General features: G+C 41.8%; 2 protein-coding genes across 3 annotated transcripts; both read left to right on the top strand.

Annotated features, from left to right (window-relative positions):
* Nucleotides 1-7,046: 7,046 nt before the first annotated feature.
* On the top strand, nucleotides 7,047-28,148 carry PCF11 (PCF11 cleavage and polyadenylation factor subunit). Of its 2 annotated transcripts, XM_077781322.1 has the most exons (17): nucleotides 7,047-7,498; nucleotides 12,195-12,320; nucleotides 14,585-14,773; nucleotides 15,169-15,360; nucleotides 16,145-17,253; nucleotides 17,514-17,703; nucleotides 17,800-18,433; nucleotides 18,520-19,125; nucleotides 19,207-19,997; nucleotides 21,327-21,414; nucleotides 22,135-22,254; nucleotides 22,754-22,862; nucleotides 24,011-24,194; nucleotides 24,605-24,760; nucleotides 25,780-25,872; nucleotides 26,435-26,470; nucleotides 27,034-28,148. In XM_077781322.1, the coding sequence occupies exons 1-17, from the start codon at nucleotides 7,310-7,312 to the stop codon at nucleotides 27,241-27,243; spliced, it is 5,022 nt and encodes a 1,673-aa protein (XP_077637448.1). In that variant the 5' UTR covers nucleotides 7,047-7,309; the 3' UTR covers nucleotides 27,244-28,148. The 2 variants fall into 2 exon arrangements, with proteins under 2 accessions (XP_077637448.1, XP_021400717.2); XM_021545042.2 differs by having other exon boundaries at nucleotides 18,520-19,997.
* A 2,737-nt stretch (nucleotides 28,149-30,885) lies between these two features.
* Nucleotides 30,886-44,946, top strand: ANKRD42 (ankyrin repeat domain 42). Its single transcript, XM_021544962.2, is given in 13 exon segments — nucleotides 30,886-31,063; nucleotides 31,452-31,615; nucleotides 33,150-33,257; nucleotides 33,565-33,684; nucleotides 34,249-34,384; nucleotides 37,171-37,371; nucleotides 37,691-37,816; nucleotides 39,460-39,565; nucleotides 40,167-40,342; nucleotides 40,721-40,847; nucleotides 43,458-43,602; nucleotides 44,788-44,819; nucleotides 44,821-44,946. Coding segments are annotated over 13 exon segments (1,512 nt in total). The 5' UTR covers nucleotides 30,886-31,044; the 3' UTR covers nucleotides 44,873-44,946.
* Nucleotides 44,947-60,948: the final 16,002 nt, after the last annotated feature.

The raw sequence follows: 60,948 nt of genomic DNA, 5'->3' as shown, positions 1-60,948 counted from the left end.
CCTTTCTAAAACCCTTCCTCCACACTACCATGCCAGCATGATAGCAACAGAGTAGCAACTACAATGGATTCACCAGGTATAAATTATATCTAGTAGAAATTGCAATCCAATTTCTTTCTATGATAGACTAACAAGAATCATAAATAAGCAAGAAGTTGTAGATATCATCAGATATGTGGACTTTGTGAGATTTTTGTCATTGTGGATGTTCCTAAGCAAACTAACTGAAACCCTTACGGGCCCAGTACAAATTTGGTTTCATATATTCTCAGCACAGAAAGGTGGCTACATCCAAGTTTTTTCAATGTTTCACTAACAATGTAGATGATGGAATAAAAAAAATACACGTCTGAAGTTTGCTGATAGTGCAAAACTGGGAAGGCCACATTTATAATGAAGGATGGGATTCAATTTCAAAACAAACCTGACCACCAGAGCAACTTTTTCAGGACTGCAACTTAATGGGGACCAGCATAAAGTCAGACACTAAGGCATGACCAATCAGACACACATGCAGAGTAGGAGCTGGTGAGCAGCTGGTTTTCCCAACAGGATCTGTGAAGTAAAAAGAAACACAACACACCTTCCATCACCTACCATACTTTGCAAGAAATATCAGCTGCATGAATATGACTGGATGATGTCTTTTGCCTCATGTGGATCTGTGTGCTGTTGCTGTTTGGAGTTGAAATCAAAACCACAAGTCTATAGCTTTCCAGTCTCCTCATTCCACAGAGCTGGCAGACTAGGAATATTTCTAAAAAGGAACCTAGGAAAATCAGATGCATTCTCCCATACCAACTTCAAACATTTATTAAGCTGGTGCAATGCCCAGAAGCCTCAACCCCCCGCAAGAATATCACAAAGACAGAAACAGCTGTGATGAGAAGAATGGGGGAGGCAGGAGGGGCTGTAATTCATGTGGCAGCTTCCAGCACAATGATCTGGCACCTACAACCTCCAGCAGATGCAGGTGACCACTAAAGACACGTGACATTGTTGTGGTTTGACCCTGAATGGCAACTATGCCGTGTGCAGCCCCTCACTCACACTCCTGCACCTGTGGGAAGGGAGAGAGAATCACAAGGATTAAAGTGAGAAATCTTGTGGGTCAGGATACAGACAGATTAACGTGTGAAGTAAAAGCTGTGCACACAAGCAAAGCAAAACTAGGAATTCATTCCCCACTTCCTGTGGGCAGGCAGGTGTTCAACCATCCCCAAGACAGCAGGGCTCCATCACAGGTAATAGTGCCTTGGGAAGACAAATGTCATCCCTCCAAACATCCCCACTTAATCCCTTCTTCTCCCAGCTCCATATGCTGAGCATGACACCTTATGATCTGGAATATCCCTTGGGTCAGTTGGGGTCAGCTGTCCTGACTGTGCCACATCCCCATGCACCCCCAGCCCCCTTGCTGGTGGGGTGAGGAGCAGAAAAAGCCTTGGCTCTGTGTGACTGCCACTAAAGAGATAACAAAACCAACCCTGTGTTGCTAGCACTGTTTCCAGCACAAATCCAAAACACAGCCCCATACCAGCCACTGTGAGAAAAATCAACTATATTCCTGCCAAAACCAGCATACACTTAAGTGTTAAAGGACTTCATATCAGACCACACTGTAACACACAAAAAAATAAAATAGTCCATGACTTGAGCAGAGGCTGGGCTAGCTGCAGCCACATTAAACACTAAAACAATCCAAATACTGTTTAACTACATTTTTTTTCACAATTTGCTCACAACATTCTTGGGCAAATCTTGCTAAAAATTAAGGAGACTGGCTCATCCAAACACTGCTGTAGACTCCATCTATCCAATATTCAGTGATATTTATCCCATACTCCTTAACATCTATCCTGTATTGGTTGACATTCATTGAAAATAGTTGTAAAAGGGCATGCTGTTGGAGGAGGAAGAGTTGAACTCTCAGAACTGAACAGCAGAAGTGTGGCTGAGAAGGGGATGAATTAAACACCGGACAGATAATTTGCATAGATGGAAGAAGCTGGAGGTACAAGGGTTTACAACTTGTGCAGGGAGAATCCTCTTGAATCTGTGTGTAGAAACAGCATTTCAGTTCTCCAGCGTAATGCCAAGTTTTGATGAGCACTTGCAGTGCTCAGTGCAAACAGAGCCTCAGCATCATGAGTCCCTCACTGCTGTGGGTACGCAGTGCTATCTGTGCCAATGGCGGCTCGTGGCAGAGAGAGGGAGCCAGGCAGATCTGAAGCAGCAGGGAATCCTTCCCATGTTAATTCCACGGTGTTATGTGACTGCGTGCTCTATCTGTGAGAAAGCCAGAAGCCTCGTTGGTGGCTGTACTGCACGAGGGATGGATCAGGGAGTGTGATGCCATGTGATAGGAGCAGGCTTAGTTAAACCAGCAGTCTTTCTCATTATCTTTTTGAAAAATAGTTGACAAAGAAATATACTGGAGTTGCTCTTCTCAAAAAAAAAAAAAAAAAAAAAAAAAGAAGACATTAGTCCCTAAAGCAAAATATTTCCAAAATACAGTCTACCTTAATAAACATGCTTTTGAATCTCTAGATATTAGTTCCAGCTAATTGCAACTTCTTTCCTTGGAGCTGCCAGCCTGTTTGTAGGGAAGGCACGGAGAGTTGGCCAGCAAAAATGTGAATTATTTATGTTCTTGCTGAAAGCATGAGTCTTGTCACTAGAGCCTTGCTTGATTGAATGGATCTGCAGAGACAGTTTCTGTAGCAACCCAGAACCTTGCCCAGCAAAATGTCACCCAGCTAACCCAGAATGGTAATAAATATCTCTCTGGGTAGCTGAAGATGACATAGATGAGCCAGGATAAAATATATCTGGGTTTTGAGTCATCCAGTCTCCCAAGACCCATAAAGATGTCATTTCAGAAGGTGAGCTGGTGGCATGTCAACTTGGGTACCAGGAACAATGTAGCTGTGACAACGTAGGGTTTCCAAAGATTACAGAAACCTTCCTGGGGAGGCAGCAAGTCTTTAGCACCAGGAAAACAAGGAAAAAAGGTGCTGTCGGCAGGCTTTCAGTGGTAGCCCACATAGTTAAAGTCACTGTAAATAAGGATGAGCTTCACAAGACTTACTGTCACATCTTTGGGCACTATGTCCACATACCAAATACTTAGTTTGATAATACTGTCCTGAATATTTCAGAGATCTTTTAATTGCTATGATATTTAGTAGAGTTTGACAAAGACAGGAATATGTAGATTCAAGTTTCTTTCCTATCTATCCTTAGTCTTTGATCTTGGCTCATTGCTGTTTGAGGTGTGTCTGCCTTCCTGTAAAGATGAACCCATCACATTGAAAATCTTACAGAAATTACAAGCTGCCAGGACTATTTTACAGAACTTTGAAAGGCAATACAGGTTGGTACATTTGTCTAGACATACTAAACATGTTTTTCACTATGTCTGTATTTGAATTTTTCCTAAGTATCAACCTAGCAAATGATCTTTTACTAAATATAGACTTCCTGAGGCCAACATATTAGAAAAGTTACAATACCCAGAATTTTGAAAGTAAAGAAATGTTAGTAGGTGGTTCCTTCATCATACATCTTCAACTCAGGTGTATTCACCAGAAAAGTAAGCTGCAATTTTTTGTGCTTCCACAGATCTGTAATTCCAGCATTTCCTACATTTTGACCTACTGAACAAAACTAGGCTCTCTGCATTCAGAACCCAGGTGCTTAGCTCTAAACAGGAGATAATCCAGTTATAAAAAGCTTGTGGTTATTCAGATAGAGGTCACAAAGGTACAACTCTAAAGGTGAATAAAAGTGAGGGAAGCTGCCTGACACCTGTGTAACCTGGGCAAGGAATAATCTGGCTAGCAGATGACAGGGATTTGTTTTATATTTAAAAGTTTCGCTGATTTAGCAATAGCAGGATGTAACAACACTTACCAATCAATACAGCTTTGCCAGCAAAAACCCACAGGTGTGGTTTCAACAGCAAAACACCCTTTGCAGTTCTGGTATAAGCAAGAGATAATTATTAAAGCAATTTAAATTGGATCCTGTCCCTAGGAGGGTTTACTAGGTCTTCTACTGCAACTACATCGGCAAACTTTCTAGTCAAGGCTGTTCCAGAAATCAGCCGCTGGCGACTGCGAGGCTAGAGACAGCAGAGCTGCTTTGGAAGCTTGAGGAGAGTACAAAGCTTTGCACCCCCACCCTCTGGGAAGCCCACCAAGAAGCAGGAGAAGCACAGCCTGCTTCCTTAAGAGAATCTCGGCTGGAGAACAAAGGACTTCAGCTCATACACGGAGGGGTAATTTGCATCTCATTAAACCAATATTTAAAAATCGACACTGTGTTTGTTTTCTTTGTGTCAGTGTTTTCCACTTCCAGACATGTTAAAAAGGATGCATTTTCAATTAGTTGGTTGGGTTTTTTTTGTTTGCTTGGGGTTTTTCTTTTGTTTGTTTGTTGTTTTGTTTGTTTGTTTGTTTGTTTTTGTTTTTTTCTTTTCTAGAATGAAAAACAGCAAGAACATTTCTGGATGCCTAGAGATCCTTCCTCCCTCAACCCCCCCAACGCTTGTATAGCTATAAAATAGTTTAAAGGAATGTTATAAAACTTCCTATGAAAATTAATCTCATAACATAAACACATAAACACATAAAGACAAGCATGACTATTTTCAATTATAAATATTTTGGAATGTAATAAATTCTTAGAAGGTGTTTTACCTTGACATGTTTTCCTATGTACTACAATAATTTCACGGCTATCCAGCAAAATTCCTTAATCAGCAATTGCTGGTGATTCTCAAGTGATGTGTGCTATATCTGGGTCTAGTTTAGAGGCTTTTTAGCAGATTTTATGCTAGCAAAACCCATAGCTGCATCTATAAAAAAACCCTCAAATGACCCAAATATCCAAACTTTATCTGACAGCTATGTCAACTGTGATAAGAAGCAGTGGAATACAGCTGCACCAGAGGAATTTCTAGGTTCTCTGCATTTGATAGGAGGTTCAAGAACGCATGTATGAAGTGTGCTTTTGTAGGCACAGAGAAGCCCTCACTCTGCACACACTGCTGGTACAACACAATTCCTGTAATTAACAACACAAATAACACAAATAATAAACTATTCCATAATAATGATCAACTTTTTTCATTAAAGAGCCCGAGGATAGACTCAATGTGTATTCCTGTGCCACTCTTAATGAGCTGTTTCAGAAATCACTTAGAGCATGAAGTGTTCCCACAACTCATCTGGCACACGGGTTCTTCTCACCAGCAACATGGTGAGGTGCCACTGGCTGGCTTCACGTGAAGACTGGTAAAGGCAATCTTTATAATTATAAAAGGCAAACTAGTATTACACTAAAGCATGAGATCTGCTCAGGCACGTTGAGAGTACTCAGTCTCAGGAAGGCTCCGCATTCTGGAGGCAGCAAACTCCTTCGTCTCACAGCAGGCTCGGTCTTTTCCTCATTAGTGAACAGCAAATCTGGTTTTGAGGGTGGCCTTGGACCACACAGTATCCTCATCAAGGTTGCTTTGTTTCTATTATTGGTTTTGCTCCTGTAATTAATAGGAATGAGAATTCTAACTCACAAACACGGACTTTGGAGGATGAGCTAGATTTCCCCACCCCCACATTTTCCCCCTAGCAGCAGAACAGTGTCTTCTGGTTTTGCCAAATAAACTCGGTATACATTGTGGCTTGATTCCTGGTACATAATTAACATTCTTCATAGACAGTGTGTCTTCAAACAGCTGGCTAACATTTAGTCTGAGAAAAGGTCTTGTGATCTCAGCTTTGGTCAGCCAGGAACAGAAACTTCAGTTTTGTTCTCTTCTCTTCTGGTGACACACTGTAAAGGCGAAGTGGTGTGTTCAAAGTACAGTGTTGTGAGGCTTACAGGAACAAACATGAACATGCAATTCAACAGGCAAGTAGAAGATGCCGTTGCATTTCCTGTTCCCTCCTTCTCTGTTTTCCATAAGTGGGATACAAACGTGAGAACACAAACTAAATTTTTTAGCCATATAAAACAACAAGCAGCAGTTCTTGTCAGAAATGCATCAGGTTTATGTTTTTAGTATCTTTCTACTATATTTGCAGAATATATTTATGTCTGTATGTATGTATATATATATATACAAGATGCATTTTAAACAAGATCCCACACGATGTGTTTCATGCAGTGTATTTTAATGAAGCATTCACCCCTTGCCTTGTTTCAAATGCTGACAGCTCTCCAGTTACCAAGGAATAGGAAGTGTGGGGGCACCTGAAAATGCTTGCAAACAACTTCACTTCCAAGAGATACCTTTGGGCAAATCTAATGACCAAGGAAAGGCAGGTTTTGTTACTTTGCTCTGGCTCGGTGTTTCTCAGACCTGGACGCACTGGTGCGAGGGGTAACTGGTGAAAGGGCCGCTTGCTGAGGCGAACGAGTCACAGAACCACGGGACTGTCAGCGTTGGAAGGGCCCTCGGAGATCACCTATTCCAATCCCCTCAGCCAGGCGGGGTCATTTGAGCAGGTGACACAGGAACGCGTCCAGGTGGGTTTGGAATGTCTCCCGAGAGGGAGATTCCACAAACCTCCCAGGGCAGCCTGCCACCCTCAAGGTAATAAGAGCTCTTCCTCATGCTGAGGTGGAACTTCATGCGGTTTTATTTACGGTCGCAGCCCCGTCGCTGCCCGTGCAGCGGGGCAAACCCAGAGCCAGTGTGGGGGCTGAGCCAATGGTGGGGGGGGGGGGGCCGGCAGGAGGCGGGGCTGCGCGAGCCGCGCCGAGCACCAATCAGCGCTCGGGGCAGCGCCGGAAGGCGGGAGGAAGCGGCGGGGCGGGACGGGAGATGCGGCCAATGGCGAGTCGGGACACGCGTGCGAGAGCGGGACTTGGCCGCAGGAGCCCGTCAGCGGTGAGGAAGGGCGGTGCCAGCCAATCGGGGGCCTCTGTGGTGACGGGCGAGCCAATGGTGAGCCGCGCGGGCGGGGCACCAGCCAATCAGGGCGCGTCCGGCGGACAAAAGGGCCTCTCCAAGGCACCGGCCCCTCTCCTGAGCACAATTTCACATGACGCAACGGCTGCGGGAAGCGGTTCGCGAGCCGTGCCCGCCGCCGCCATTTTGTGAGCGCGGAGACTGAGCCGGCGGCGGCCCCAGGAGCGGCGGCACCGGCAGCGCAGCCAGCGGGAGCCTCAGCGTGGAGGATGCGGTAGAGGAGCCCAGCGGCAGCGGCGGGGGGGCGGCATCGGCTTCGCTCGGCGGCGGCGGCAGGGGATCGCGGGGAGGGGGCTGTCGGTCGGTGGGTCGGGTCCTGGTCGGAGCAGCATGTCGGCCCCGGAGAGCAGCGCTGGCAGCAGCGAGGCCCGGGAGGACGCGTGCCGCGACTACCAGTCGTCGCTGGAGGACCTGACGTTCAACAGCAAGCCGCACATCAACATGCTGACCATCCTGGCCGAGGAGAACGTGCCCTTCGCCAAGGACATCGTCTCCCTGATCGAGGCGCAAATCGCCAAGGTTTTTATATTCCACCGACTACTACTCCTACCTATACTGCTGGGGGGACCGGCCGGGGCAGCGGGGTAGGGCGGCCCGGGGGCCCGCAGGACAGGCGCGGGGGGAGCCGAGCGGCGGAGGCGGTTCAGGGGGACGAGAGGGCCCGAGGGTCGGGAAATGGGGCGAGAGAGACGGGGAGAGGCTCGGGCGGGCTGGGCACGGCCGGGCTGGGGCTGCGGGGGTGCCCAGGAAGTAGTGCTGGGGCGGGGGGTGCTGATAGTGAGGGGGCGAATAGAGCCAGCAGGATTTGGACGGAGTTGGGGGGGAACGGGGGTGTAGGAGATGGGGGGTCGCCGTGGGGCAAATAGGCGGAGGAGGGAAGCGTGTCTCAGCTGGGATCAGGGAGCAGCGGGGCGAGGCGGCGGGCGGGGGCTCCTCCTTCTTCCATCGCGGAGCTTAAGGGTGCTGCTGCTGCTTCTATTCCCCCATCGCACAGGGAGCAGGGGACTCGAGGGAGGGGAGCAGCCCCCACACCACCCTGTTGGGAGTAGGGAAGGGTTTGGGACTGGCCCCAGGAAGAGCTGAGGGAGGAGGGCAGCGTGGCTCGCGCCGGGAGCCCCGCGTAAATAGCAGGCACAACATGGCGGCCCGGCAGTGACTGGGCAGCTGCACTTCCTCGCCCTTGGAGCGGGGCTTTCCCCCGACACCAGCCAGCATTCGGTGTCCGAATCTGGTGACTAAACCCTTGCATTTAGGCCATTTCTATAGTAAGTGGATATTGCAATCTTTAGAGAGGACCCGAGTGGGGAGATCTCGTGGAGAGTTGGGTTTTTCTTGGGGGGTGGTCTAAAAGGAAAATATGGTGAAGTTTCTAGAACGTAAATTGCTCGCCACTGAAGAGCTAAGTATAGTGATCAGTTAAGTATAAGTTAAAGCTATTTCCCCAGTGAGGTCCCTGTGAGAGATTGAGGGGTGGAGGCTCCCTTATATCGTAGAAAAGTTTGTGGGTGAAAGGTGATCATCTCTTTCGGTTAGAGAAGTGTGTGTGGTGGTGGTGGTGGGGGGTTGTTTTGCTCTGCCTCGCTAGGGAAAATTCTGTGGGCTTGGGATAATCTGTTTGGATTTCAGGTGATCTGTGCCCCGAGTAGCACTAGTTTTGTGTGCGTAATTAATTTATTTTGGCTAGAGAAGTTTATTAGTCGAAGATGTGGTGGAAGAAATTCTCCCTGACTGTAGAAACTGCAGCAGCCTGTAGGATCCTAACATGGCGTCTGAAAGGCACATGATATAAAAAGGGAAAGAGGAGACTCCCTCTGAGCCCAGCCCAGGCAGTTGCTGACATCAGTCAGCCACTGTACATGCATGGGGGTTTGCAGCACCTTTTTAGCGAGTATTTTAGAAGAAAAGGGTTCTTTCAATTCCCCCCCCCAACCCCGTATTCGTGCCAGCCACCCCTCCCCCGTTGTTTCCCTTGCTCCCTCTGATCTCAGGTGTTAAAAGGCTTTTTTTTCTTTGGCTTTAATCGTGGTTTATAATGGTGAGAATTGTACTATCTAATCATGGGGGTAGGAAACATCTTTTAAGAGACTTTATCTATCTTTCTATCAATGCAGGATATCTTTTTAGTGTGCCACAGACTTCTTCCAGTCTAGTTTTAAATGCTGCCAGTGGCTGAGTTTTGCCATTCCTTGGGGAGGTGACCTCATAATCTAGTAGCTCTCACCATTATATCTCCTAAAGGGCAGTGGATGTGTATAAAATGATTTGTGATGAATAACAATGCTGTCGTTTTTTTTTTTTTTTTTCATTTCTGGGTGATTTAGAACCTGCCCTGAAGTGTGGGTTTTTTTTAAAAGATGTCTTAAAACCTGTATCAATGGTTAGTTCTGCCTAGTTACTGTTTATGACTGTAGTTTATTCAAGGCAAGTTTTTAGTTGTTTCTGGGAAAGTGATCTCCTTTACTAAGCCACTTTTAAAAAGTGTTGCCTGGAGACATTTGTTTAGTGTAAAACTTGAGTGGTCTGCTTTACAATTTAATAAATGGTTCTGAAATGTGTGACTGGTATTTTAAAGTTTGTAAATAAAAAGTGTGAAATATGTATTTGTCTTTTTATTTACCATTGTATAGTGCAGAATTTGTTTTCAAGACCCATTTTGTACACAAAGTTGCCTTTTTTTTTTTAACAAATTTTTTCACAAGTTTGTGACTTGGGGTTGAATTGCCAGCTATTATTTTAAACTTGAAACCTTTTAGGAAACTAATAAAAAAAAGCCACACATTTCCAACAATAGCTTTCCTACGTTATTTGAAGGAAGAGTGGGAGTTTTGTAAAGAAGTCTTTAATATCATGCTGATGAGCTCAGAGTTAGTGTTCTTCTGCGTTCCGGTGATTATGCGGCACCTCCCTACCTTTTGATTAGTGTCGTGGGGCATCTTTCTTGCTTGGGGGTGTTGCAGAGACCTCCTGAAAACAAAATGTGTTCCGATGTGGGATTCCCTTTTGTGGTTGTTGAAATACGTGCTAGATGCCTTGACATAATAAACACTTCCAGAAGAGAAGACTTAAATATTCCGACCATATTTAAGTCACGTTTCTTAAAATGTGACACCTGAATAGCTTATGTTTGAAGCAGGGTACGCTGCTGAGCTGCTAATTGTGGTCCATAGTTGGAAGTTGGCTTCCTTACTTAGATCATGGTGTTTCTGTGTGTGATTGCTGTTAACAGTCTGATGCATGATGAAAGGGACAGTTAAACTTTTTTTCAGTGCTTTTGCTACTAATGGTTCTCCAGCTCAAACTTCCAGCTTAGCTGAGTGTAGTGAGCTACTTTCCTGCATTGGTGAAATGGAAGAATTCAACTTGGGGAGTAGCTCTTTGGCATAGGTACTTCTGGGACAGCTCTTTGTGTGTCTAACACAGCTGACTAAAAGTCAGAAATGGTGCACTGTCATTTTGTTCAAAAGGAAGGCACTCAGAACTGGAGTGTTTTTAATGTGCCATTGTGCAGACTGCTTCAAAGAAGAAGCCAGTATTCCTCATTCATTTTAAATAGCTGCAGATCCACAGTCTTCTGTATCTGAGACTTAAATGATGCTTTTTTTCTAACACTTGCACCTTAGGTTGTTTACAGTTCAGTATTACATCACAGTGTCAAATTGACTTCTAATGTGCTGCAATTAGTTTTAGCTATGGTAGCTGGATTTTTGTCTTTTTATGTACAAAATGCATCACCTGCCCGTTTCTACTTTTGCAATACGTTCGAAGGCAGTGACACCCTCCTCTACCCTCCCATCCCAACTAACAAGGAGTTCTGCCCTCTTCAATAATAAGTTTCAGGTCATGGCAAATTAGTAACACTTCTAAGGGTGAGGAAGCCCCGTTACCCATGTTAAAATACTGTTGAGTGGGTGCCCTTCTGTGAACCACCTTAAAGGGGAAGGAGTTGAATTTAAAATGGTCGAAGCAGTAGCCCTTCAACACTTGTCTGGATAATGGGCCTGCCAAGTAAGGTTGTTTAATCTAATAGCCTATGCTCTTTAAAATGAACAGTTAGTGAAGTTGTTCTGCTTTTATCCTGAGCTTACCAGCTGGTGAATGGAACTTAAAGTATTACAAGTGGATGCTCTTCCAAGGGGTTCATGGTCAACATACCCTGCATGTGTTGTTTTTCATGTCCTCTTCAACAAATCTGTGTACTTCCTGGTGTTTTTTGGAACTTTGCTGTGCCTTCTGCTTTGTGAAAGCCACTGGCAGGCATTAAACTCACTTTTATTGGTCCAGTACTGCTTTCTGTTAATTGGAAGTTGGTGTAGTGGTCCAAGGTCACCACACTTCTATTGCACAAACTTAGTATGAGTTTTGAAAAAGGATTTAAAAAACCCCAACCAAAACCAAACAAAAAACCCCTGAGCCTCCTGTAGCAAAGCTGTGGCCAGAGTTTGAAGACAACCTTCTATGAAAATGGTGGTTGCAGTTCCTGAGCTTGTCTGTGCGTTTATCCAGTCCGCGAGATGATTGAGTTTTGACTGGATTTTGAACTCTGTTTTTACATGCACTCTGGAAATCAGAACTGTCACCATCTGCAAGTGCCAAGAGAGAATGGGACTCTCTGCTATATCCAGTTGGATTACAGTGGAATAATTGCAACCTTTTCTACGTGTAATTGACAAAAAACGGTGATAATCAACATATAATTTACAGCTACAGAAGTTCACTGACTTGGGCTATTTGCCAGAAGTCTAATTTGCATTCTGTGAAATGCAGAAAAATCCATCCGGGAGGTTTGAATTATAAACGATTTTTAGAAGTTCCTTGAAGTGCTGACAATGGTATCCTTCTAAGTTGCTTCTCAAGGAAAAGGTTACACTCGGTACACTAGTGGCAATACTGGTTCGTGGGCTTCTTTTTTCCTCTTTTTTTTTTTCCCTCCCTTTTTCCAAAGCTTTGATACACAAGCAAATTAACCTAAGGTGTTTTTTTTTTTTTTTTTTTTTTTTTTTTTTTGTGAATAGACCCACTGCATTATACTTTGAACTGAGTGCCATTTTTCAGATTAAGTTTTTGTATTTAAAAAAATCCCAAACCATATCCCTTGGTATTTATAATGGCAACCAAAGAGAGGTCTGTATTTCTGGGATTGGTAATCCCTTTATTTGAAAAGGTTAAAGTATGTTTTTGTTGTACTAAACTTCTCAGTTTCTTCTTATTACTCCAGGCTCCTGCATCAGAGAAGCTACCCGTTATGTACCTAATGGATTCCATTGTCAAGAATGTGGGAAGAGAGTATCTCACAGCATTTACTAAAAACCTAGTTGCAACATTTATTTGTGTATTTGAAAAGGTATATACACTTTCAGAAAAGTACTGTATTCTAAGCAAAATTTGTTCCTGGTAAAATAAGTACGTGATTACAGGTTTGGGTTTTCTTGTGTGGTGAACTATACAGATTGATTGGTTATTATAAATCTCAGTATCTATATTCTGAAAGATTATTCCTTTTGCTATCAAGCATGTAAGGTAGCTGAAAGATGCAAAGTATTAATTAATTTGGTGTGTAAACATCAGTAGCTTTCCTGTCCAGGCAAGATTTTACTAACAGGATTTTGATTTTTGATGGCTTAGCTGCATGGACTTTTTGTAATGTATAGACCAATTAATTACGAATCATTGGTTTATTTTTAAGATAGTTAATAGTTCTTTTGCCAAGAATAGACTGAGAATTGGTTTCTTACGGATTTCTCAAAGCCTCACTCTCCTGTAGTTAGATTTGTTTGATTTATATAATTCCCATTGTGCAGAATGAGTGCTTAAACTCAAGAGGGAGTAGTACTGACACTTGGTTGTCTCTTGGTGGTCTGTCAGCTGAAAAAAATGCGACTGTGTGAGAGAAGGACCTTAAAATGTGTGATTTTATTATAAATAAGTTTTGATTTCATTCAACATTGAAAGCTGCTGCCATATATTTTATTTCTGGCTCTTAATCTTGAAGCTCAGTGAAGTAATTGTGCATACTCCTCAGTGAGAAAAGCACATAAAAGGTTTTGAAAGGCCGGACTTGAATGGGTTTAAGTTGGATCAGAAAAGAAGGGTTAACTTCTGTGGTTTCCTGTATGTTAGAAGAAAGTGGTGTTCCATAAGAATGAGATGAATGAGGCTTTTGCATATTTATCATTGCATATCAGTGAGGATCTGAAATCCCAGTACACTTTGTATATGGTTTTCAGATGTAAAGTGTGTGATGAAGTAAGGAATAGATTGTGATCATGACTGTAGAAGACTTAAACTCCTGTGTGTAGAGCAGATAGAGATAGATTTTACTGGTTTTTTTGGTGTTAGTTTGTGAATGCTCTTCTACCTAGTTGCAGTTAAAGTTGCACCTGAATGAAGCTCTGGATAATAGCTCACCTTCAGAGTTTTATATATTAACTTTCTAGTAAGCTAACTAGAACTAGTTATGTGTACTAATTAGATGTGTAAAGTGACAGTCATTTATAATTGCTTAGTTGGTAATATAAAAAAATGTGAGTAGAATTCCAGCACAGGCATTGTTACAGATTTGGGTTTTATCAGTAAATGGTCACTAAGGTATCTTTAAACACTTGAAGTCAGAACTGTTTGCTTAGTCATTCCTGCACATTTTTGCAGTGAACTTCAGTGAAGCCTCTTATAGAAAATTGTATAGAGGCATCATTCCCCAGTTCTTAAGTATGAATTACTTTTATTGAAGTTCCTGCTCTTATCCAAAAAGAACCTCCAAACTTCCCAGCACATTCAATGTCTAGATGTAACATCTGAAAATGGCAGCAAAAATAATCTACATGGGCAAAGCTTAATGATTGAATTGGGATTTTGAAATTTGACAGCTACATGTATTTTGTCCTTTAATTTTTTTTTTATTGTTTAATTGAACCATTTAAGTTATGAGATGAACCAAATTTTACTTTATTATAAATTTCTAATTTAGCTGCCATGGGATAATCCAGTTGTTTGTAAAGAGATAAAATGGGCCTCTGGTCTTACAAGTGCATTTGATCTGTGGCTCATACATAGATGGGTCTAATTCTGCAGCTGAACTGAAGTAGTAATTGACTTCATTTTAGCTAATACTTGTTTTATTGCATTTGTTGGAAAAAACCCTTCAGTGACTAAACAGCTGAGCAAAACACCTTTTTTTTCCATTCAGTTTGTTTTTTTTGTGATTTGTTTGTCATTGTTATACTCTGGCACAAACACTTGAATGATGTATTGTCTCAGAGGCGGTTGCCTTTCAATACTTTTGTTACTGTATTTTTTTCCACAGAAGTTGGGCCAGTAAATGAGAATTTTGCTAATGGAAAAGTTGAAAGAAAATTCTCAGAGCATGGTAATGCACAATAAAATCGTCAAATGGCCTTGAAACAACAATTGCACATTTGAGGTTCTGTTACTGATCTCATTGATACAGATGTGTCATCTGCCCTGCTTATACATTTTGTGTAGCAAGTTTAGTATGTTGCAATGGCAAGATAGAAGTAGGAAATGAATGAAATCTTAAGTTCTACAGAAAAGTTTAAGAAATTGTTCTATATTAACTTAACAAGCCATAGAATTGTTTTATTGTTTTAGGTGGATGAAAATACTAGGAAAAGTTTATTTAAATTACGCTCCACATGGGATGATATTTTTCCTTTGAAGAAACTATATGCACTTGATGTCAGAGTCAACTCATTAGATCCTGCCTGGCCAATTAAACCTCTGCCCCCAAATGTGAATACTTCTAGCATCCATGTGAATCCTAAGTTTTTAAATAAATCGGTAAGTTTTTCTGCCTTCTGGAAGAACAGATGGTAATACGTGTAGTTTTCATTGTTTGTGTGCTGCTTTTTGACAATTTAGAATATTAAGAATGAATTATTTGACCTTTGTAAACAGGTAAGAGAAATTTACAAATTCAGAATATTTGAAGGGTCTGGTTTTTAAATTTACTAATTGAATTCTAGGTTTTACAACATGGAAGAATTGATATTAAATTCCCTATACCTGTCAAAGTAGGCAAATCATAGTGGGGCAAAAAAAAAAAAAAAAAAGGCAGTTTATAACTGCTGTATGAACTAAGTCCCAGTCCTGAATCATGATAATACTGAAAGGAGATGGATTTAGTTGATTTCATTGAGATTTTAAATGTAACTTCCCTTTATTTTGTTTTTTAGCCAGAGGAATCTAATGCACCTACCTCTGCTGTCACTTCTGGTGCCTCTACTCCTCCAGCTGTTCCTGAAATACAAAAGAATTTGACACAGGAGCAGCTGATAAGGCAGCAATTGCTTGCAAAGCAAAAACAGTTGTTAGAACTTCAGCAAAAAAAACTAGAGCTGGAGCTGGAACAGACTAAAGCACAGTTGGTGAGTAGGATAGTTGATAAAACTTTCATAGTTGGGGGTCTCTCTTTTGGAGAGTACTTGACTGTACTGGTAAGTACAGTACATTGGTTTTCTCTCATGTTAGGCAAATGTAGCTATTTTAGGACTACTAGAGCTGTGCAAGGTGATCTGGGGTTCCTGAACAGTTTTTATTATTTTTAAAACTTAAGTATTACACTTAAATGTAAAAAAAGAAAAAAATCCAGTTAAATTCTTGAGGTTGGTTTTAATCTCTCTTCAGAAAGATACCTTACTGTGATCTTCATTTTCATCAGCCCAGTGAGCTGGGCTGTTTCTAGTATGTTTGTTCCTAAGGAACAAGGGAGCCTGATTGTTTGTAAGGAAAATCAGTTCCTTGGTCGGCAGTAGTTGGAAATCTTGCTGTGTTGGCCATTGACAATACAAAATAAAGCATCTTTGAACTGAAGTGTGAAAATAGGATACTTGACAGTGGAGTTGCCTAGAGCATGTGGAATATATAGGAAAGCTGGCACTGTAACTGGAATGTATGCCAAATTTGCATATTTTGCAGTATTTTCTTTATATATTGATCTTGCACTGTATTTGAATTTGATTTTTAATGGTACTGCATTATTTTAGTGCTTATAATTAGCAGTTAGTGGGTCAATTTCTGTTAAATGGCTGAAGCTCATAACTTTCAAGACATGGCTATTACAGTTTTGGTTTTGAGACAGAATATTAGCACCTCTGGGTAGGAGTTGTGGCATAGAAATTAATGCTGGATTTTTTTATTTTCCAATATCAGGCTGTCTCTCTCAGTGTTCAGCAGGGATCATCTAGTATAGCTTCAGTTCCAGCACCTTCCAAGCAACACATGTCTCCCACACCTCATATGACAGTTAAACCACCTCATCAAACTGCTGTGCAATCTGAAAAAAACAAACCATCCCCAAGTCCTCCACTTCATGATATCAAAATAGTGAACAGGGATCCTCGGCTTAATAGGATGGGTCAACATTCTTCTCATACTAAAGATCAGTCTCACAGGAAAGAATTTTCACCGAGTGTGACCGGTCAGTCTGAGACCAAGGGAAACAAAACAGCACAGGCTGAAAAACAGAACTCAACAAAGTCAGAAAAATCAAAAGCAAGTGAAAAAACACAGAAGAAAGAACTTGAACAGTCCAAAGCAAAATCTAAATCGCCATCCCCTTTAAAAAATAAGCTACCGGATACTAAAGACAGTAAAAGCCAAGAATGTGAAACCACTAAGGTTTCTGACATCAGTAAGCGGGATCCAAGACTGAAAAGACATCTTCAAGATAAGTCAGAGGGGAAGGAAGAAGAGGTCAAAGAAAAGAGGAGAAGTACAGAAAAGAAGGAGAAAGAGGATCATAAGACATGTGAACATAGACCGGTGGGGAGCAGAAATAAAGTGATTAATGGTGCTGTTCAGAAACAAGACATGACTACAGAGGAGTCAGAAAAACAGAGTGGAAAACAAGGAAGATCAAGCAGTAGAAAGCGGTCACGGTCACGCTCTCCTAAGGCAAGATCACCATCTACACATTCTCCAAAAAGACGGGAGAGGAGATCACCTAAAAGAAGACTTCGGAGTTTATCGCCTACTTCATCAACTCCTAAAATTGGAAAGATACGTCAGATAGGCCCTAAGCAGTCTCATGTTGAAGAAGGCACACAAGCAGCAAGAGAGGAAAGAAATTCTAATAAGAGAAATGTTAAACAAGAGGTGCGTGATCCAAGGAGATTGAAAAAAGCCCAAGAAGAAAGACCCCAAGAGACGACCACCCAGCATTCTGCAAAAGCTTCTCCAGATCCAAAGGAGAATGCAGAAAACTGGCAGGGATCCAAATCAGGCAAGAGGTGGAAATCTGGTTGGGAAGAAAGTAAAAAGTAAGTTACTATCATTTAAACAAGTTCTGTGTGAAGTCAGTGGAAATTCTCCTGTTGACTTCAGTATAGTTGACTTTGAGAGGCAGTGTTCAGATTGTTAAAATTGATAGGTTTAACTTATTTCTACTAGTGAAATACAGAGGTAATGCATACTTAGATTCTAAGGTGATAGCAATATTTTGCCATGATCAGTTCTAATAGGAGCCATTACATCCTGAATATCAAAATAATCTCTATTTTTCATATATTCTTGTTTGCAGCTCACAGCAGAATGATGAACACCAAGCACTTGTTAAATCCCCTCACCAAAGACATCGGGAAAACTGGCCTGCGGGTAAAGGAATTCTATCACCCCGAGCACCAAAGCAGCAGCACCGGTTAAGTGTGGATGCCAATTTACAGATTCCCAAAGAATTGACATCTGCAAGTAAAAGGGAATTACTTAAGAAGGTAATACTAATAAATCTGTCTTCATAGAAATGTCCCAGGTAGGTGTGGGGGTTTTTTTTATCTCTTGGAAGTCTAAATTTTAACTTTATATTACAGGCTAATGATCGCTTAACATCTGGAGAAATAACACAAGATGAGTTTCTCATGGTAGCTCATCAGATCCGACAGCTGTTCCAGTATCAGGAAGGAAAGCACAGATGTAACGTCTGGGATAGTCCTACAGAGGAAAAATGTGGTTTGAAAAAGAAACCTCTTCTATCGGATGCAGAATTAACGTATTATGAACATAAAGCCAAACTAAAAAGGACACAAGTTCAGCATTCATTGTCAAGGCTTGATCTGTTGGATCCTGATGATATTTTGGATTATCATATACCTGATGCATTGCTTTCTGGAATAGAATGTGACCAGGCAAAAGCCAAGCGGGGGGTACCGTTTGATAGAAAAGAACCATTTGCAGAAAGATCAAGGAGACACTCTCCTGTAAGTGGCACTACAAGACCTTTTGCTGAAAACGTGTCACCGCTTGAGAGTCGACGAAGACTTGAAGACCAGCGTGCTACTAAAGGAGCGAGAGGTTCTGATCCTTATGACAGCTGGGGAGAATCGGATGAATTTAGAGATGCTCTCAGACAACAAGGGAAAAGTACAGCTGAGTTCCAGAAAACAGATGGAGATGCACTCTGTAGGTTTGATAATCGTGAAGAAAGACAGCTTCTTGGGCAAGCTGGTATGTGATTTTACTTTATTTTATATTTGTTAAGTAATTGACAATGTATTAGTGAGTGGTTATGTGATTTGTTCTGGTTTTTTTAGGTGTTCGAGAGGAGCCAAGGTCACCATTCACTGAACGTTTCAAAAGAGCTAGGTATGACGATCCAGAGAAAGCACCATTTCCAGAAAGTCCAGGATCAAGGTTTGGCGGTATTGAAGCAAAGCAGAGGATAAGTGCACTGATGGAAGACAGACCTCTGTTTGATGGCTCACCTAGACCGACTGCTGCAAGGGTTGGGGTAGATGGACAAGGCAGTCCTTTTGTTGATGGTCCTACTGCTGGTTCAAGTTCCAGAATTGATGGGCCAGCTGGACAGGCTGCTATGAGATTTGAGGGGCCTTTGGTGGGGACAGGTGCATCTCAGTTTGATGGACCACTGGCAGGAGCAGGGGGAGCTGGAGCCCTAAGGTTTGATGGGCCACCAGGGCAGCTAGCAGGGTCCCTGAGATTTGAAGGACCCCCAGGCCAGGTTGGTGGAGGAGGTCCGCTGCGGTTTGAGGGACCTCTTGGGCCTTTGAGGTTTGAGGGACCTACAGGGCAGCCTGTAGGTGGTGCTAGATTTGAAGGTCCTGGAGTTGGTCTCAGGTTTGAGGGTCCTCATGGTCAGCCTTCAGGTGGTCTCAGGTTTGAGGGACCTCATGGTCAACCTATGGGGCCTCGGGGTCAACCAGGGGGTGGTCTCAGGTTTGAGGGACCCCATGGTCAGCCCTTGGGGCCTCATGGTCAACCAGGAGGTAGCCTCAGGTTTGAGGGGCCACATTTACAGCCATTGGGGCCCCATGGACAACTTGGAGGTGGCCTCAGATTTGAGGGGCCACATGGTCAGCCCATGGGGCCACATGGGCCATCAGGTGGTGGGCTCAGGTTTGAGGGGCCGCATGGACCATCGGGTGGTGGGCTGAGACTGGATGGACCACGTGGTCAGCCGGGTCTAGGCCCCAGGTTGATTGACGGACCAGTACACCAGGGAGCTGGTGGACTTAGATTTGATGGTCCTCTTGGTCGGGCTGGTCCAAGATTTGATGGCTGTCATGGAGCTGGATTTGATGGTCAGCCTGGACAGCTGTCTCTCCTGCAAAGATTTGATGGAATTCATGGACAGCCTGGTCCAAGGTTGGCACCTGGCCAACAGGCACAAGCAAGATTTGAAACAGCCATACCTCAAAGATTTGATGGACCTCACCAGCCAGCCTCTAGGTTTGACTTGCCCCTTGGCCTTCAGGGTGCACGTTTTGAAAATGTAGCTAACCATCCTGCCTCAAGACTAGAAATGTCACCATATGGACAAGGTGGTCCGTTTGTTGAACATCCTGGCCAGGGCTACAATGGACCAGCTCACGGAATGCAGTTCCAGAGACCTGATATATTTGATGGTTCACCCGGACCAAATTTCAGTGGGCCAGCTGGCCCAGGAGCACAGAACTTCCCACTGAGAGCAGCTGGACATTACTTTGAAGAAAAAGGTCTCCAGGGTCCTCAGTATGGAAATTTCAATAATATGCCAATGGGAAGTAATCAGGTAAGAGCTGATTGCATCAAATACTTTGCTTGTAGAAATGTTTTTGTTAGAGAATTTGTAGGATTTCTTCTTGTAAAAATTGAATATTTTTCTGAAGAGTTGGCAGGCTGAGAGTCACTTTCAAACTAAAAAAGTCACTAGATAGTTTAAGAAGGACATGCATTGCTGTGTTTCAAGAGTCTTTTTAAAGTATTAGACAAAATACTGGATCATTGCAATCACTTCGTAGTTCAGAATATGTCTGAAATCATTATTTTCAACATTAGAACAAAACCAGATTATTGTAAGCTTTTGGTATTCTTATTAAATTTCAACAAAAGTGTATTCTTTATAAAGCATGAAAGATAATGTAAGTGATCACATGATACATGTTTAATTTTTCTAATAAGTGGGAAGTTAGGACCCAAAGTTAAGTTTTGGACCAAAATAATAATTCTCTTTGCAGCTGTTAGTACTGGTTACAAGTTAAGAGTTACCCATAACTTGGGGAAATTGGGGAAGATAGGGCCATTGTTGCACTTTCTTGCTCAACTGCGTTGTTGTCTTTTAAAATTCTGTTGGCATTATCTTGCTTTGTCAGTTCAGTTGTCTTTGCTGTTGCCTCTTGGAAATGCTCTCTTCAAAAGGAGTAAATGATACTTTACAGTGGTGAAACTGATGTAATTTTTTGCATTAGATTAGAGATTTTAAAAAGCATTTTTAATTTTAGGGGATAAAAAGTGAATGTGAAGAGTTAACTGATCGTACAAAAGCAGGTAATGCGTCCTGCAGACCTCAAATGGGATAAAATCTTAAACAGTGTGTAAATCTAGAAAGCAGCCAGTTAGGGAAAAAATTCCAAACCTTTTTATTACAGAAGTGTTATAAAGACTTATTTTTCTACCTGCAGCTTACTGTAGCTGATACGCTGAAAAGTCTTGCTTTCAAGATGTGAATTGTGGCATTTATTAATAGACATTTTTGAATTCCTTGAGGAGCTCTGTTTTGGTGAACATGAGCAATATAAAAGGAAGTACTGTGTTTGGAAAATGTGATTGTTAAGTAGAAGGAAAGGTGTTGTGGTAGGGCTTTGTTTGTTTGTTTGTTTTTTAATATTAGGCAAAATGAGGATGTGGTCTGAGTTTTCCTAGTGGAAAACGAAAATGGGCAAAGATCATATAGTTATTTGTGGTCCTTTTCAATCCCAAACTGACATGGTTAATTCCTGGAAGGAGTTCAATATATGTGAAATGATTGAGAAACATCTAGAAGTTAACAATAAAATAATGTGAAAACTAAGTTTATAATCACATTATTATACAAAGTATACATAAGTGTTTACTTTCACAGGTTTCTCTCATGTCTGCTCAACCAGGACCTTATGGCCAAGGTCAGCAGTATTTGCCAAATCCTGGAAGTTTTGTCCAGAACCCTGCAGGTGTGTAACAACAGAATTCCTTCTATTTCTTTTGGATTGTTTGTTTGGTGGTAGCCTCAAAAATGACCTTTTTTAAATGTCCCGATTTCCTGGGTCTGTGTGGATCAAGGGAAGCGTCCTCAGTGAAGTGGCTGTGTAAATATGGTGTCAGTAGCACCTTCATCTCTTAAGGAGCTTTTCTCAAACACTGGAGGCTGTTGTTAGTTTTCATTAACCATGTGGTTTGGGTATAAAGTTGAGCTGAAAAAACAAAAAGAAATAGTCTTGATCTGTTTTTGTGGAAGGCATCAGTCTGTAGGTCTAGCTTGCTATGCTGGGGTGTGCATATATTTCCAGTGTATGAGTGGTTAGTAGTGAAAAACTTCAGTAACATCATAAAAAGTTAAACTGGGTGATGAAGTAGATTGAGTGTGGGGAAATATCTAAATATCTATGTATTTTAAGAACTGTCATCCAGTAGAGATCTGTGTACAGGCAGCCAGCTTAGATAGCACTTCAGAATGCATTATGAAGGAAGGGAAAATCTTACAAGATTCCCTGTTTCAAGGGAAAAAATTAGCTAAACACTAGATAAAGCAGAGATTTGGTAAATAATTTGTAACAAAAAATTAAAGAAATGGGAAGCAACAGGAAAATTGTGTTGTGAAATACACAGATAAAAGTGAAGTCAATTTCTGATTCTAACCTTTTGCCACCTTAAATGTCCATGTTCTTCCCCAGGAGCCCTTTCCCATTCATATCCTGATAACCACCTTGGACAGGTTGATGTTAATGAATTGTTTGCTAAACTGCTGAAAACAGGGATCCTCAAATTGTCTAAAACTGATTCCACTTCAGCACGTATGTATATTTATTATGTTCTAACTATCAAGTCTATCCACAGCTCAAGTGTAAATCTGAGTATACAAACTACTGTGAATTCCTGTATAGGTTTTTTTAAACTGAACTCTATTTTTGGAAGGAATTTAGTGCATGTGATTGGGTAAATTCGTAGTATCTTGTTTAATTTACATTTCAGCTATCAGAGCAGTCAGTTTTCCCTTTGGTGCTTTTGTAACTTGTTCTTGAATATCATCAGGGTCTTTTCATCTTGTGAAATATTTTTTTATCTGTGAAGACTGAATTTTAATGCCAAACACTCAGGTGAAATATTGTTTTCCTCAATTGAAATTCTGGCTTATTTTCTTTTATGCTTTTTTAAAATGGTGTCAAAGATAACTTTATTTAGCTCTTACACACTTGTGTTTGACCAGAGTCAGATAGTAACAACTAGGAGCACATAATTTCTTTCTGATGATGTACTGAAATTTTGATAAAATAATATCTTCATGGTTTCTAGAAGCAAATGAAACATCGTCCCAGCCGACTGCTGAAGAAGAAGATGATGATCAGAATGAAGATCAGAATGTTCCAGACCTCACTAACTTCATAGTTGAAGAACTTAGACAGTGCGTATAGTAGAGTGAGCTTACAGTAGGAATAACAACGTGGCAGTAGCTAGATAGTTCACCCAAGACAATTAAAAGCTTTTAACATATTAACTTTGTGGTTCCGAGGAGGTGAAACCTGCATTGTTTGATGTGAGCCTTGTTGAAGTTGAGAAAGAAAAAAGATGGAAATTTAACATGGGAAAACTTAGCTTTACACAAATATGCGTGCTGTTACTTCAGCACTAAGGTTGTGATAGGCAGTGAAGCCCAGGCCTGGGCTGCATCAAAAGCTGTGTGACAAGGACGTCAAGGGAGGTGATTTTCCCCCTCTGCTCTGGTGAGACCCCACCTGCAGTGTTGCTCTGGAGCCCTAACACAAAGAGGACATGGACCTTTTGGGAGTGACTCCAGAGGAGGCCATAAAGATCATAAAAGGGCTGGAGAACCTCTGCTATGGAGATAGGCTGAGATTTGGGGTGGTTCAGTCTGGAGAGGAAAGGGCTCCAGGGAGGCTTTAATATAACCTTCCAGTACCTAAAGGGGAGTATGAGAAAAACTGGAGAGGGGCTTTTCACAATGCCATGTAGTGATAGGAAAAGGGCAAATGGCCTCAGAGTGATGAAGAAATTTACTACATAGTAGGAAGAAATTATTTACTTGAGAGGATGACGAGACACTGGAATAGATTGCCCACAGGAGCTCTGGATGCCCTATCCTTGGAAGTGTTCAAGGCCAGATTGGATGGGGCCCTGAGCAAGTGGTGGAAGGTGTCCCTGCTCATGGCAGGGGGCTTGGAACTAGATGGTCTTCCAAGATCCATTCCAACCCAAACCATTCTATGATTTTAATTTTACTGCTTTGGTGGTGCCTTGTAAAGCTGGGTCAAATGAAGGCATTGCTATTTGTGTATTATTAGGTGAGAAAAGCTAGCAGGAATGAGACACAACACTAGCATGTTTCTCATGAACTGTTAATAAGAGCCCATTGGTTTTTGAATGTTGGTTGTGCTATGATAATCAGGATGAAATGTGGTGATACTGCATACTTTTAACTTGGAGCAGATCTGTGCTTTTTCCCTACTACTGTAGGCAAATGAAGCAATTTGTTGAGAAATGTCTTAGTGTTGCTTTTTAAAGAAGTGCTAAGATTTTTCTGTTTTTTTGTAGGCGTTATGATAGTGTTATAAATCGACTGTACACTGGAATTCAGTGTTACTCCTGTGGAATGAGATTCACTACTTCACAGACAGATGTTTATGCAGATCATTTAGATTGGCATTATCGCCAGAACCGGACAGAAAAAGATGTTAGCAGAAAAATAACACACAGGAGATGGTACTACAGTTTAACAGTAAGTAATGTAGTATTTGTGTGGATAAGTTACAGGCTGGATTCTGTGTTTTACTCCTGCACGTGCTGTAGGATTACAGCTGAAATTTGCATCATCACAGGAGTTGGTTGTGATAAACAGTGATGTCTTAGATACTTCAGTACTCCGCAAATGCCTGTCAGAATACAAAAGGCAATTGTGCGATGAACAATGAATAGTTTAAAGCTGCTTACTGCACTGTTTCCATTCCACTGAGAATGGAATTTGAAAGACAGTGATTTTTCTGGGAGAAGGGTTTTTGAAGTGTTGCACTGTGAGAAGGAGTACACTGTGCTTATGCTGCATGTGGGAAATATTTCAGTTTTAACAAAGTAACATTTATTAAATATGATACTTTGGGATGTCTGAGTGAGAATAAACACTTTCCTTAGGACTGGATTGAATTTGAAGAAATAGCAGATCTAGAGGAGCGTGCTAAAAGCCAGTTCTTTGAAAAAGCTCATGAAGAGGTTGTGTTGAAGACACAGGAAGCTGCGAAAGAGAAGGAGTTTCAGAGTGTCCCAGCTGGACCAGCTGGAGCAGTGGAGGTAAGTTTCAGCTTGCTAAATAGCAAGAATCTAGTCTTTTAAAGGCTTGTACTGTATTCTTATTAGTAAATATAAACTGGAATATTGTACTTGAGCCTTTGTGTAGCCCCTGCATAGGTTGTGTATTTGTGTATGTAATGGCTGCTTCCCAGGGTCAGGAGTAGTAGAAGCCTGTAGTTTAAAAAAATCCATAGCCATTGGCATTGTGTAGTTTTAGCAGAATGGAAATAGGCAAAGTGTGTTAATGTAGAGAAAATAGCATAAGCAATTTGTCCTTTGATGGTCGTTTGTCATTCAGATAACTACAGGATTTACTGGCTTTTTGGTACTTTTCAAATACAAAAATTTCTTTTTTGGTAGCAGATAGGCCTTAGAAGAAAGAAATTCTACAATTTGAATCTCTACCAGTAGAGCTGTATTTTGGTAGATGAATTGGTGCCGTAATCAAATACAAATTTTAGAATTACAGTTTAGTTTTATGTGCTAAGTCTGTAATAAACTAGCTATGAAACCAGAAAGGCCTTTTATTTAAATTCTAAAAAGCACCTTTTGTGCTTTGTTCTCTGGGTTGATAACTTTTCACAAAAGTACTAAAAAACTTCAGCCTTGTTTGGCTTGAAATTGCAGGTTAAGGGGGAAGAACTAAGATATTGCCATAAATAAAACTAGTTAAATCGCTGCGGTGGATTGTCTTACATGACAGTAAGACAGCATTACACTGTTAAAAAATGCTTTGCAGACTAACTAGCTAAAGGGGTAAAGCTTACCTTTCTCAAGTAACAAAGACTATTCAGGGCCAGAGGGTGATCCTTTCTCTGTCTGCAAACCATACTCAATTTTTAATTAAGGTTTACTAATTATTAAAGTGATTTTTTAAAGTGTAGAGGAAAGATCATGTTCTAGGCTTAATATACTTAATTTAGAAGAACCTTATTTGACTCCTTCTAGATTCTTGAATTTCATGTGTTCAGCAAATTGCAATAATATGATTTATCTCTGTTATTCCAACAAATTTTCAGAGCTGTGAAATTTGCCAAGAACAATTTGAACAGTATTGGGATGAGGAAGAGGAAGAGTGGCATCTGAAGAATGCTATCAGGGTAGATGAAAAGGTAATCTGATCTTATTTACACGTGATGCTAATTTATAGTAAAACCCCTGAAGAATTACAGAAAAAAAAAAAAAAAAAACAACAAAAACAAAACAGCAGGGGGTTGCAAGTGCTCTTTTTCTCTTGAAGGATTCCTATTATAGATTTTCTGGCTTCCAAATACATAAACATCTCTGCCTTTGGAAGTGCCTGAAATCCTGGTGTCATTGGTATGAGCTCACTAGCTCTCCCTTACACTGCAGTGCTCAAAGAAAAATGGATGTCTCTGTGTAGGGTGTAGGTATGGGTTCAGTTGCTCCTGCATGCAGCTGTGAACAGATGATTCTCAGCACTCACCAGGTTTCTGTAATTCCAAGCACTTCCCAGCCTTCTGTATGATAACATTTCCTAAATATCACAAAATCTTGTCACAGGTGTAGTTGACACCATATTTAGCCTGTTCAGACCATAGTTTCTCTAGATGAATTTTGTGGTAATGTGTACTAGACACTGTTCAGTTCATTATCAGTGATTCTGCTATAATTTATTTTTACTTATTTAAATATATAACAATTTTTTTTCAGATTTACCATCCATCTTGTTATGAAGATTACCAGAATGTAAGTGACTCTTTCATATTTTTGGAAGCATTTTGCTTTCAGTTTGTTTGCTTCATATCTTGACTTTGCAGGGAGCAGATGTGTTCAGAATGTGCTGCTCATTTCTCTTGCCTAAGACATGGAGGCCTTGGGCATGGCAAGTTTATAATACAGAATTAGCTGAGGTGCATTTCTGGTTGTGGTGTACCATGGCAGCTTGTGTGCCATAAAGCAAAGGTTTGATGGATTTATTGTGGAGTAATGTGTAATCTTAGGAATTTGTAACAATGGAGTAAATGGGTATTGGTGTGTGTGACATTTTTAATGCTTTGAGAATTACACCAGCTCATGGTAATGTGTTAAGCATTTCATCACTGCTTGGTGATACTTTTCAAAGGAATTGGAAAAAAAAATAATGCTATTAAAAAAATGAATGTGTTTTCTTAAAAGTGACAAGAGAAGAAGGTTGGATTTTGAATACCTGACCATCAACATATTTGGCATTTTGAAAAAAAGCAAAAAAAATAAGAGGCTAAAAATGGTTATTTTAGTGTGCTAATGCTGCATTGACTTTCACTTCGCAGACATCATCATTTGATTGCACACCGTCTCCCAGCAAGACTCCCTCAGAAAATCCACTAAATATAATGTTGGACATTGTTAAACAAGAAACAGAAGAGTCCTGTGACTCACCTAAAATCAAAGAAGAACCTGATGACACTCCTCCTGCCTGTGCAGAAGAGACCACACCTGCATCTACAGAAATAAAAACAGAACCTGAGGAGTCTGTTTAAATAAACTGCGGTATGATTTTTTTTTTACAGGAGAGCTGCTGTGTTAATTCTGGAAGGTGAATACTTTTTATACGAATAAAATGTCCAATTGAGGCAGGGCCTCAGCTACTGTTTGGTTAATAAATACATTTTTGTATTTGAAATTTCTTATTGCCTGCACAGTTTCAGGTGTCATTGTGTGAAAGTTCTGTAGATGCGTGAAAATCTAATGGTATATGTAAAAATGTAAAATTTTCACTTGTTGAAATGTAAATTATAAATAAAAGATATTTTTGCTATGTATGGAGTGTAATGTTTATGCACACCATCAAATAAATACAGTGTTTCTGTACTTTTTTCAGTTTAAAATTAATTAAAATGAATTTTTGCTTAATAAGATTCAGAAAAATGAAAGCGAGTCTCTTCCTTCAGTTTCCCATAGGTGGGTTATCAAGGGAAGGAGCTTCTCAGACAGGCCTAGATTCCTTGTCTTTTTAAAGTTATTTGAACAACCTTACATATCCAGATGTTTAAAAAAACAATTACAACAACAAAATAATAAAAGAATCCGCAGAAAAACTTACAGAAAGTTCTGGGTAGAAGGGAAAAATTTAACAAACCAACTGGAGTGCTTGATTGTGGTGAACACAAGTGCCAACAAAAAAAATTAACAAACCAGGATGCCTGGTAGTTAAGACGTTTTTAATGATTTTTTTTTTCCAATGGTCAAACACAAATTTAACAAAGCTGAATTTTCTTTACGTTACGGGGGGGGGGGTGGGGGGAATGAATGTAAGAATGCTCATTTGAAACATGGTTAACTTTTTTTTTTTTTGTTGCTTATGACTGGACTTAGATGGTAAACCAGATATCCTGAGATGTTAATATTTCTTAAATGTTATAAATAAAATGAAGCATATATTTGAGTGTGAGTCTCTTCCTTTCAATCTGTGTGGCTGTTATGTTTGTGTGAATTGAAATAAAGCTGTGTGTTTCAGTATGCATTTGATGTTTTATTCACTCTGCTAGTTACAAAGAGTATTTTTAACTTGCTGGGAGCAAGACAGAAGCACTAAAGCTCAGCAGCGTCGCAGTCCTAGCATATTAGTTTTGTAGTGGGAATACTTGGGAGTCAGAAATCTTCCTTAGTGTGTAAGTAGAAATAATCAGTGGTGCAGATGTTAGCTGCAAAAACTTCTTTCCGTGTTAACAGCCAGGCTTTATGCAGTTTTAAATATGTGAGTAATATGATTCTTCTATTAAGGTTGGAGCTGTAGTTGTGAGCTTGCCCTGTTCTAGATATCAGACTTTAAAATGCTGTTTAATTAGAGACAGCCAGAGGAACAAAAATACCATGGATCAGAGTGGTGTCAGTCCATACAGTGGTGTGTGTGGCTGCTGGTGGTGGTGTGGGGTGTACTCCTGTACTAGTTATTGCAGCCTCTTCCTGGAGCAGGGATGTAGCCTGGTCCCCTGGACCAAATATGATGCTTTATGTCCCGAAATACTATGAACTTCTAAATCACAACAACTGAAGTTCAGAGGAGACTGTAAATACGTAGAAAGCTGTTCAGAAAAGAGAACAAATTACTCTGTCTACTGAAGGTGGAACAAAAATGAGACCTGTAAGTTGTAGAAATAGGCTTTATGACAGTTTTTTAATGACAAGGATAATTAAACCCTAAATGGTTCATTAAACTCCCTTGGTCCATGTAATTACCACTGCACACCTGTAAATCTGCTGGGAAGGGTCCATTCTGCCTGGAAGCAGGAAATACAGCGTCCTTTTTTTCCCCCTCAATCAAAGGAACCCGGCTGATTTTGACTAAGGGAATTGAGGAGCCGGATCACGTCACTGCAGGAAAGGAGAGAGGGTTAAAGATGCCCACAACGTGACGAGTCCCATCATCCAGAGCACAAAGTGGTTCGATGCTTGCTCAGAGCATCACTGGGGCGTTCCGCGATGAGCCGGTACTCGTTACACCTCTCCGCGAAGGCTGCAGCCCGGGGCTGCCTACGGGCGCGGAAGCCGCGGGCAGCAGCAGCGCAGCCCGCGCAGCGGAGCCGGGCCCGCCGCCCCGCCCGCCATTCTCCTCCGCGGGCAGGGCGAGCCCGGCGCCCATGGCAACGCCGCGGCGGGAGCAGCAGCGGCCGCAGGTGGAGGGAGCTGCTCCGGGCGACAGCGCTCTGCCGGCGCGGTGCTGCGAGGGGCGGCCGTGCCCCGCTCCGGCCGGTGAGACCGCCCCGCCCGCCCCTCCTCCGCCCGCGCCGTGCCCCGGCCCTCGCTGCGGCGCCGGGCGGGGCCGGCGCTCCCGAGCCCCGCTCTGTAGCACGGCGCTCCGCCGGGATCCACGCACGGCACTGAGGACGCTCCGTGTCCACCAAAAGAGCGGGAGGGCGGTGTTTGGCGCCGGCCGGCCGGGCCCTCCCCCTGCCCCGGGCCTTGGCAGCTCCGCCTCCGCCCGCCGGGCCGGGCCGGGCCGGGCCGGGCCCGCCGCTCCCGCGGCCCCGGGGCGGCTGCCAGCGCCGAGCTCCGGGGCTGGGCGTGTGTTACGGAAACACCGCAACACTCGGCTGTGCCTTTCCCTGTTCCGAGCATAGCCTTCTTCACCTAACCTCTTTAACTGGCTTTTGGGCGGGTATCGATCTCAAAGTGCTTTTACTGAATTCTTTCTGCAAACTTTTCTCCCAGAACATTGAACGAGTGTTTGATAACAATTTTTGGTAAAAAAAATGCACTAGAATTATGGAGCCCGTCCTTTGCTTTGAACATCAATGTGTCTTCTTACAAAATTGATGTTCACAGCTTCTGTCTGAGCTTCAGTCCCGGGCTGCTGCCTTTGTCTTGTGCCAAGAAGCCAGTGCAGCCACCCACCCTTGGCATTCATCTCCATGCAGTAGTAGGTATCTAGAGGGACAGGGGAGACAAAATTCTTTCTGCTGGTGGGTCTTGTTGTTTGCTTTTCCTCTGGGTCAAGGAAAGAAAAAAAAAAAAAAAAAAAGTTGCCTTGAACTTGCTGTACCGCAACATTGTGTTAAACACATTAGAACTTTGCTGAGCACTGTAATCAGCCAGGCCAGCCTGTGATGTTGTGTAATTCGACTGAAGTCTGTAACCCTCACATGGTATAATGAGCAATTACTTCCTTGGCGGAAAATTACGTCCTGGTGAAACTGTTCTTTAAAATAACCTAAACAACTCAAACCTCAAAACATGAACTAGATGACCTCTTGAGGCCCCTTCCTGCCGGAACCATTCTGTGTTTTTGTGCTGCTGCTGTTTGTTTGTTTGTACAGTGTTTTGCAGGATGGAATCCTGGTTTTGTGCAGGGCAGTGATGCAGCCTGCCACGCTGGGGAGTGGAGGTGGGGTGAGGCACAGGCACAGGATCCAGTGGTGTGTTACAGCACACACAGCATGTGTTGCTGTCAGACTGCAGTGCTGGATCTTCACTTCCCCCCCGCCTCTCTGTGGCAACGTCAAATCAAATCTGCCCGAGCTCTCCTATCAAACTACAGATTACATGAAAATAGGCACTGGCAAACTGCAGAGGATGTTTTTAATTATGTCTAGTGCTTTTTTACAAATACGACAAGTCTCTTTGTGCAATATCTCTTTTATATTCTTTAATATTTTTTTACCTCGAATTGTGTAACAGTGGTAACTGCTATTACCATTTCTTCTCCACAGGCGGAGGAGGAGCTGAGGCACTAATACCTTGAGACCTTCAGTTTTATGCTTTTTTGATTTGCTGAACAGTAGCCCAGTTCTTCAGGACTTCCAGCAGTGTGAAATGTAATCACAGTGCATTTTGGTAGTGGAATGATGACTACTGCAGAAGGTGAATACTAATTGGTTTAGTTTCCTTTCTTATTAGGCTATCTGAAGTTATCCCCCTTGGCCATTAGGTCTGCTTACATCTCATATTTCTCTATACAAGTTTTGTCAAGGTATCAAGATGTTGCAAGGGGTTTGGATATGTAATTCTCATTGTTTCCAGTCATGTAGTAAATAGTGAAAAGGCCTGAAGGGAGGACACAGGTTATTTGATAACAGGGCCTGGTGACAGAAGATTTTTTTTCTTTTATCCTACTGCTTCTACATTTAGAGTTTGATTCTGTGCCATGAATGTCAACTCTGATATTTCTTTGATTAATCACACATTCTCTATCTCTTAAATATTGCTGATTTAAGCAGTGGACTAATGCCCTTTTATTACTCCTCACTAGTTGTCAAGAAGAAGCAAAATTACACTAGTGTGCATGAAGCAGTGAAAGCTGGGGATGTAGAACAGCTTGCATCGATGATACAAAGTGGAGCCAGTATTAATGAGGTGGATGTAGTTCACAAATTTACACCCTTGCAGTGTGCGGCCCACTCAGGAAGTCTGGAGGTAAAACATTACCTTTGTATAGGCATAGCTGGGCTTTGATAAGTCCATGTTTCCTTCTTTGGGAGAGGCTGAACACAACATTGTTTTGATCAGACTGAATCAATAATCTCTGCTTGTTTTTTCATATTAAATATATTCACCAAGGGCAGGAGTACAGGGCTTTTGATTTTATTTTTTTTCTTTCTGAAGATCCAGGCAATTTACCTAATCAACTCTACCATATTTTATGAAATCATTTGGTTTCTTACTCTGAGCAAGATATGCCTTATGGCCTTCCTTTCAGACTCATAACCTTCTTTTGTCTCTACTGCATTTTTTTCCTTCCTTTGAGACACCTAGAAAATCCTGTAGGATGTGTAAAATGTTCTGAAGGTGACAGAAACAGGTGAGAAGTGACATGGAAATATGTTCAATATGCTTACCAATGTCCCATGCCTCATTCTCTGCAGAAATAGTCCTAATACACTTTATTTTAATAAATGAGTGTTGAATAGTGGTACAGAAATCAGCAGGTTATTGCATTCATATTTTAAACTTCCAGAAGGACTGAACTGCTGTGTTCTGCACAACATTCTCCTTCTTGCAGCCTCCTTGTTCATTGTTCATGGCAGTCTAAACTTGAAGCAGCAAGGCCATTCATGTCTCAAGAGAAAATACGTGAAGTTCTTGCTAGATTCAAGAATTGCTAAGTGCAGAGCTGCTTCTGGAATGCAGACACACTGTCAAGAAAATGCTAATCATCATGTCAGCCCCAAAACCAGAGTGCTTACCTACCTTTTCTGCCTCTATAAGTTCTGCCATTTTCCATTTGACTCTCCTACTTTGCAATCAGTCTTTTAGACTTTATTGAATTACTGTCATCTGTTTGTCACTAATCTCCTTGGCAGAAATAGTGGAGGAAGCTGTAAGATGGCTTGATAAAAAAGATAATAAATCATAGTAATACATAATAAAAAGTTCTAACTGTTCCTCTAGCTGTCTTTGGATAGTTCATGAAGCTTTCCATTGCAAGCAATGGAAATCTGCAGGAAAAAGATGAATAAAACAAAACTAGGCCATGGAAGGATAAGAAGAGAGATAGGATTATATATGCCTAAGAAGCCTAATAAATTAAATGAGTCCATGATCTTTTTCCTGCCAATAATTTTAGCTGGAATCCATGTGATCATGTTTGAATTCTTTTTTCCAAAGCTTTTACCTCATGCCTCATGCCATGGATACTGTCACAGATTACATTTTAAATCTGGAAGAGTAAAATGAAAAAGTCATACTGTAACATTGATGCTAGGATCTGAATTAGTAGGTTATTTGCACATTTTGTACCCTTGGGTGAAACCTGGAAAGTATAACTTACCCTTATCTCCCTCATGCACAAATACATGTTTAAGGCACGATCTGGGGTCTCCTACTTCCATAAGGAAGTATTCCAACACTGTTTTTAAATGTAACTTTGATGGGTAAATTCTAGTTGAAACATGCCCCAGAGACACGATGTGCATAGTTAAATAAAAAGCCCTTTGGTTTTGTTGAGCAGTGCCTTCAGTGGCTGCTCTGGCATGGAGCTGACACCGCCCGTGTGACTGTGAGAGGCTGGACAGCGGCTCACCTGGCAGCCATCCGAGGGCAGGATGCCTGCATGCAGGTACTCGCAAGCAAAAGTTAGTGGGGCAGACCTTAATACTGGACAAATTCATTATGAAGATCAGCTGAGTGAGCCCCTCAGGGAGCTAGCTACGAGTAGCTCATCATGATGTCTTGACACGTCAAATTAAGTAATTTTCAAACCAGAGCACTCATTTGTGCTGTCTGTGCAAACAGATCTGGTTTGTGCAATACTAGACCCCTGAGGTCAGCCCAGAGTTATCCTGCTGGTCATCATAAACCATCCTTCTGGGAAATGTTTGCTTTTTCAGCTTGTGAAATGAACGTGTGCTTTGCATTTCTTCCAGGCCTTGTTACTGAACGGAGCGGACGCGGCAGCTCGGGACGAGCGCGGATGCACGGCCGCGCACCTGGCAGCAGCGCACGGGCACTCGTACACCCTGCAGAGCCTGCTGCGCGCTGGGGCGGTGAGGCTCCTGCCCGCCGTCCTGCCTTCTCCCGAGCACAGCTCTCCCTCCCTTAGACTGAGATTTAGGGCTCTAGATTAATTACTGTGGGGGAATCTATTCCCTGGGTAAATTTCCGGATTTTTAGGTTGTGATACACATTTAGGGACATGATGAAAAAATGTAGAGAGAATCAATAATGTGAGTAAATCATCTTCTGCTGAGGATGTCATTAAATGATGGTGGTGATGTTAATGTTTTGCAGTTCTAAAAATCTTCTTGAGTAAAGGAGATATAAACTTAAAAAAAGATGCATATCTAAGGAATAATGACCAATGCAAATCATTATGATGATAAAAACATGTCTAAAAATGCACCTTTTCTAAGTGTATTAAGTAAAAGCAAGAACCTGTGAAATGTACCTGTCTTGAAACTGGAACTGCACATAACGCATGAACTTTGAAAAATGTTATTTGGTTTCATTTAAATAATTTAACACAATGAACAGTGGGTTCCCCTATATAAAATTTGTCTTGTGTCTTCGGATTCAGAAGTGAGTGAATTAACCTGCTACTTTCATTTTAGGATGTAAATGTTTCAGACAGGAATAACTGGAAACCTGTTCATTATGCTGCTTTTCATGGTCGCTTGGGATGTTTGCAGCTTCTTGTTCGATGGGGAGCATGTGTAGATGATGTGGATAACAATGGAAACCTTCCAGGTATGTCAGGATAAATCAGATGTTTTTAAACCTTTGGTTTATGGTTGTTTTGAAATGTGATGATTGAGCATATTATAACTAATGCACAGCAGCAGCATTTCCTATGTGATTCCATGCAATCCACACAGATAGCCCATTTTTATAATGATGGGAGGATTTATAAAATCCAAAGTGTTACTCTGTTGGTGATAGTATTCCATTCACTTCCTGCTGCTGCTAGCAAGGATGAGAGCTCACAAATGCTGGGATGGGGAGCAGGTGAGCAGCATCTCCTGTGTGCCAGGGCTCTTCTCACAGGAGAAGGATAGGTGGAGGGTGAGGCAGTTTCAGCTGCTATGTATTACTTTTTGACTTTGATAGTGTGACGAGGTTCTGGTGTGTTTGCATGCAAGTTTTTGTATCCCACTGTTTCTTAATTGATTTTGTAGAACAGTTGTTCTCATTTTCCTGTGATTTCTTCATCTTGATTTCTGGAATACTGTTTTTTCTGGATTATCTGTAATTTCTTTTCATAATTATCAGTGTATTCACTTCAGCATAAAAATGTGATTGTTGCTTGCTTTTTGTATTTTTTCCATTATCCCTCTCCCTAACATACCACTGCCTCAATAACCTCTCTAAGCTCAATGGTATTGTTCCTGTCTTGCATTCTCCTTGCATCCTTTTCCTTTTAACATTTTCCTTCTTATGGTTTGTCACATTATTTGTTCCAAAGAGCATGTTTTTCTCTATAACTTGTATAGAGTTAATTTTATAAATCCCTTCTTAAAACATTTTACCCTCTACTATGGACTACTTACCTAGGAAACAGATAGCCATGCTGTGTTTCCAAACATGGGTCTTGTTAAAGGATGTGAGGCTCCTGCATCCCAGCAGGAGATGTAGCAATAAGGGGTCATGATGTGAGGCACTCTGGGGGCAGCATGGAAGGCAGCTTTATTTGCATTTGGGAACACTTCCCTGATAACAGACTTCTGTGGAGAGAAAGAAGATGCCAGCACAGAGCACTTAATGCTCTGCATAAAATGGTTAGTAGAAAACTGGTTTTGTTGTATTTTGACATCTACAGAAGCTTGATTGTCCAACCTTTGTTCTGTTTCATTTGATCATATTATCTTCCAAAGGAAAGAGGATATTTTGGGACATGGTTAGTAGCAGATTAGTAGAAGTACTGTGCAAACCAACTTGTCTGCTTGTGTAATAGAAGTGAACTTAAATTATCTTTACACACTTCAGCTTCAAGATTAGCTAAACTGTGCAATAATTCTTCCTAAGAGAATACTGAAAGAAATTTTTTGAGGTTGCAGTGCCAGGCACCTGGAACTTGAAAACTGGCTGCATCTTTTGTATATGTGTGTTACAGCAAGGGGTCTAACTATCTTTTCTAATTTCCTTGCTAATATTTTGGAAGGAAAAAAATTCTGTGGCTCATTCAATATACAGAATGGGCTGTGTTTATTAATTGAACATTTCAACTTGCTGTCTCTCTGTATTCATTTTTGGGCCACGTCCTTGCTTCATTTATTGCTCACACTAGTCAAACCTATTCTAAATATTTTTCACAGACACAGTTTTTTGACTTGTGAATATTGTTAGTCTGATTTTATAAAAGAGAAGATGAAACACAGAAGTTGGGGTACCAACAGATTTTAGGTATCTGAAAATGGATTCATAAGGGTTGAGTCAGTTTTTGACTAGCTAACTTACCTCTAGCATGGTACCCTTATTTTCCCTTCTCCCTGAGAACCTAACTCACTGACTAAAATTCAGACAATGGCAAAAACTGCCTTTGTTTCAGTGGAGCTCAGATTTTAAACAATCATCTGTACAGGGGTATTGTCATCTTGCTGTAAAACCAATGTCCATGACCTTTTAGAGCAATTATACTCTGCAAAGCTGTGGATGGTTTGGTTTGCTATAGAGAACCTGTGTGTGACAAAAATGAAGTGACATGGTTTTTTGGGGTCCTGAGTACATTTTTTGTTGATTATGAAGACAGTGAGATTCTTACCTGGAGACAAACAAATCCTTTTGCCTCTAAAACATCAGCCAGCTGTTACAGAGCATTTTCATGGAGTGATAGATCATAATAAGCATTTATTTGGCAAGTTCTTCTCATTAATGGGATTAGAGGATATTACTTACGTCAAGTGAGTCAGCTTGTGTTTGGTACTTCTTACTTTGTTGTAGGCCACCACTGTAGTAATATTAAATAAGTAAACCTCTGCATAGCCTTAAGGTCAGGTGAGGAATGTACCGTCAAATATTTTGTCCAGTAAAGCACCTATCACTGTCCTCATTTTATAGGTGGGGTAACTGAGGCTGTGATGCAACTTGTTTGTGGTGGCACAGTAGAGCCTAAAGCAGAAATGGCTTTAGCTCCCAATGAAGGACACTGCTTGCTGTCCCCCGCTACAAGGAATATCCCTGGGACAGCAGGGTCAGCGAGATCCGTGTTCCTGGGGAAGTGAGGCCCCAGCAGAGCACTCTGAGCTAGACCTCAGTGCTCTGTTGGAGTCTGTTTTGTCTCCTGCAGTCAGCTCCACCAGGGAATCATCTTTGCAGATCCCATCCTTGGCAGCTTTACCTCCTTTGCCTAGAGCTGAACTCTGTCCTGGGTGGGAGATGAACATGCACAGTTCAGCTGAGGCTGTTCTTCCCCTTGTGCAGTGTTGGATGGCTCATGTGCTGGTAGATGAGCCAGCTCTAACCAGTGGTGAGGGCATTGCTTTCTCAGTGGGCAGCAGGGCTCAGCTCTAGCACCCTTTGTTTCATTTGTGCTGTAGCACATCTGGCAGCAGTGGAAGGACACTTGCATTGCTTTAAGTTCTTGGTCGGGAAAATGGCCAGCGTTACACACACTCTGAAAGCCAGGAATGACCATGGAGAGACTCCAAGGGACTTGGCTGAGCGATTCTACAAAGATAATATTCTGCAGTATATTGATGGTGTCGAAAAAGAGGAGGAACATCCAGAGACACAGGAAGGTGAGTATGGATGAAGATACACTTAAACAAGGCATTATGTGTAATTCTGTAGAAGTGCACAAAGGTGTACTTGTTATTTCAGGTCTGTGAAATTAGTCTCTTCACTGTATGAGATGCCTGTAGCCATAACTAAGACTTGTTTAGTCAAGAGTCTGGTGAGCACTGCTGGGTACACAGCTGCATTTTAGCTGATTAAGTAGCATTATCCTTGCTACTTCTGAAGCGTTCAAACATAAGTTGCTATGAGAGAGGCGAGCTGTGAGACATGTTCAGTAGAACTGCTGGCATCTGTGTGGAAACATGTGCCTTTCATTTTCAGTTTTAGCTTTCCCAGTTCATGATGCTGCTTTCAATGGGGACTTGTTAGTGGTGAGAAAACTAGTGAGAAGTGGAGTAGTCAATATTAATGAGAGGAACGATAAGGGATCCACTCTCCTGCACAAAGGTCAGTAAGTATGATCTGTGTTTCAGCTTGGTACTCTTTGTTGCTGATTCATTTACTTTGTTTTTCAAGTGGCTGCTTATCAGATAAATTTAATGACAAACAGCATCTCATTTTTTGAGGTCTTGAAAAGGCAGCCCCAAACCCTGTATTTTGTAATGTATGTGTGCCTGGGTCACTTTGAAAACAATATAACCAAGCTCAAGTCAAGGAAAAAGAGCTTACAATGAAGAGAAATTAGCATCTAAACTGAAAACTAAGTAGCTCTGACATTTCTTTACTATTGCATATCGATATAATGTCAGGTTTGTTTGAATTAATCCTGATGTTCAGCGATGGAGAAAGAACAGATCAAGCACATGAATTCCAGCTTTGAGTGATAAGCAAGGCTGTATTCTAGCTATAAAAGTTTTTAATTTTCACTTAATTTAATATAACTAAGTAGTTGTGATTTTTTTTTTTTATCAGGCAAGATGTTGCTTTTAGAAACATCTGGCTGGCTAAGTATAAGAATGATCTGTACTGTAGCCTGGGCCTTTATTTTTTGAACACATCAGTACTGTGGGGATATGTTGTAAAAACCACAACAAAGTCATTTGGTAAGATGCTGTGAAGAAAGGTAAACCTCTGGTTGACACTTTGACATGTAGTGGATTGCTCGCATTACAGAAAAAATAGTTCTTTTGTGTTTGGGGTTTCACAGTATTGTCTGAAAGAAGAAACAGAAGATTAAAGAAAGAGGGAAGCATTATTATAATATGATTTTAACACGTTTCCTACATTTCTTTTTGACTAGATATATAGTAGAATTTAAAAAACATAATTTAAGTTCCTATTAAAATAACTGATAGGTAGCAATTTTAAAATTCCACTTTCTCTTCTTGGAATGATGCTGACCTACAGTTGTTTCATCCCCAGTGTTTACATGTTGATGATGTAACTTCATTTCCTTATCTCAGTAAGAAAACAAATATAAAAGATATCCAAAATGGAGTGCTGCCAAGAAATGGATTTATTCTTCCTTGAGAAAATCAGTGTACAGTTTCATCTATTCTTGCCAAATACCATCTTCCATAAGTGAGACATTGTTCCTGGCACCATGTGATGGGAGCAGTGGCCATGGAACATCATATGTGTTAGAATGCTGCTGAGAGGTGCTGCCTTGAGTGTCTGCCCCGTCTTCTCTCTCCTGCTTCTCTCTCCTGAGACAGCAGCACACACCATAGGTTGGGGCAGCCAGCTGAGTCTGACACCTGGGAGCCCAAAACCAGGGAGAGGTGACAGCACTTGGCTGCCAAACTGTCTCATGCAGGCCTTTCTTACTAGGGCAGCAGTTATTTGTGTGTCTTGTGATCTGTACATGAGACTGGGCAAGTTTAGTTTGGCTTGTGTTCAGCAAGAGCTGCCAGTGCATTTCTAGTACTAGAAAGAGTCACCAAACCACACTGCATGCTCTTCCCCAAAACTCTGTTTTACCCAAGTGATTGTCAGCATCTCAATACAGGCTCCTCTTGAAATAGGATTTCCCTTGCGGTGTCTTACTGAACCCAATTCTGACATGTCAGATAATGGCAAGAGGAGGACATTTTAGGTTTGAAACACTTCAATTGTATATAATTAACTTGTGTATGCCTTTCTTCCCTTAGCTGCTGAACAGGGGCATATCCATTGCTTACAGTGGTTGGTTGAAATGGGAGCTGACTGTGACATTACAAATGATGCTGGAGAGACTCCAAAGGATGTAGCCAAGAGGTAGCACTACATATCCTGTAGCTCTGGCACTTATTTACTTACTATTTGTGTATCAATATCATGTCAGCTTTGTTGGAATTAATCCTGATTTTCAGTGATAGAGAAAAAACAGATCAAGCCCATGAATTCCAGCTCTGAGTGATAAGCAAGACTATTGTAGCTATAACCTTGTAACTAAAAAAGCTTTTAATTCTCACTTAATTTAATTTTCTTTTTGGTGAGCTCAGACACAAAACAGGAAAACTAGTTCATTTGCAAGAGAACAGTTTTGAGCCCATGTGCTCACAGTTTGCTGTACAAAGTAAATGAGAAGCAGCAGAGGCCAGCTGATTTTTGCATTAATAAAAACAATACAGATTCTAATGAGATTCAGTTAGGAAACCCTGCAAAGGAAAGAGATGCCTGTGATGTAGGAGCCATTGCCATAAGATTCCATCGAGGCAGAGCTCATGCCATTAGAATACTACAAAAAGTAGACAGACAGTTGTAGTGTGTGTACAGTGCTTCCTTTAGTCCTGAAACCCCTCTGATAAATGGGAGCATGGATAGTTTGAGAGTTTCTACCACGTGCTTTTCCAGATTTTAACTGTTGTCTGTGCAGATCTGGCCATCTGGCGGCTGTGGAACTTTTGACACCAAGAACTGGAAACAGTAACTCTAGTGATGAAGAACTAGATGCAAACAACATCAAGTTTTTTGAAACACATGGTGTGGAAGGGAGTACAGATAGCAAAGAAGATTTAACCCTGGATAAGGCAGAGAAAAGGAATGCACGTGGTAAGCACTCTATTTTCATCATTCCTTATTTGCAAAAGTTATCAAGACATTATAATCCTAACTAGGACAGTTCCTGCCAACTGCTCTGATCTTTTTGTTATGAGATGGTTGACAGGATATCAAACAAATTGAAATAGAAAGCAAGCAGAAGGCAATCAGATCATAATTGTTAGACCATTTTAATCCATGTTGGTGCAACAGTGTTGGATTGCTATTTGTTTTTGACATCTGGTTGCTCTGTGGGTGTCAGGTGTAGCTCAGTGTTTGCTGAGCAGTGTGATTTCTGCTCTTATGTTTGTGAGACTATTTTCCAGCCTATTGGATTTCAGCATGACTGTCTTCTTGCAATTTACCTACCTAGAAAACTTTGTCTTACAGTAAGGGCCTATCACAAGATTAAAGAACTTCAGCGACTTCTAGAAATTGCCTACAGCAACTACAGACAGCTGGGGGGAGTAACTGAAGAGGAGAGGAAGATGAGAAAAGAAGAAAGGAAAGTTGAGAAGTAAGGTCATTCTGCCTTGCTAATGTTTAACTCTGTGGGGCCCATTTTAAATCCTGCTTTAAAGCTGATTTACACTCAAATTTGCATTTGGCCATTCTGTCTTTTCCACTTACCAACTTCAACCAGGCCAATACACATGAATTGCAGCAATTTGTCTGGCCATTTCTAAACTTCTACCACCAGGATCAGCCCCACAACACAAGTGCATGATAGGTCCATGATTCTTGTGCAGGATCATCTGTTCAGTCATCAGGTTTTTCTGCAGATGTGTGCAGTAGATCTGATAGGTTTTGGCTGTTTTGTTTCCTCTAAGGACGCCAAAGTCATGTATGCCCTTCAGGAAATCTGAAAACAGGCAATAGTCTTGGGATGGTTTGGATGGAAGTTTATATGCAGCAGAGATTATTCAGTGACTTGCTAACATTTCTGTTAATTGGCAAAATGTTTCTGTGCTCAAGAAAGGATTAGCTCATATCCAGACCACAGGAAAAAAATATCAGCAAACCTGCCTTTGCATGTGAAGCATTGTTCATAATATGTAATTCTCAATGTCTCTATTAAATAAAATGGTTCTGATAGGTTGGTCAGGTGATTTGATGGACAGACTGTCTACATTTCAAAGAAAAGGCTATCAAAGATTTAGAGATTTAACAATACTGCAGCCTCCAAAGACAGGCCTCTCTCCACCTTGGCCTGTCAAAGACTTGGCTACCCTCTGTTCTCAGTCTCTTTAGATAACCACCTCCATCATGTGTTTGGGCCAACCCAAACCACTGTCTGTGTTTGGTCACTGAGGGGAGACTGTCCCTGTCTGCGCAGGCTTATATGCCATCAAGAAGACAGCAGACTTAGGAGTCTGTGGATCTGGAGCAGGTAATATGTTTCACAGATTGCAGTTAAGTACTTTGTTTTACAGCCTTATCTGAGCCAGGAAACTGAGGTCAGAATTTCATCTGGTTCCAGGTCACTCTGACTCAGCTCATGCTGAAAGTCCATCTTGCTTAACTTGATATGTATACAGTAGGTAACAGACACCTCTGTCCAAGTTAGTTATCATAAGCTCCTTTTTCAACTTCTTGGAGAGGTGTAGGCACTTCCAGGGCATAATTAGACATGTACTTCAGGTTGAGATTCATCACTTCTAGAAGTGTCTCTCCTGGTTTTAGAGGAGGGTGACCAGCTTAGGTGTTGTTGCCCACATTGAAAGGTTTTAATGATGGAAAAGTCACTGTTGACTACTGACAGACAGGAAGGTTCATTTTGGATAGAGCAGCTGCTTGAAAACTAGCAATGCTCAAAAACTAGCTGCTCAAAACTAGCAATTAGAAGGCTCTGCTGGGGCTCTCTAAGGGGTGTTGCTTTCTGTGGCATGTTCAGGTGGCTAAACTTGAAAAATTGTGTGGTTCTCTGAAGGGTTTCTCCTACATGTGAAGGCTAGAAAGCATCCCTAGCCCCAAACTCTTCTTTTGAAAAGAAACGGGGCTTCTCAGAAAACCTGCCTACCCTTCTCAGGGTACCTATGTAGATAAATCCCAAGGTGCTTGTATCATAGGCCAGAAAAACACATTATTGATAAAATACTTAATGACAACACCATTTTGCTAGATGAAAAGCAGGAGTTGCTACTTGGGAAGGCCGTTGTAGCAGATTTTGAAGATTTCTGCTTTAGTCCAGGATTTTTGGCTGTAAGAGACCTGGTGTGAGTCACTTCACAGTGCTTTAACCAGGGCTCGTTGCAGGAAATTGTCACCATGGGTGTGCCACACGGTTTGGGAGCTGTGCCTCTTTAACTGGAAGCATGGAAGAAGTCAGCTGTTTCCTCAGCACAGGCCATTCTTGCAGTGTCAGTAAGGGTGATTGGTAGCTCAAAGGGTCCGACTCTGGGAAACATGGTAGGTCTTGCTGAGAGCTTTCCTCCTGTGTTGTCTGAATGCAGAGGGCAGGTATCTCCCCTTTGCTTTTGCTGATCTTCCATCCTTGCAGGTGTGATAATTCATCCTGATACATGAGAGAGCCACCGCAACTCCAGAGACTCAGTTTATGTATGAATTACGTGTGAGCTAAACAGCTCCAGGAATCTCAAATAATTTAGGAGCTGTTGAGGGTGTGACCAGTGAGATCTTGTGCAACTGTGTATAAGACAGTCATGCAAGCTGTCATCTGAGTATGCCTCATCCGTGCCTAAGCCAATCAATAGGAAGGATGTAGGAGCACCAGATGGGAATGAGAAGGCTGCCGCTGACCTTTCCCGAACGCTGTCGGCTTCGTGCTGTTTCAGTTTGACAATAACTTCGGCGCTGCCGGGGCGCCTCTCCCGCCGCGCCGCTGGAGCCCGGCGCGGTCGCAGGAGCGCGGCGCGGGCTCGGTGTGCGGGCGGGCGGCTCCATCTCGTGGTCCCGCCGCGCTGAGCACCGCTGGCGGCCCGGGAAGGAAAGCTGCTGCTCAGCGCTGTCACCAAGGCTCCGGAGCCTGAGCACAGCTGGCCTGAGGCGTGCCGCGCTGCTTTCTGCGTGACTGACCTGCTCCCTGGCAAAGGCACTGCGCCACGTGGAGCAGCCGGGGCAGGTTTGGATGTGCTTCATGCTCTGCTTTCTCCTTTGCTGTTGGCAGGGCTGTGAGGGAGCTGGAGGCGCAGCTGGAATATGAGCGAGTCAGGCGGGAGAAGCTGGAGAGCCAGCTGGATGATTACCGTGCTGAGATAAGACAGCTCCGAGAGGGCCGGGGGAAAACACCCCCCACCTCTGCTGCCTCCGCGGTGAGTGCCACGCTGCCTGCTGCTTGTGCGTGTTTGTTCCCTCTACTAGAGGGCACAGTGCTAGGAAATACTAGAGAAAATGTGCTACAGCTTTCAGCTTGGGACGCTGAAGTGAGCAGGAGCCCTGCCTGGCCTTGACACTGTCTCTGCTGTGAAAGGGTATCGGTTTCTTTCTGTACCCTGGCAGAGAAGCACTGCTGTTCTTCATCTTAATGTTCACCTAAGTAGTGGGCTGATCCTGAGTACTTCCATACTGCGTATCCAGTGACTGGCAGTTCCCCTTGGCTGAGACCTGGTGTCTGGGACTGGAATGGTGCTTCTGGAGAGGTGCTGTCACCACCTAAATCACCACCTAAAGGGCTACCCAGCCTGCACGGGTGTAGAGATCGCTACCAAGGGCCCCCAGAGAGGGACAAATTCAACAGGGACTTGATCCATGCTACAGTGTCTGAAGTCAGTCAGACATACTGAATGAGAGCCCAAGATCTCATAGAAAATTCATGCAAAGAATTCAGCCTGTTTGGGAAAGGAACAGTACGTGCAGCACTAGAAGTTCTCAGACAGGGGCTCTATTTTGAATTAAAAGTTAAGCTTTTTATATGATAGAGACATAAGAGGGAAGAGGACACCAACACTGCAAGCAGCTAATAGATGATAATATTTCTAATTTTTTACTTTTCACCTGTACAGGCAATAGATGATGGTGCTTCTATTCTTTCAGAGCATTTTTTATTTCCCAGACTATTTTCCACCTTTTTAGTCAATTGCCTCTGCAGTCCCTAGTTTTTGTGCTTCTTGGTGGAATCTCAGGCTCTGATGCTAGGTGCCACAGCTGTATTTCAGAGAGACCAGCTTCACGTTTTCAAGGATGTTTCTGCTTCTCAGCCTTGTGATTGCCAGGCTGGCAAACATTTTCTCTGTCAATATTTTCCATTAGGCAGGGTGGCTTTATTTTTTATTTATTTTTTTTTGTGATTTTCCCCTTCTAACCAAGCAGTCTTTCTGGCTGAGTGACTGCTACAGCCAAGGGACCTTCAAGTCTCACACTACTGTGCTGCCATCCCATGCCCCAGGACTATGCTCTGCCCTCAGTTTCAATCACAGTATTCTGTGGTTACTCCCAGATGTAGATTTTCACATCCTTTCAGTGGTTACTGTTTAAGGCTGCAGTGTTGCTTGTTTCAGGAAGCTGAGACAATGGCCAAGTCTTGCAAAGACGAAAATAAAGAAGCAGTCAGCGTGCAGCCCAGGAGGAGTGCAACTACACTGAGGAACAAACCTCAAAGGAGGGGCAGCAGACTGGAGGTACAAAAGCAATATTCCAGATGATGCGAAGTGTTTGCATAGCCCAGCTCCACCAATGAGCTGTGGGTCTCTACCTTTCACTGAGCTGTTTGTAGTTCTCTAGTTCTCTGGCCTAACAACATGAAAATCACAGACCCTCATAATTCTGAGGAAAGTATCTCCATTCACTGGTCTATTTTGTACTGCCACCTCAGGATGGAAGAAGTGCACATTACCTCCTAGCATATTCGGTGTGGAAGCTGAATAGTGGATGATAGAATTACTTCTCAGCTGCAGAGAGGTGCCAGGCCCCTTGATTTTCATCTTTAGTCATTCCTAAAGAATGCAGGAAGCAACTCCTTTGTGAGGTGCCAGATGACCTGCAGCTGTCAGTCTCCGAATCTAACACGACTGAAGGGTTTACTAAGTTATGGGACAGCTTGTGGTTAAGAAATGGCAACCCTGACCTCTCCTCCACACGTAAAAACCATTTAATGACTACACATAAAAAAGCTTTTCTATCAGCTGTGTGTTATTGTGAAATTGTTTTCCTTCTGGAACCCTAATTTTGAGACTTACAAGATAATTATTTTAGTGTGTTGGTCCTGATCTGTCCTCTCCTTAGTACCAAAGAAAACCTAATCACTGAGAATTTCGAAGATACTGAAAAATAAAAATCCATGGTTTTGTGTGCACCATGAAGGAGAGGCATGCTGTCTTAACATCATATGCCTTACATCAAGAGTCTAGTTCAGGGTGTGTGAAATGATGGCTGTGACAAGCTGCACCAGATGAGCTATTTCCTGCATCACCATTGGCATGGCCTCACCTCCAGTGCTGGGGGCAGTTCTGGGTACTACAATATAAAAAAGAGATTAAACTGCTAGAGTGTCCAAAGGAGGGCCGTGAGGATGGTGAAGGGCATTGAGGGGAAGCTGTGTGAGGAGCAGCTGAGGCCTCTTGGGTTGTTCACCTTGGAGGAGACTGAGGGAAAACAGAATTGGAGTCTATAACTTCCTCATCAGGGGAAGAGGAGGGTCAGGCACTGATCTCTTCTTTGTGGTGACCAGAGACAGGGTCAAGGGAATGGCCTGAGGTTGTGTCAGGAGAGGCTTATGTTGGATATTAGACAAAGTTTCTTCCCCCCGAGGGTGGTTGGGCACTGGAACAGCTCCCTAGGGAAGTGGTCACAGCACCAAGACTGACAGAGCTCAAGAAGCACCTAGACAATGCTCTCAGGCACCTGGTGCGACATTTGGGGTGTCCTGTGCAGGGCCAGGAGCTGGACTTCAGTGATGCTAGTGTGTACCTTCCAACTCAGGACATTCTATAATTCTGTGAATATTTTATGTTAGTTATATTGCTAAATGGGAATGCAAATAGGGACCAGAATAGACAAATAATTTTAAAAATACACAGAAGCCAGAAATACTAAAACTGGAATGGAATCACAAACTTTTAAGTAAAGATTGCATACTGGAAGAAATATTTTACTATCAACAGCAAGCTCTGAGAACCTTAGGAGAATGTGTTGTTAATAAGACAATTGGGAGAAAAAAGGACACATATGGCAGCTAAGGGATAAGTACAGTATGCAATTATAGCAAAGATACCGAACAACACTTAAGACACTGGAACAAATTGCTAGCAACCTTGTAAGCAGCTAGAGAATTAGAAACTGAGAAACCCATATTAGCTGCTTCAGATGAGGAGCAAGTTGTGTTTAGCAGTGTAATATTTTTTTTCATCATAAACAGACTTGAAAAATTACTTATTTCACTGTATTAAGGTTTTTAACAATCTCACATAACACATGCTTTAAAAAAATGGTGGTGATTTGCTGTAATGAAATAACTGTAAAATATGTGTGCAAAGAGAAATGTGAGCTTATTTCAAAGAGAAGATGTCAAAAGTTTTCTATTAAACTAAAAGAAAACTACAATGAAGTTCTGCATAGGTCTGTTCCAGAACCTGATATAATTAGAGTGCTGACTAATTGACTGGAGAGTGTGGAGAGTTAGATGAAAAATAGGTTTCAAAACAATATAGAAAATACTATATTGGGAGGAATTACAAACATTGTGAAGAACAACATTTGCATTTAAAATCATCTCAGTATACAGAAACCAGTTTCCAAACCAATAAGACAAAGTTCAAAGACATATGAGTCACAATTAAGAAAGAAAAATCAAAAATAATCAAATGCAGCAGTGTCTAATGAAGAGCAGTTTGAATAAAGAGCAAACCAGCAAGAAAAGAGGAAAAGCTGCAGATTATCATGGACTGCAAAGTAGATGTAAGTAAACAACAGGTTACTATTATTTTCCTTGTCCTTCTTCATACCCAAGAGCAATTTAAATTCCTTGTCTTCCAATTGATACTACAATGCCTATATTAGAAAATATGTTCACTCATCTTTGCTCCCTCTGTTGAAAGAGTGAGGAAGGCCAGGGATAAATTTACATCTGTGCCACTTGCTTCTAAGAACAGTACTGAAACTGTATATTGAGTATAATCCAGTCTCCAAGTGTGTTGGGCCTGTCAGTTCTGGGATTTTGCAAGAGTTATTCAAAGATAAGAGGTTTTGATCAATAAATACAGTGATAGGATGTGCAGGAAACTGCAAGGTACACACAAGTGAGAAGCTATTTTGAATGACAGCTTCCAGGACAGGAGCTCTGTTGTCTTCCAGGGTGAGAGTAAGCACTCAGCTCTCACCTCTCTTTCTTAGTATTGGCTAGTTTCGAAGATTCATTTGTCTTTCATAAACAACCTAGTAAAATGTGAAAAAGCCAACTCTCCCTTCACTTCAGTTTAAGAAGTCTTAATCATGAGTCTGTACATTATTTTATTTTTCCTGAAACTACCAGCAGAAGCTTATGTTTCTGAAGATTTTCCTGGCAAATTTTCCAGTATGAGTAACTCACATGATCTTTAAATAAGTCTATGTGTAGTGTGTTTTTTAATTTAGTATTTGTTTAGTGTCTGTTCACCCCCCTATCCGTAATCTCCTCCTTTCCCCAATTGTCAATCTTCCCTTACCCCCTCCTCTCCAGGTTGTCAATCCTCCCTTTCCCTACCCCTTTCCCCAGAACATTCCCTGTCATTCCTCCTATTCCCCTCCCCTGTTTCCAGAGCATTCCCTGTCCATTTAGTGAGGCTCAACACCCTATTGCTTACTTTGTGTTACTCCACTCCCATGTTTCCCCTGATAGGTTTGTGATGTGTTAGTCCCTCCTTAGACTCCTCCCCAGCCCTACCCTCATTGGTTGTTGTTCCTACTCCCCTCCTCCTGAGTTCCTGTATAAAACCTTTGTTCGCCCTCCCCAGAGGGTTTTGGGGCTCACTGAATAAAACTATCCTGTTTGTCCCCAAGTCTCGTGTCGCCTCCCTCTGTCCCCACGCCAACAACTGGGACAGCAGAGTTCACAGGGGGAGCGGCCGCCCGTTCTCTTCCCTTGCCGCCCAGCACGGCACCGCTCGGGGTATCACGGCGAGGGGAGCTGACTCTGACATCTATGTGCAATAAATACACTTATGATTGAAGGAGAAATTAAAAAACTAAAAACTAAAACATAAAAGGGCTAAGAGAATCTGTGGAAACAGAGTGGACTGATGTAATTAATGCCAGAAAATGTTCTTCTAATGAGCATGTAAGGACCAGTTTATCAGTTAATTCAATCTAGGCTCCTAGTTCTATGGGAACTTATATGTCAGTTTTCTTATGGTTTTCACTTATGTAAGTTGCTTTGTTTTCAGGGAAAAAGCTCTTGAAGTGGATCCATTGATACTACTTAGGTGAACTGCTGAAATCAATATTCCTGTTCTCTCTCAAGGTTGCTGCGAGTGTCATACCCGGGAATTTTTTGGCAAGTACTGTGGCACAAAAATCCATGCATTCTGACCAGAACACTGATTGTGTTACAATTCTCTGACCCAGTAAAGGGTCATAGAAAACCACAACTATTGGCTTTTATAAATGAAATGTGAGCAGAAGCCTGGAGTTGTTTTCATGAATATTCAAAGACACAAACAGAAAGAAATAAATTATTTCCATTACCAGTCCTTATTTTAAAACCTTTTGGTTGTGTTATACTTTGGGGTTTTTACCTAATTTTTGTGAATGAAGTGGATCTAATATTTAAATATGTATTTTTTTGGGTGATAAGAATTCACCTCATTCCATCAAGATAAAAGAGCCCTTAACTTCATGAGAGCAACTGAGGGGGATACCAGCACAGTCATCTTCTGGCCCAGGGTGAATTTGTGCACTTCCTGGATGTTCACTGCCCCTGCTGCAACGGCTCTGAGACACCCTGGCCATCCTTTACGTGCTGTGTCCAGCTGTTTGGAGAGATAAGCCACTGCTTTCCGGTAGGGGCCTAAGTTCTGTGCTAATATTCCCAAGATGATCCCTTGTTTTTCATGGGAAAACAGGAAAAATGGTTTACTCATGTCTGGAAGTCCTAAAGTGGAGCTGACATGAGGGCCTTCTTTAGTTGGTTGAAGGCTTGGGTTGCTTCTTTTGTCCACTGGAGATCTCTGCTCCCTTCCATGATCAGGGCATATAGAGGCTTAACAAGTAACCCACAGTTATAAATCCCTAGCCTGCACCACCCTGTCATGCTTAAAAAGGTTCTCAGTTCTTTCCCTGCCTGAGGTCTCAGGGTCTTTGCGATCCTGGCCCAAGGTCCTTTGTCCAGCACTCACTTCATAACCCAGGTAAATGACTGTTTGCCTCACCATCTGGGCTGTCTTCTGGGATACTCAATACCCCTGCAGGCCCAAAAAGTTTAGGAGGCTTACTGTCCTGTCTACACGTTTCCTGGGTCTGGGTGGCTATCAGGAGATCATCCACCTACTGGAGCAACTGTCCTTCTCCTGGTGGAGGTTCCCAAGATTCTAAATCTCTGGCAAGATGCTCCCCAATTATAGTGGGGGAGTTCTTGTATCCCTATGGTAATACACAATATGTGAGCTGGTTCCTCCGTCCAGTTTTGGGGTTCTCCCATTCAAATGCAAAATTTTTCTGGCTGGCTTCATGGAGAGGGAGGTAAAAGAAAGCATCCTTCAAATCTAAAGCAGTAAACCATGTTAGTTCAGGTGTTAAACAAGTTAACAAGGTATAAGGGTTAGCAACTACTGGACACAAGTCTTCAGTTACTCTGTTAACTATCTTGTACTAACCTGTATGACCCATCAGGCTTCTTTACTGGCAAAATGGGATAATTAAATCAGATTGACACTCTTACTAGTCCTATTTGCAGAAAGTTTTCTATAATTGGGCTAATCCCTTTTCTGTCTTCTTTCAGGGTTTAACCCTCACCACTCTTTCCCCTTCCTTGAGCTTGATGTGTATAGATAATGCATTCTTTGCTCTCCCTGATATATTAGAAGCCCATACCCCAGGGCTTCTTGATCCATTATTTTCTTGAAGTTTTTCTCTTCTTTACTTACAGTTTAAATTTCCTTGGTTATTAACATTAGGCTTAACAACTCCACACATTGTTGATCTTTTACCTCCAAGCTAATTTCTCGATTTTTAAATATTATTTTTGCATCCAGCTGCTCTATCTCCCTGCAGATGGAACATTAGGCATATATAAAAATCAGTGAATCCCCCATTGATTTCCCAATTTATATTTTAATGGTTTGCAAAAATATTCTCTTTCAGATCGACCAGTAGCCCTCTTTACCATAATACAATCATTTGTTAGAGGTATTAGGGCCTTATTCAACACTGAAAATGTTGCCCCTGTGTCTACTAAAAATTCCACTTCCTTTTCTTTATTCCCCAGTTTAACTATAACCAGAGGGTCCCCTCGGGTAGGGCCCTCTGGTCCTCCTCAGTCCTCTTTCGCATGAGCAACCACCCTTTGTCCCACCCGATCGCTTTTTCTCTGTTCATCACCCCTTCTTCACTCTGGGCACTGGTTCTTCCAGTGTCCAAATTTCCTGCAAAATGCACATCGATCTTTTCCCAGTCGGGGTGGACTTTGTCTTGGTGGGTCTTGCTCAGATTTCTCCTTTCCTCCCTCCCTTACTACTGCTACTTATTTCTTCATCCCTTGTTTATATCCTTCCTCCTGATTTCTAAAGACTCCATGCTTCATCCAATAGAGTCCCCAAGTCTTGGCTGTTTGGGCCCCGGATCTTCTGAAGTTTTGGCCTGGTATCTCCTGTGGATTGTCCTAAGAATAAATTTATTAACTGTTGTATTCCTTCCTCCGGTCCAGGGTCCAGGGTAGTATATCGCATCCCGCAGGTGATCTCAAAATTCAGAAGGTGTTTGAGAGGGACCTTGTTTAACAGCATATAAGGCTGACCAATTTATGGTCTTAGGAATTGCTCGTCCTAGTTCCTTTCACTATAAAGTCTTGATATCCCTTAAGCTGTGCTAATTCATTGGGTTCATTGGGATCCCACATCAGATCCTGAAAAGGAAAGACATCTTTAATATCTTCTTGTGCTGGTGTGCAAGCATCTTCACCTAAATCCTTGGCTACCTTCAAAACCAACTGCTTCTTTGTTTCTGTTAAGGCATCAAGTGGTAACTGCATGTCTGCCCAGTCAGGTAAATGTTGCTTAACCATAAACTTTTACCTTTTGGCAACTCCTATCGGGTCATTCCGATAGCCCTTAGCAGTCTTTTCCCAAGCTTCCAAAGCCATTGAGAAAAAAGGGACCTTAATTTTCCTTGGTTCCCCGTCAGAGGCTATAGCCTGCCTTAAGGGTGCCTGTATGACTCTTTTAGTTTGCTTTCTAGTTGTTTGTGGGGGTGGGTTCATTCTGGTTTGCTTCTGGTCCTTGACGCTATCGGACCTTGAGGGGAAGGCTTGGGACTTGGTTCAGATTCATCCCATTCATTATCACTACTGGGCAACAGTGGGTAAAGCCTCAGGGGTTCCCCTGATTTAAGAGTTGGTGGGGAAACCCCTACCTCAATTACTGTTTTTCCCAGGGCAGATGAACCAGAAGATAAGTTAGGGGAGGCTGAAGTTGGTGAGGGTTCCAATTTCACTCGTTCCCCTACTCGCCCCTCTACCCCCCTTCTTTCCTGGTTTCTAGGGGGTGGTAACAGTGCCTCTACTGTCCCTTGTTCTAAGATCCCTGTTGCATACACTTTACTTGGGTGTGAGCATCTTTGATTTGTTGAACATGTGCTACAACACCGTTTGAGCTTTTCCCTGTTAGCTTTATTACCTTTTTCAAGAGCCACTACCAGTGGATCAGATGGTGGCCTAATCCCACAAGCCCTTTGCTACTCACGGTGATTTCAAAGACTGAGAAACATGTCAGCATAAGTCACCTCTTGCCACTTCTGTTCATGCCTAAGGAAAAGCATCAACTGTAATAGAGTCTCATAGTCTAGTGTACCATCTGCTGGCCATTTCACTCCCCCATCAAGTCTTTAGAGTAGCCACCACTGCGTAGAAAATTTGACAAGTTCTCTCTTAGTTTCACTACCACCATAGCCCACCAGCACTTTCCAGTGTGTTAAGATACACCCTAAAGGGCTTCCTCTGGTAATCTCTTTGCTCTCATTTGCCCCCATGTTTAGGATTTTCCATTTCAAAATGTCTTTTGATCTTATCACAGTTCTTAAGTTTCACCTGGTATTCCTCTGGTACAAAAATATACTGACCACAGTCAACTCTAAGAATTTCCACTGGTTTCTTCAAGGTTCACGAAACCCTGTTTCCCAGCAATTCAAATATTTTACTGCTATCAGGGACCTCTTGACCAGTGGCCAACAAATTCCGTATAACTTTCTGGGTAGCCTCTTGTTCCTTTGTATGACAGAGAGCACAAATTCCAGTCTTAGGTATTAGCCACCTATACCCTTTTTGGACCCACAAATCCTGACAGACTGCACATCAAAACACAATCCACGGGTTACAGCAGCAAGTGGGCAGGGGAATACCCCTGAACCAGGCTCTCAGTTCCTGTGCCTCCTGGTCCTGGTCATACAGCTGTGCTAGCAGACAAAAGGGATGAAGCAACTTGTAAATTAATTTTCTTTTTTTCTCTAAAAAAAGGTTAGCATTCCTTCTAAAACAGGGTTCACCGCAGCAGCTGTTAAGGAAAAACTTGTTATACAAAAGGAAAAAGGGGAATAAAACTCTCTTTCATTAGATCGTTAAGTACTCCACCCATTCATCATGCAGGTTATTCATCACCCATTAAATCAGATCCTCTGTTAATGCTTTGCTCCGGGTATATTACTATTAAAATGTGTTTAAAAATTGTAAGCAACTTTTCATACACTGTAGTGGACTGCAGCTAAGAGCCAAGTGTATCTCTTGTCACACTGTATCCAAAGGACAAATGGGAACCTTGCAAAGTATCAGTCGAGTTTCGCAGAAATTTCACGACTCCATGCTGCACTGAGAGCTGTGGGAATCACCACTATAGCCTGTTCTGAAGCTTTTTGGATTGCTGACCAAATTTCTCTCACCCTTTGATCGAAAATGTTACAGAACACAGAGTTCAGCTGCATATCTTGGCACCAAAAATGTCTCTCAGCTACCTCTGCCAGCCTTGTTTTCTGCACAAAATCACTGCTGCAAAACTGGTTTTGTTTTTTTTTTTTCTTTTTTTTTTCCCTGCGAAGATCTGACTCTAAACACTAATAGTTTATGCTCACAAAAAAACCCCAAAAAACAAAAGAACCAAAAAACCCAAACCAGCCAGAGGTTTTTCACAACCCCAAACACATTCAACCAGAGTTTTAACAAGATCTTGCTTAAATCACACCAACTCTAGCTGGAGCACAGCACAAATCCATCCACAAGAAGTTGCGGGGGTAAGCCACTAACACTCAGTCGCCAAACTTGGGGTTTTCCAGGGAGTTGAAAAACGTATCCTGAGGCTACAGAGCCTGGATTCCCTTCTGGTTACCAGGGAAGCAAACGACTCCGCCGACCACCAGGACTATGTCAGGAATAGTTTGGGCTTTTCACTTTGCTCTCTAACTATAAAATAAACAAATTTAACTCACAAAGCCTTTTCACCCAACAACATATCACATAAAATTTTACAGCAAAAAATGCATGTTGTCTAGGCTCACACACAGCCTAACTCCCTCTAACACGCAGTCTAAGCACAATGTAAATACTTTAAAGCTGTCTGCTCTCCCAAACAGTCAGTGTCCCTCTGCAAAGCACACAGGGATTTCATAAACCTCTTACAACTTTGAGCTCACAAAACTCCTAAAAACACTTACAAAAGTTAGTAACACATGCCAAATCACACAAATTATAATGCTCACAACACAAACTCTTGCAAACCACAACAAATACGATCCACAAATAGTTTTCCACAACGTAAACACACAAAATCCCAAGCCCACCAAACAAACACATCCGATTAGAATACACACACATACAGCGCTTGGGGCCACAACCAGAATTGTCTGCAACCCACAGCAGGGTTTGCGTCCCAAAAATTCAAACTAGCCGCCCAAATTATGGATCCCTAAGGTGCACCTTTAAATTACAAGCTGAAACCAGAGTCACCCTGCTCCAATCCAAATTCACAACACCACAGCTGCTGTCTCCACTACGAGACATGGGCTACTAAACCTCTGGTGCTGCCATCTCCACGACAAGGCATGGACCACCAAAACCCTGGGTCCCCATCCGGAACATGGGTAACCAGACCACGCATACGAGACATCTCTTGTGTCTTACTAACTGCTCATATAATAAGGTACCTTTCCCCAAATATAAACACACCTTTTGTCCTTAGTTCAGAAGGTTCTGGTCTTTCCCCGGGTAGTCAGCAGGATTTGGGATCCCCCTTCCCAGAAATTTCTGGGTGGGCGCCCAGAGGGGTCCTGGACCCCCACTGGCTCCATGGCCAGAGAGAGAGCAGCAGTCCTGCTGCGGTCACCAAAATGAATGATTAAAGAAATATGGATATTGATCTAGTACCAATATCCAAATGTGACGGACAAAAACTCTCTAACAGTTTAAAGTTAGAAAGTGTCTGTTTATTGTGACGTCAGGGAGCGTGCAGAATAGCTCCCGAATACACACCGCACCTTTTAAGTGATTACAGAGCCTTTTAATCTATACAAGTATTGAATACCCAAAATACAAATATCCATGTGAATGCAGCCTTCCTGTAAAATCTCACCAAGAACTCACCTACTCCTGACATTAAATTATTTCTCCTCATCACCAAAAAAAGAAAATCTTATTAACTTATGGACTCTGAATAGAAGAAAAGACTGATTGCTGAAATCCTGGCCTCAGGCGGAATTTTCCCTATAAAAAACCACTTGTGCCAGGATGGAGGTGTGTGGGCATAGGGGAAAACCTCTGCTGAAGCTGAGTCCTTGTTGCACACCCAGGGCCAAGCCCAGGCTCGGCTCTGTTCTTTCCTTGTGGCTGGCTAGATAGAATTTGGCCGCTAATAAAAATTATTTTTATTTTTTAATCTGGCTGAATAAATTCTCATTTATAACAACTTTCATTCCATTCCTCCCAAAGAACTTACAAGGAGTCTCCACACTCCTACCAGTGGAGGTAGGACAGACACAGAGCTAGCAGCAGAGGGCCAAGCCTTGTAAAAATCAAAAAGTGCTCTCAGAGAGGGAGCCATTACAGGCGTTAATGTTTGCTTAGATTCTACCCAGAGATAAAACAGTATATACCTTCCTATTTAAAGTGTTATTTCAGCATTTGCACATATTAGTTGTTTCAGAGACAGTTCCCACATGGTTATTTAAGTAATTGAAAAAAAAAAAATTAATTCTGTCTGTGAGTTAAGAAGATGACTTGCAGTCACAAATATTTCTTGAAGTCTGATTGTCACGATCCGCTTATAGCGGGGTGTCGTGATGGTTCGTTACCCGATCCCAAAGTGCAAAAGACAAACAGCAGGTTAATCACAACAAATGCACCTTTATTAGGGGCCAAAACAATAAATGCGATAGTGGGGTCAGAAAAGAAATAAAAAGGATAGAGAGAGAGAGAGAGAGAGAGAGAAGGGGGTGATGGGAATAGCTACCAACACAGGCGGAGTCCTCACTGGTCCAGACGATGGGGATCCGTCTTGTTGTGCTGGGGAGAGTCTCCAAAGTCCCACCTAACCCAGGGGTCCAGTTATAGTCCACAGAGGGAAAAGGGGGGAACAGGCAGAACAATGAGAGTCTATTGAAATTGCTATGGGGGGAACAGGCGTATCTACAGAAAATCATCCAGGCTGAACAAACACAATAAAGAATAAGTCCATTGAAGTTACTGGAGAAGAACAGGTCAGGTAATTTTCTTCCCCCCCCCCCCCTCCCCCTTGTAGTAGGGGTCTCAGTCTCAGTCCTTGGGGAGAGGGTTCTTGATCTCTGTCTGTTCCAGTTGTCTGACACCAGTTGGCACAGCAGAGCTTAAGAATTGAAAACTGTTTCATCACGTAAAACAAAATGGATGCACCCAGTCTCTGCTGTGGGATTGGTCCCCGCCTGCTTGCAATCCTGGAACTGATCTGGGCACTGGATTGGAGGTGGCTGATCTGCTTAGGTCAAAACCTCTCTAGGAACCATGCCACTGTTTTAATTATTTGGACAATCACATGCCAATCCTGGGCCTGTGCCCTTATCCTGCTTATTTTACTGCTATTGACATAGACACGGAGATTCAAGGAGCATTTCTCTCTCTGACAAGAGTTCCCTTGCTCTGAGCAGATTTAGCACAAGCTGATTTCTAGCGGTAACATTCCAGAAGAGCATCTGCTGCTCCCGGGCATGGTGCAGCCCAGCTCTGCTGGCTCTCACGGCAATGAAATTATCCAATTTCTGCTCTCAAGGTTTCTTTTAGCTGAGTGAAAGTGAAAGTGAAAGATATGAAAGAAGTGAAAGTGAAAGCAGAAGAAGTGAAAGTGAAAGCAGAAGTAGTGAAAGCGAAAGTGAAAGCAGTGAAAAGTGAAAGCAGAGAAAGCAAAAGTGAAAGTTGTGAAAGGGAAGCAAAACTGAAAGCAGTGAGAGTGAAGGTGAAAGTGAAAGCAGTGAAAGAGAAAGTGAAAGTTGTGAAAGTGGAAGTGAAACCGAAAGCAGTGAGAGTGAAAGTGGTGGAAGTGAAACTGAAAGTGAAAGCAGTGAGAGTGAAAGTGAAAGTAGTGAAAGCGCAAGTGAAAGTAGCAAAAGCAAAAATGAAAGTGAATGCAGCAAAAGTGAAAGCAATGAAGACAAAAGGGAAATTAGGCTGAAAACTAAAGTGAAAGTAGTGAAAGCAAAAGTGGAAGTGAAAGCAGTGAGAGTGAAAGTGAAATTGAAAGCAGTGAAAGCAAAAAGAAAGTGAAAGAAGTGAAAGTGAATGTGGTGAAAGATGTGATTCCGAAAGTAAAAGTGAAAGCAGCAAAATCAAAACTGAAAGAAGTGAAAATGAAAGTGAGAGTGAAAACAAAAGTGAAAGTAGTGAAAGCAGTGAAAGTGAAACTGAAAGTAGTGAAAGCAGTGAAACTGAAAATATAAGCAATGAGAAAGTGCAAATAAGTGAAAGTGGCGAAAGTGAAAGTGAAAATGAAAGTAGTTGAAAGTGAAGGTGAAAGAACTGAAACTGAAAGTAAACGTGAAATAAGGAAAAGTGAAAGTAGTGAAAAGGAAAGTGAAATTAGTGAAAACTAAAGTGAAAATAGTGAAAGCGGAAGTGGAAGTTAAAGCAGTTAGAGTGAAAGTGAAAAGGAAAGCAGTGAAAGTGAAAATGACAGTTAAAGTAGCTAAAGTGAAAGCAGTGAAAGTGAAAATAAAAGCAGTTGGAGTGAAAGTGAAAGTGAAAGAAGTCAAAGCAAAAGTGAAAGTGGTGAAACGTGAAACTGAAAGTAAACTGAAATCAGCAAAAGCAAAAGTGAAAGTAGTGAAAACAAAACTGAAATTAGAAAATGAAAGTGAAAGAAGTGAAAGCAAAAGTGAAACTGAAACCGAAAGCAATGAGAGTTAAAGTGAAAGAAGTGAAAGCAGCTAAAGTGAAAGTGTAAGCTGCAAAAGTGAAAGTAATGAAAACAAAAGTGAAATTAGAGTGAAAACAAACGTGAAAGTAGTGAGAGTGAATGTGGAAGTGAAACAAAATGGAAGCAGTGAAAGTAGTGAAAGTAAAAATGAAAGTGGAAGCAGCAAAAGTGAAAGTAGTGAAAGTGAAAATGAAAGCAACAATAGTGAAAGTGAAAGTGGTGAAAGTGAAAATGAAAGTAGTTGAAACGGAAGGTGAAAGAACTGAAAGTAAAAGTGAAATCAGCAAAAGTGAAAGTGAAATTAGAACGAAAGCAACAGTGAAAGTAGTTAAAGCAAAAGTGAACTTAGTGAAAGTGAAAATGAAAGGAAAAGTAGTTAAAGTGCAAATGAAATAAGTGAAAATGAAAGGAAAAGTAGTCAAAGTGCAAATGAAATAAGTGAAAGTGAAAGTAGTGAATGTGAAAGGGAAAGTAGGGGACATGAAAGCAAAAGAAGTGCAAGTGAAAGCAGTGCAAGTGAAAACGACAGTGAAAGTGGAAGAAGTGAAAGTGACATCAGCAAGCAGGAGGGAGAAAGCTTGGATTCATCAAAGACTAGGATGGCAATAAAAGAAAGCACTGAGGAAAAAAAAGTGCAGGAGTTGGAGGAATAAATATAAATGGATTAGTGGTGTTTCACAGGCTGGGACATGACTGACGTGTGAGTATCAGAAAGTAATTATGTGCAAGAGTCAAAAAGTAGTGGGTAAGAGTATCTGACAGAAGGAAAGGAAACAGGTCTGATTTGGGGCATAAGCAGAAGGGTCTAGCACACTCCCCAAAGCCTGGGAATTAGGTTGAAGTGAAATCTCAAGAGGCATTTTTTTAAAGATAATTTTTGTTCCTCCAGAAGTTATTGAGGACATTTTTTGTCCATCTTTTCATCTTCCAGGCAAACAACCACTATATACAAAATTGGTCTGTGTGAAAAAAATACAGCTTCTCATATTAATTTGCAATCTTTGCACTGAGGTCCATTGAAGAGAGGGAAAACAACACACGTTTACTGTGACTAAACAGACTAATAATATATTTATCAGGAGTTGAGTTGATAGAATAATTGTCAATTAATATGTAAATCAAGCCATGTTATTGATGAATTTAACAATATGTTTCTGTGGTGTTCTCCGCATAAGCTTCCTTTTCATAAATAACTGCTTATATTATTGTTGTGTATTTAATTAGATTTAGTTGTCTTAGAACTAAAGTTTGGGACTGCCAGAATTACCCAATCAATTGTGCTAAAACATGGTTGTTTTTTTTTTTTAATCTGTAAAGCAAGCACATAGAGTGCAATCTAACAACTTTTACTCATGATCTGAGTTACCTAATGTCCTAGGTTGACTATATGATGCCTTTATCCCCAATTGTCTGTTCTGTTTATGTTGAATAATAAGTTTTGCACCTTTAAGACTTGTTCCAGGAGTGAAAGGGGGGGAAGAAGTGCGGAGTTTGTTTTCAAGAGCTGCGCTCCCTCCTCCACATTCCTGCTCCTGGACTGGGTTGTCTGCGGACAGACAGACAGCGAGGCAGAGCTCTCCTTTGCTTTTCAAGTTAGTTTTAGCTAGCTGAGGCAAAGAAGTTCCCTGGACTGTAGCTTTTTTTCCCTTTCTTTGGACCTGCTCTGGACTAAGCACCAGAACAGCAGCTCACAGCTGTGGCCCAGTGGGCTGGACCTGGGCTGTGGCATTTCCAGTGCTGGAGGGACTGATCAGAGACTGAGTGAGCCCAGCTGCAGCCCAGGGGTTTTTCTGAATTTGTCTCTCTCTTGGAATGGCAAGAAGTTTTATTGTTTAATATTGCTTAAGTTTGCTTAATTTTTTTTTTCCCACTTTTCTCCAAGGACGTATCTTTCCCGAATGTTGAAAGATAGGGGGGAGGGGCCAATTGAATCTGCTTCCTAGAGGAACCCTTTTGGGGTTCTTTCCCAAATTTGCCCTGAACCAGGACACCTTAATCCTCTCATTTTAATTGCACCTCCTAAGGGTTACAGGAAGAGTGCTAGATATATGGTAAGGCTCCCTTTATGCAAGCACTGCAAGCCCTTTTGGTTCAATAATCTGACAAAAGTATCTCACACTCACTCTGCCTCTGGTCATGATCCCACTTGGAACATACTGAGGCATAAAGGCAGTGGAAATTTGAATTTTATATACCCACACAAAATCTTTTCAAGAAGCAGTTGCAAAATAGTGCAAAACTAAAAAGACAGAAAAAACCCACAGGAAAAGTTAATATAAGCTATACATACATACAGACTTACCATTCAAATTATCAAAGTGGAGACTACTTTTAGGAAGCTGCAAAGTATTGGTCATACCTTTTCCACTAAGGATATTATGGAATTAGTGGCAGTTCAGTAAAAGATGCAAAGCAGGAAAAGAGAAATGGAGAGTCTCTTGTATGATGAGAAATTGAAAGTATAAAAACAGTATCTTAGAGGAGATTAATAAAAGGAGTTATGATAGGCATGTGAAATGTTATCAATACTACAGACATGGATAGTTATCTTTTTGCTGTTTTATAAGAGAGAGGAGAAATGTGCTGTCTACTGCTTGATAGGCTGTAAGCCAGCAGAAGAGCATTGAAATGATTTGTGATGTGCAGACATTTAGTGCTCTTTTCCTACCAAGGCCATTCTGATATATTATAAAGCTGGAAGATTAAATCCCCATTGAACATGTGTTCAAAGATCACACACACAAAAAAATATTTGGATAACTGCAAGACAGGGTCAAGGCAACACACTGATTTCAAACACTCAATGACACAATGATAGGAGAGATCAGATTGGATAAAGCACATGGCATACTTGATTTCAGAAATAAATGTCAGCTGTGAATTTCTACATTAGTATGGATGCATTTTTTCACTTCTTTACATGACATATTCAGCAAAAGCCTTTCAATATTGACAACACCTCATTCTGTGTAAAACTTGCTTCACTTTACTAAAGGAAAGCTATCAACCTACATTAGGCATGTATGAGACACAGAAAAGGCTGATGTACTAGGAACCATACTGCATGGCAGGTTAAAACCATAAGCTGTGGTTAAATTTCTGCTCTTATTTAAC

Source organism: Lonchura striata, chromosome 2, assembly GCF_046129695.1.
Source record: "Lonchura striata isolate bLonStr1 chromosome 2, bLonStr1.mat, whole genome shotgun sequence".
In the NCBI taxonomy this organism is placed as follows: Eukaryota; Metazoa; Chordata; class Aves; order Passeriformes; family Estrildidae; genus Lonchura; species Lonchura striata.
The sequence above is the reverse complement of the archived record's forward strand: the minus strand, read 5'-3'. Positions and strand labels throughout refer to the sequence as shown.

Excerpts from the sequence above, each read along its gene's own strand:
- PCF11 (XM_021545042.2), top strand. The coding sequence starts at position 7,310 with ATGTCGGCCCCGGAGAGCAGCGCTGGCAGCAGCGAGGCCCGGGAGGAC. Across the intron at positions 7,499-12,194 it reads TCGAGGCGCAAATCGCCAAG|GCTCCTGCATCAGAGAAGCT; the intron begins GTTTTTATATTC and ends TTATTACTCCAG. Across the intron at positions 19,998-21,326 it reads TGCCAATGGGAAGTAATCAG|GTTTCTCTCATGTCTGCTCA; the intron begins GTAAGAGCTGAT and ends TTACTTTCACAG.